Source organism: Clupea harengus, chromosome 3 (genome assembly GCF_900700415.2).
Source record: "Clupea harengus chromosome 3, Ch_v2.0.2, whole genome shotgun sequence".
NCBI lineage: Eukaryota > Metazoa > Chordata > Actinopteri > Clupeiformes > Clupeidae > Clupea > Clupea harengus.
Window position 1 is genome coordinate 18,192,420 of NC_045154.1, and position 65,811 is coordinate 18,258,230.

At 44.0% G+C, this 65,811-nt stretch overlaps 5 protein-coding genes across 7 annotated transcripts in view; 2 read left to right on the top strand and 3 right to left on the bottom strand.

The window, feature by feature from the left end:
* Positions 1 to 3,407, bottom strand: part of islr2 (immunoglobulin superfamily containing leucine-rich repeat 2) — a 4,195-nt gene extending 788 nt beyond the window's left edge. Inside the window, exons 1-2 of the mRNA XM_012818718.3 lie at positions 3,159 to 3,407; positions 1 to 2,343 (exon numbers count right to left, since the gene is read on the bottom strand). The exon at positions 1 to 2,343 is cut by the window's left edge and continues 788 nt beyond it. Of these exons, the coding sequence (XP_012674172.1) occupies positions 214 to 2,334 (2,121 nt within the window). The 5' untranslated portion in view covers positions 2,335 to 2,343; positions 3,159 to 3,407 and the 3' untranslated portion in view covers positions 1 to 213. The remainder of the gene's footprint in view (positions 2,344 to 3,158) is intronic.
* A 6,367-nt stretch (positions 3,408 to 9,774) lies between these two features.
* sema7a (semaphorin 7A) lies at positions 9,775 to 20,786 on the bottom strand. The gene is made up of 14 exons (XM_012818781.3): positions 20,586 to 20,786; positions 19,972 to 20,111; positions 19,198 to 19,239; positions 18,942 to 19,037; positions 18,368 to 18,470; positions 17,157 to 17,267; positions 16,373 to 16,515; positions 15,352 to 15,530; positions 14,731 to 14,839; positions 13,327 to 13,522; positions 12,731 to 12,846; positions 12,429 to 12,574; positions 12,209 to 12,264; positions 9,775 to 11,960 (listed from the first exon to the last, which is right to left on the bottom strand). The coding sequence occupies exons 1-14, from the start codon at positions 20,689 to 20,691 to the stop codon at positions 11,533 to 11,535; spliced, it is 1,971 nt and encodes a 656-aa protein (XP_012674235.2). The 5' UTR covers positions 20,692 to 20,786; the 3' UTR covers positions 9,775 to 11,532.
* Positions 20,787 to 21,709: 923 nt separating this feature from the next.
* On the top strand, positions 21,710 to 29,246 carry commd4 (COMM domain containing 4). The gene is made up of 8 exons (XM_031564829.1): positions 21,710 to 21,821; positions 22,080 to 22,151; positions 22,346 to 22,411; positions 22,530 to 22,569; positions 22,671 to 22,790; positions 25,257 to 25,337; positions 27,364 to 27,540; positions 28,835 to 29,246. The coding sequence occupies exons 1-8, from the start codon at positions 21,819 to 21,821 to the stop codon at positions 28,873 to 28,875; spliced, it is 600 nt and encodes a 199-aa protein (XP_031420689.1). The 5' UTR covers positions 21,710 to 21,818; the 3' UTR covers positions 28,876 to 29,246.
* A 212-nt stretch (positions 29,247 to 29,458) lies between these two features.
* On the top strand, positions 29,459 to 34,514 carry neil1 (nei-like DNA glycosylase 1). Of its 2 annotated transcripts, none has more exons than XM_012818783.3 (11): positions 29,459 to 29,626; positions 30,422 to 30,893; positions 31,166 to 31,285; positions 31,650 to 31,743; positions 31,866 to 31,959; positions 32,398 to 32,519; positions 32,657 to 32,684; positions 32,796 to 32,863; positions 33,026 to 33,248; positions 33,588 to 33,707; positions 34,259 to 34,514. In XM_012818783.3, exons 2-11 carry the CDS (start codon positions 30,433 to 30,435, stop codon positions 34,312 to 34,314), a joined length of 1,386 nt encoding a protein of 461 aa, XP_012674237.2. In that variant the 5' UTR covers positions 29,459 to 29,626; positions 30,422 to 30,432; the 3' UTR covers positions 34,315 to 34,514. The 2 variants fall into 2 exon arrangements, with proteins under 2 accessions (XP_012674237.2, XP_031420688.1); XM_031564828.2 differs by having other exon boundaries at positions 29,460 to 29,626; positions 30,400 to 30,893.
* Positions 34,515 to 34,584: 70 nt separating this feature from the next.
* Positions 34,585 to 57,600, bottom strand: man2c1 (mannosidase, alpha, class 2C, member 1). 2 transcript variants are annotated; one of them, XM_012818780.3, is made up of 26 exons: positions 57,415 to 57,600; positions 56,994 to 57,119; positions 56,777 to 56,900; positions 56,516 to 56,586; positions 55,996 to 56,173; positions 55,710 to 55,899; positions 55,230 to 55,336; positions 54,851 to 54,961; positions 54,622 to 54,714; positions 54,338 to 54,454; positions 53,808 to 53,903; positions 53,556 to 53,701; positions 44,862 to 44,985; positions 43,577 to 43,698; positions 43,106 to 43,191; positions 41,058 to 41,213; positions 40,324 to 40,406; positions 39,933 to 40,027; positions 39,691 to 39,795; positions 37,862 to 38,018; positions 36,669 to 36,812; positions 36,122 to 36,231; positions 35,739 to 35,818; positions 35,452 to 35,594; positions 35,144 to 35,247; positions 34,585 to 35,016 (listed from the first exon to the last, which is right to left on the bottom strand). In XM_012818780.3, the coding sequence occupies exons 1-26, from the start codon at positions 57,513 to 57,515 to the stop codon at positions 34,902 to 34,904; spliced, it is 3,084 nt and encodes a 1,027-aa protein (XP_012674234.2). In that variant the 5' UTR covers positions 57,516 to 57,600; the 3' UTR covers positions 34,585 to 34,901. The 2 variants fall into 2 exon arrangements, with proteins under 2 accessions (XP_012674234.2, XP_031420687.1); XM_031564827.2 differs by lacking the exons at positions 34,585 to 35,016; positions 35,144 to 35,247; positions 35,452 to 35,594 and having other exon boundaries at positions 35,773 to 35,818; positions 36,069 to 36,231.
* Between the last annotated feature and the right edge of the window lie 8,211 nt (positions 57,601 to 65,811).

Consider the following 65,811-nt stretch of genomic DNA (forward strand, 5'->3'; position numbering starts at 1 on the left):
CGTTCGTCCTATCCACAACGCTCAGTCTTAGTTTCGTAAACCTCCCTTCCATATGAAAAATCATATACATCGATTGACACTGTACTGAGGTAAAATAGGCAACCCACCTTTATCAGGGCGATTACATGTGAAATGATCGGTAGATTATCTGGTTGATAACATGATTAAAAGTTACTATTTTACAAGATCTTTCACCATTACCGAGAAATGAACTCAGCGACCAGGCTGCTTGTAATTGCCGTTGATTTCCTCTGAAATATTCACAGCCTCAGCACCTAGGGGCAGCCTATCACTGTACTCAGAGCCAACTTCGAATTCTTCCTGTGTTTTGGACTGCGACTCGGGAATGGACTCGGTCACTACGCTGCCCTCCGCCTCGCCTTCCCCATCCTCCTCATCTCCCTCCGCGTCGCCCTCGATATCGCCCAGCTCACTCGGGTTGAAATTTTTATCCGACTCCACGAAAGACGCTCTCGGGTCAAAGTCAGTCGTTATGTGCTTTTCCATCTGATCTGGATTCTGGGTTTTCATTATGAGCTTGTAGGTCTTTCCCTGGTACTTGTACAACAGATGACAACAGGTGGCCCCAAGCAGGGGCACAGTGGCCAAAGCCAGCAAGAAAATACTGACCACCACAATGATGAGCAGTGAGGGGATTTTCTTTCTGGTGGTAAACACAACCTGGACCTGACAGTCCTGGCCCCCATAGGTGAGACAGAGTGTATAATTTGTGCCTGGCTTTAAGTCTTGAAAACGATAGGCGTTGACACCTTCCTCGATTTTAGACCACTGAACAACGGAGTGACCATTGCCAGTGCTCACACAGAGGTATAACATGTCCAGGGGGGATTTTTTGGTTATCGTTTGGTACAGGCTGAAGGGCTCCTTCTCCACTGTCTGAAGGTCCTGGGTGCGGCTGATCTCGAGGTTAGACTTACTGTTGGCCATCTGAAGGGGGTTCAGCTGCACCTTGGCCTCCGTCTCAGACACCTCCAGGGCAATCACCCCGAAATCAAAAGTGTACTGCTTGAGCTCGTCCAGACTCAGGTTGAAAGCATGGTTAGATATGTACTGTGTGCCGTCGTTTATGCCGCACTTGCTGGCAAAAGGCAAATCTTTTGTGTCTTCTCCTATCTTCTCAGAGTCAGCAGAGGCTGACCCAGTTGGAACCGTTTTGGGCTTTTCACCAGACTTGGGCCAGTTTATCACGTTGTTTGTAGAGATCTTAACACCAGGCTTGCTGACTGGTTTGCCAGCAGTTGTGTCCAGCATGGAATTGATGGCGTGTTTTGGGGTGCCAGCCATCACCACTTTGACTGTGTTCTCTGCTTTGCCCAGTTCACTGGAGGCAGAGCAGCTGTAGTTGCCATCTTCCTTTTTGCTTATGCGTGGGATGATCAAGGTACCATTTTGAAACACCAGGAAACGTGTGTTGGTTTTGTCGTCATTGATCGGAGCCTCTGCGTTTTCAACAAAAGTGGGCAACGCAAATTGGAAGTGCTGTTGCCCGTTCACCACGTCCCACTTGACCTCCGGTTTGGGGCTCCCTTTGGCCTCACAGTTCAAGATGACCATGTTTCCCTCATAGAGCTCAGTACTCTCAATGTTGGGCTGATAGGTGACAGTGACAGTGGGGGCCTGGCATTCCATTTTGGGCATTTTCACCACAGACACCCCCTTCAGGTGTGCGGGCAATTCACAAGCGATGTTCTCCTGCTCTGGCACGGAGATGGTCACCCCCCGAATCCAGTCCCTCAGCCACTCTAGGCTACAGGAGCAGGTGAAGGGGTTGTTGTAAATCTGGAGGTGAGACAAACTGAGGGACTCAAAAGTGCCACGCGTAATGGTGGTGAACTTGTTATTGTTGATGCGGAGTGACCGCAGCTCTTTGAGGTTGAGGAAGGCATCCTTTGGCAGATACACCATCTCGTTGTTGTTCATTTTCAGGAGCTGCAATGCAGTGAGGTTGACCAGGTCTTCCCAGGGGAAGCTGGTGATTTTGTTATGGCTGATGTCCAGGTTCCTCAGGTTGACCAGTGGGGCCAGAGTGTCCAGCTCCACGGTGACAATGGCGTTGTGGCCGAGCCACAGAGAGGTAATCATGGTGACGTTGACAAAGCTCTTGGCCTTCAGCACCTGGATCCGGTTTGCCGACAGGCTGAGGGTCGTCACGTTGGTCGGCAGGCCAGCGGGCACGAGAAGGAGGTCTTTGGAAGCGCAGTCCGCGAGTTGAACGGAATATTTATCCATGCAGTTACAAGGCTCAGGGCATCCCTGCGCGGTGCCAATCGCCACAGTCCACAAGCCAAGAAGTAGCAGGTAGCTGGAGTCCATTTTTAGTGCCTGCAAAGAAAGCACTGGTTAGTACTGTGATGCCCAGTCTGAGCCTTTTTCAGCATTTCCATTTCCTGATGGTAAAACGTCTTTTCCACCTTGGAATACAAATATTAAACTTCCTGATCAAAACCGTAAAGGCTCTGACATGTTCTTGCACTAAAAACTCAGTAGACGTATTATGCCAGCTGAAATGTGGGGCAGTGTGTGACTTCTGTTCTGGAAGGACCGAGAGCTAAAGATCGCGCCGAAAATTCACTCGCAGACCAACTAAAGCTCACCGTTTTACAGCGTTTGCGTCGAGTAATGACAGCACCAACCTACCTGAAGTATTATCCCTTTTTTCTCTAAGACAGCGTTGAGTGAAATGGATTTTGTTTATGAACATCTACAACACCCTACTCCCACAATACAGAAATATGCAGACTAATTCATAACTACGAATTTAACGGATACATTTTGATACAGTAAAACAACGATGTGGAAGCGGACCTCTTAGCGCACCGGGAGAGCTCTGTCCGTGGTGCTGAAAACGCCTCTGTTTAAGTCACGCAACTTGTCGATTTTAGAAACATTTGCCCACATAATGATAAATAATAGGTCATTCTACAGTTACAGAGCTTAAACAAATGATGAAGTATTCAACTCACTAGAACTGCATCTGCCGCTGCGCATCGCATGGAAAGTCAAACACGAGACTGAATAAGTTCAAGAATTCTTAATTCTTAATTCTTTTTTTTTCTTATACATTCGTGCATGTCACCAAAATAATTCCCCTTGGTAGACTATAGTTTCACATCTTCCCTATTCAAAAATGGTCTTACCTGTTCATGGATTTTTCAAGTCCTTTAATGAAATATGGTTTGTAAGGAAACGCAGTTGGATTTAATGTAAATAGATATTAGAGGTTCAATGCAGGAATATTCTCGTAAATATTCGATCCTCTTGCATGACTTTGGAAGACGGTGATGATGTTGGTGAAAGACAGCCGAGGAGACATTTTTGTCTCAGTGTGATATTGAACAATCCCGAGGCTGTTTTCTCTGTGCGGTTGAGTTTGAGTGGGATTCATTGCGCGTTCCCGCCTTCGTAGAGGAAGGGGAGGGCTTGTGAACGCGCTGCCTCTCCCATCTCTCTCATATTAAAGCTACAGGGTCTTTGACATCCCAAAGGGATATTTATAATTTAGACACTGATGTTTAATTCATCTAGCTTCCTAAAGATCACCCCTGACCTAATTCTATGGTGAAGACCAACCCAATCTAAACAACAGATATTATTAAACACAGGCTATTATTTACACGATTTCGAAGGCATCAGTAATTATATCAATCAGAGAATTGTGGTGGAAAAAACAACAACTCAAGCCAGTCTTTTTTTTCCTAATAATTTTCTTAAACAATTTCAAAGTGGAGAAAGACTTTGTTCTATGATGTTGCCTCACGAAAAAAATATTGTCTTCATACACTATTACCACTTTGTGGCGATTTGGAATGAGCTATTTTAGATGGTTGGAACCCATTAATGTGTTTAAAGTAGCCTAGGTGTAAAAACAAGATAAGCTCAGACTTTATAACGTTGTTCAGTGGCCAGGTGAAATTGTTTACTTTTAACAGATGTCATCAGCCACAAAACTAAGTAAAGCACAAAAATAATTTGACTCCTTAACGTAATTTAACGGGATGGAAAGACTAACACATATGTCATACGCATACACAGTTAACAGTGGTGCAACCGTGTGATTGTAAGTCCAAGGATGGAAACAATTAACCCCAGATACCTAAAAAACACAGACACTAATGGTGAAAACAGGACATATGTAGACCTGACTGCTTTGCTACCGTCCTTTCCAAAGCTTTGACTTCCACTCTGTTTCCAGACGTTGGACCTACATGTAATTATAAACGAAAGGCAACAATATCAACGTCGTGTGAGTGTTTCCGTACATTTCTAAAACATTCGCGATGGCGTTACTGTGTGTTTAGAAGGCACAGTCTATAAGGAATTCAGTTCCGCGGAGTAACTTTCGCCGACAAATACAATGTGTCGACATCCCTATAGTATCATCTGCTGCTGGTTTATGGCTAAAAGCTGCCACCTGCTGACGAACCTTGCATCATACACATGTCGCAGAAATTCAAGTCTGGTTACTTCACTTCTAGTTCACTCAAATTTAGTCAAATCAAATATCTGTTGATTGGTAGATGTCTTATCATTAGTAGATCTTTAATATTCAAAATGTTGTGTTCATTCATTCTGTTCAACTGTTTCTGTCTTTCCCTCCTGAGGACACCACTGTCTCGGCGCGGATCTCGGACTGTCTTGCTGATATATCCACATGGATGAAAAACCACCACCTTCAGCTGAACCTGGCCAAAACGGAACTGATGGTCTTTCCAGCCAAACAGGCCATCCACCACAACATCAGCATCAATATTGACTCCTTGTCTCTTGTTCCCAGGCGCGTCGCACCCGTGGGGGATGTGGGTGTTTTAACACCCACACTTTTCCCGGTGAGAGGGTTCAACACCCACACTTTTTCTGCAGTTTTTCCACAGTTTTGCACAAACACCTTGCGTCGAACTGCCGCCGTAGCTACGTCGTAGGCTGTGTGTAGCGATTATATTGCCTGAGTGAACAGAACTGCGTCCATAGCAACGCTCTTTTTGTCATGGCAACGGTGTGTTATACTTCCCAGCGTTCTTAAAAGACCGCATTCTACACTGGAATTCAACCAATAGTCCAGTACTTTTAAGAAATGTAATGCAAGTATCTTTAGTGTTTGCCGTACACGTGTTATCACCGTTAATGTGTTACATCAATGTAAAGCTTAACTCTTTAATACTGGTACAAATTGCTATCGTAATTAGGTAGATACAACCTGAGCTAACGTTAGCTAACTGAACCTATCATTTAACATTAGGCTGTTAGCTAGCTACAGTAGCTAGGTTGTCTTTTGCCATTTGTGTTCGTAAAGTTTAATGTCCGGTGGCATTTTCATCTCTTTTTATATGCCGTTACTGTAGCTATATGCGTAACGTTAGCAGATATTTAGAAAATTGTGTGTTTATCAGTTGTAACTACAGGATGGAAGGTACTGTAACTGCACCTTTTTAACTTCACAAGCAACGGCTTTTTGTCACGCAGTATTAAGATGCAGAAAAGAAAGAGGCAGGAGAATATTGACACTTTTTTTCAAGAGAAATCCTGTAAGTGAAGTTGAAAGCTGAACGTTGAAATGTTTTGACATTAAACAACAGTAGCCTATTTCCATTAGATATTGTTTGCATTTACTTCATGATATTACTTTTCAATATTCACTGAAGTTTGCTGGTGCCACAGCTGTAACTGTTTGGCCCTATTTCTTTACCACTGCCCATTATACCCACTTTAGGAGAGGAAGTTGCTGGAGGCATCAGTTTCAGAGAGAGCACAGGAAGGTTCTTAATATATTTTGTTTGTATATTTGTAGTTTGTACCAAAAATAATTTCCCCCTGGGATTATTAAAGTATTTCTGATACATGTTGTACACCTCTGTCATTGTATCCATCGTTTCTATTGTTAATAAACAAATCACATCCATCCCCCTCACTTTTGAAAAGCTTGCTACGCCCCTGCTTGTTCCATCCAAAACAGCAAGAAACCTCGGGGTCATTATTGATGACCAACTGACTTTCACGGACCACATTGCCTCTGTCTCTAGGTCCTGCCGCTTTGCGCTATTCAACATCCGCAAAATCAGGCCGTACCTAACCCAGTATGCCACCCAGCTGCTGGTGCAAACCTTGGTGAATTCCCGCCTTGATTACTGCAACGCCCTCCTAACGGGCCTGCCGGCTTGCGTGGTGAAACCACTACAAATGATCCAGAACGCGGCGGCGCGTCTGGTGTTCAACCAACCGAAGAGGGCACACGTCACCCCGCTTCTTATTGACCTCCACTGGCTGCCTGTAGCTGCTCGCATTAAGTTCAAGTCACTTATGCTTGCCTACAGAGTGCTTGATGGTTCTGCTCCCACCTACCTAAATGCTCTTGTAAGGGCAAATGTTACACCCAGGATGCTGCGCTCTTCTAGTGAGCGTCGTTTGGCACTGCCGTCTGTGCAAGTACGGCAGTCCAGACTATTCTCATTTGTAGTTCCACGTTGGTGGAATGAACTACCCAGCACTACCAGAGCAGGGGCGTCCCTCTCTACCTTTAAGAAGCTCTTGAAGACCCAACTCTTCAGAGAGCACTTCCCGTCCTAACTGGCACTTCGACTAGGGCGTAACTTGCAATTACAGCAGTTACATTTCTGCACTTCTTTCCTTCTTTTTTTTTATTTCATTTTGTTATATTTCTTATGTAAAGTAGTATTTATTTATTGTTACACCAGGTTCTATTGCTCGTAGCTTGAATATTCTCTCCCTTGTACGTCGCTTTAGACAAAAGCGTCTGCTAAATGACTAAATGTAAATGTAAATGTTTTAATTTCAGAGGGCCACATTACTATCTTGCTTTATTTTATATGATTTGATTTAAATCTTTTGATCTTATGTAGGAGGAAACCACAATGCGTTGGTTTTGATTGCTGGGCGAGTCATTTCATTTGTTTTTTTTTCCACTGGCAGGACATTTAGGGTTTTTGTCTTACCAATCTTACCAGTCGTGATTAACAGTAGTGTTGTTGTATGTTGGTGTGTTCAAAATATTACAACTCTGATATTGCCCAGAGCTTCAGATGGATGTCAGCTGATGATCAGCTGGCGGACAAGGCCCTAGTTTGAGTGCAGTTCCTCTGGCAGTGTGGTGTTAGCGTTAGCCTATTACTCTTCGCCAACGTGTTGTGATGGAAGTAAGTGATGCACGCATCTGAAAATAACATTCCCGCTAATTACTCTAGCAGACATCAGCAGAGAGGCCAGGATAAAACTAAGAGCCTAGCAGCAGTGTCACTGTGTGTTAAGAGGCTTTACCGTAAGCAGAGCTCACTCTTAGGGGCGAGGCAGAGCTAATTCCCATGTGATCCCTACCTTGCACCATCACCCTCAAGACTGGGTGGCGTAGCAGAAACACTGCTGTCCTCAAAGAGAAGGAGCTAGCTTAGCAGAAAAGGATGGGTCATAAGTCAAGACATATAATTCATTATTAAAGTCTTGGACCAGTCTAGAGAAGGAGGGAAGTTATGTGTCAACCCTCATGATGCTGGAGAAGTAGAGGATTGAGGAATACGGTCATGTGTTGTGGTGTGTGAGATTTAGAGGCTCTGTTTGGAATAGTCTTAGCACATATTTGAATGCAGTGGTTTTAAATACTCTTTTGTGGTTGACTTTGACAAGGTGTAAACATGTGTTTTTTTTTTCAATTCACACACAGATGTGAATCACACACCAAACCAGACACACCCAGACACTGATTCATATCTTACACTGATATTATTAAAACAGAGACACTTACACTGATATTTATAGACACAAGCACGACTTGTAAGAATAGTATTTTTAGGGACATCTATTCTACATTTGAAGATCTAGGTGTTTTGGAATAAACAGATGGTGCTACAACACATATCAGAATAGTTTCTCATTTAGCACAGACATTTGTCAAGTGAACCTTGTCAACTTGAAAAAAAGAAACTAAACCAATCATTTAAAGCAACACTATGCAACAATTTGACAGTTTTTGAGGTATGGTTTAATAGCCAACTAGTTTTGATACCATCCTCAATTTCATTTTGATAGCATATGGCCATGTGAAGGACAGATAAACACCTCTGTCTTTCCCACTAGCCATCCAGGATATGCCATATGTAGTTCTGTGTTCTGGGCTAGAACACCCTGCAAAAATTGAAGAAAAGCTTTCACAGCATGACATTGCCAGCTATACTGCCAAAAGACACCAGTTAGTGTGTTGGAAAGCTTCCATCAGTGTCAACGGGGCGGTTGGTGGTGTGTGCAAGGTTTTTTCATGCCTTTTAGGTTGTTAGCTTGCTAGTTTTGGAACATAACTCCTTATTGCTGCTTTAATCTGCGTTCACTAGGACTTCACCATTGGGACGTAGTTCATATTTTAGCCGTAAATGTGACCTTTTCTGGTATTCAGAGCAGAGCCTTGTTTACGTCTCCTATGTGAAATATTTACACGTCTTCGGCGTCACCAAGTGGCTCTTTTTGCAGCGCACATCTCTATGTTTACTCTGTGTGAGTGTCAACTTTAGTGACTCTGAAAGGTAATAGTCAGTACATGATCTCTTCCATCCCAGCCAGTCCTTATTACACCAGATGTCCTGAATCTTCATCCTGAATCAGTTGGTCCTCCTGATCCTTTGCCCTAGGACACCCTGCTCACTTAATGCCAGCTAAATATATACGAGTGTCCCCACTGAACGGGCCTTTCTCCTGCAGGCTACTTACCATGTGATCGCCATGGAGATGAAGAAACATTAGAGCATTTCACACATACTCTCGCCTCAGTCAGTGAAGCTAACTGTGAGGAAATTCAGTCTGTCTAAAAAAAGGCATCCGTCCTCTCAGCTATATCGCTTAAATGCCCTGAGCATGCTAATGCATACTGATTACAGTCAGCAGAGTAACCCTCTGATGTGTGCGTCTGAAAGGACAGACGGTTACTGTCAACCCAGGGAGAACACACACACACACACACACACACACACACACACACACACACCCACACCCACAAGGGCGATAATGTTCAAAGGGTTCAGCATGCCTTAGAGAGGGCTTAGCTGGGAGTATTTCCCATCTGATAAACTGACGAGTTACTACTGGGCGGTAGCTTGTGATGGAGGGCTGTCATTACGGTTGAGTATGTGCTCTGACTGCCATACCCACGAGCCTGGCTCTTTAGCGTTGCGGTCAGGGTGCAGGTTTGGTACCCCCATAGTCCTGGGTACTCCAAGGCCAGGTGGGGGTGACTGCTCTCTCCCTTTGTTACATAGCTGTAGCGTACCACCAAGGCTGGGGAGGTATTTCTTTTCTACCCTCCAAATGTGAAATCCCCTGTGCTATTCTGGTGTGTGTGTAGGGCAAGAAGAATTGAATACACGAGTAACCCTCTCCATGCCTCTTACTATCTAAAGCCCTACTCTTAGCCATCGCATAATCATAAACACAAACATCATTGCTGTCTGCACTTTCCATGACATGTCAACTGCGTGCTCCCTGCCTTTGTGTTTGTCAGTGCTCTGAATAATGGATGCCCTGGATCAGGCCTGGTGAAACATGAACAAAGGCGCTGCAGCCACACAGGTGTCACGCACACACACACACACACACACACACACACACACACACACACACACACACACACACACAGGTGTCACGCACATGTTTGTCTGTGCCCGAAGCTGCTGATTGGTTTTCCATGAGCTCACTCTTCTTCCCATCTGGACGATAAGCATCACATTTAACAATGACAGAGGACCATGGAGGACACTGGGCAAGTGTAAAAATATAATGCAACATTTTATTAAAAAAAATAATGCTATTTAAGTGGGAGAAATAATTACATTACATTATTACATACAATTAAAAGGAACAGTCTGCGATTCTAATTATTGCCATACACAAATCTTACCCAATCTTCAAGAGCCAGAAGAGAAGGGTATAATAGGATTGATTGTTCAGCTCAAGTATCAACAAGGACTGTACCTTTTTATGCATTGTCTATTATATTATAATAGAATATATATCCTAAATAATATTACAAATAGATAATAATAATAACAATAAATAAATAAACAAATGTGCAAACAATGTCAGCTGCTCTCTATCTATGTGGACAAACATGGGTGTCATTATTGACTTTCCAGGAGCTCTCCTCAATGCCCATATCACCATTATTCATACCCTTCATATCACACCTAATACACACACTACTGTATACATACACCATACACACACCATACGCACCTAATACACACACCATACACACCTAATACCCTTCATATCACGCCTATTACACTGAGCTGTGACCCCACCCAAAAGGAATGTTTCTTTTGAAAAAGAAAAGTATTCCCATGGGTTGTAGTTCAAGGGAAACGATAACAAAACAAAACCGAAACACTTGGGGGACTTCCTGTATTTCCTGTGTTAGGACTAATGACCCCCTGCTATATTATTTCCTGTGTTAGGACTAATGACCCCCTGTATTTGCACTTTCCCACCCACGATGCCGTGCACGGACTCTTCTCAGTCTCCATGAACCAATGGCAATGTAGGTCTGACCCAATGTCAACAGTCAGGAAGTTGAGCCTCGACTGTCTACGTACTGTAGTGCTGTTCTCCTACGTCAGGAAGTTGAGCCTCGTCTGTCTACGTAGTGCTGAGCTACTGGCCGTTTTCCCACACACACACACACACACACACACACACACACACACACACACACACACACACACACACACACACACACACACACACACACACACAGGCCTCTCTCTAACCCACTCCTAGGGTTCCCAAACTGTCCGCTTAATACTGATATGCACGGTACCTGCGTCCACTGTGACCCACGCCGCAGGCCCCGCTTCCACTGTGACCCAATGTCCTGTTCAACACCGCAGGCCCCGCCTCCACTGAGTACCCAATGTCCTGTTCAAACCCTTTTCAGTCAAGTTGAAACATCATCTGGTGATGTCATTACCGATGTCAACTCCCACTTCTCAGTTACTTAGTTTGTGTGCTTCCTTCAACTATTTTGTGCCTGTCTCGGGCTCAAGGTAATGGAAGATTTCTTTGCAGGTTTTGCAGAGAGCAGCTCCATGCACTCAACATACTGCCTATTGCTTGAAAGTCATTCTTTTAATTGGAAACTAAGATCTCTTTTAGTTGAAGACTTTTTTTTTAGTTCAGCCATGCAATAGTATCTAACAGGTCAGAAATCCTCCTCGCTCACCGACAAACAAAAAGCGGCTGGGGGGGGAGCCGTGGCGCAAGCAGCATCCCCGACCATGTATGGGTCTGAACACCCACAGGGACACGGGTTCAAATCCGACCCGCGGTCATTTCCCGATCCCACTCCCCATCTCTCTCTCCAGCTAATTTTCTGTCTACCTTCACTGTCCTGTCTGATTAAAGGCTAAAAGCCCAAAAATAAATCTTAAATAAAAAACACAGTTGGAAAACAGTTGGAAAAGAGCAAGAGATTACAGTGGGACATACATGTTATTACGTCTACCCTGTGGAGTCCGTGATCATTTAACGAAGCACCACCATAAGCACGATGCTGAGCACAGACGTGAGGTGTGCCGTGAGGTGTGCCGTGATCTTCGCCGCGTCGGCTCGGAGGACGGGAAAGAGAGAGGTGGTGAGCGGAGGCTGCTGCTTGAGCAGCCGGTACTCCTTGACCACGCGGGTGTAGTCGCGCTCCTGCGACACACACCTGTAGTTGCCGTAGCTGTCGTCTCTTACGGCGGGGATCAGGTGGAGGCAGATGGAGCCGGTCTTCTGACAGGCGCTGGTTTGGCTCTCGTGTTCCCACGCGTAGGCGGCGTGGTGCGAGTCGATGGGGCACGACAGGTAGAAGGGGAAGTCCAGCGGAACCGAGTGGACCATCTTCTGGAGGTCCGGCGACGTCATCAGGGTCGCTCTCTTGGTTCTGGTCAGGTTGCTGGATGCTGTGTGGACTATGAATGCAAGTGAGTCAGACTTCGGGTGTTAGCTTAGCCAACACATGACAGCAGGGAGGACCACTACATGTCACTGAGACAGCAGGGAGGACCACTACATGTCACTGAGTCATAATGGAGTGCAGCTGGAATCTCTCTCTGGCCTAAAGTCTTGGAATCTAGGGAATATCTAATTATCCATCATGCTCACTACAACAGTCAAAGGAATGGAGTAAAAAGAAAATAGAAAATCAGAAGATCTCTACCTGATTTCTGGTGGCATACATCTGTCTGGCCGTCAGCAATGTTCTGAATACCCCGACTGCAACACAATAAACACTGTAACATGATCCATGCTCCTCAAGCATGCAAGTATTCATCATAAATAATCAAGATCCTCTGAAACCTGTAGACATCAGGCCTTCAGACAGCGCCTGCATACCACAGCTGTCTAAACTGTATAATCTGTGTATGACGCAGACTTACGGGGTTTCGGCTGTGCAGCCGTCAGCGTTCCAAGAGCAGTAGGGATCGCGAGCCAGAACACAGTCTTCACAGGACTTATTATAATCCTGACACCTCTGCAAGTCAAAGTATGACACCTGGCCTGGATATCCAACGATTAGCTTCCTCTGCCAAAGGAAAAGAAAGATGAGTCTACGGGATTTATGACGGGCCCAAATCTTGCACTGAGTCCTGTTGCAGCGATTGGGTGAGTTATCGGCATTATCTACATGTCACATCCCATAATATAAAATGTTTTGTGTACTACATATCTCTGTACTTACTCTCTTGGAGTCGAGTTTCATTGTCTGGACGGGGGTCGTGAAGTTGTACAGATGGGTCTCGGAAATGATGAAGGGTTTGAGGTCATTCTCCAGGATCTTGTGGATGGTGCCTCTGTCTAAACAACATATGGAATGCAGCACAGACATAAGAGAACGATCTCAGATGCTCACGAGTCAAACCTTGGATTCAGGTTTGTCACTGATAGGGGGCTAGTACAACTTTACTGTGACAACAAGCAACAAACTCTGATTGTCATGAATTCTACATGTGTTTAACAACATTTTATTTTGTCATGTTGGATGAGGCCATCAATACACATTTGAGAGTTCCCTAAATGAGAGGATGATATGGAACTAATTTGGTTAATTTGAGAGTTCCCTAAATGAGATGTGGAACTCATTTAGTTCCTCCCCAGCGTCTTTATAAGCATACACAGATCTTATTATTCTGGAAATACCAGGCATGCTCTGAATGAGTGGTTTGTGGCAAATCACCATGGCAGTGTGGGAGGAGCACGCATACGTGTGTGTGTGTGTGTGTGTGTGTGTGTGTGTGTGTGTGGTGTGTGTGTGAGGCAGGCAGGCAGGCAATATACCAGTGCTGAGAAGCAACACATTGTGTGTGCTGTTGTTTTCCGCCTCGATACGATCCACAGCCATCTTGGTGTAGTTGTTGCTGCTGACGTAGAAAGGAGCTTGTCTGTGGATGGGGTGAATCCAGTCGGTCATTTCTGGATGGTCCTTTATGACGGTGATGGTGGAGATCGGCAGGGTCTTGCTGTTTGTAACACACTGGCAAAACAGACATAATCACACAACCTGAACTATATTTCATGTTCATCTGTTTGGGTTTGGCTGTGGCTAAAGTATGTTCGCAACTATCATTCTGTTTACAGGTCATGTACACAAATTCAGATGGGTGTGTGTATATATGTGTGTGTGTGTGTGTGTGTGTGTGTGTGTGTATGTGTGAATATGTGCGTGTGTGTATATGTGTGTGTGTGTGTGTGTGTGTGTGTGTGTGTGTGTGTGTGTGTGTGTGTGTGTGTGTGTGTGTGTGTGTTGGCAGACCAAAGCGGAATGACATTAAATTGTAGACATATTATCCATGTGTGATCCATTCCAGCGGCCTGGCCCAGAAATAGAGACTCTCCCAGACCATAGGACACAATGAGTCATCTGGGTCGGTTTGAAATACAATGTTTCCAAATCTATGTGTTATTTATTAGTGTTTCCATATCTTTGTGTTATGTGATTGGCGTTTCCATGTGAAGCTTTGGGCAAACTGAGAGGAAAATGTTGTCAGACTAGTTGTGGGGGAACTTCCTCCTCCAGGACACTGTTATACAATACAATCACTGAACACCCATCAGTGCAGCAGTGTATATGGACACAAGGATAAATGGCAGGATGTGTTTTGTGTGTTGGGATTATGAGTGCAGACGAAGTACTCTAAAACATCTTGAAGACGAGCTGAGCACTGAAAGTGTTTTCTGCTGCTGCAGGGTGGTGAAACCTGACCTCTAAAGACGTGGATGCAGGGAAAGAGAAAACATCAGCTGTGTGTGTGCGTGTGTGTGTGTGTGTGAGTGTGTGTGTGCGTGTGTGTGTGTTTGTGTGTGTGCGTTTGTGTGTGTGTGTGTGTGTGTGTGTGTGAAGGTGTGGATGCAGGGAAAGAGAAAACATCAGCCGTGTGTGTGCGTGTGTGTGTGAGTGTGAGTGTGTGTGTGCGTGTGTGTGTGTTTGTGTGTGTGCGTTTGTGTGCGTGTGTGTGTGTGTGTGTGTGCTGTGAAGGTGTGGATGCAGGGAAAGAGAAAACATCAGCCGTGTGTGTGTGTGTGCGCGTGTGTGTCTGTGTGTGTGTGTGTGTGTGTGTGTGTGTGTGTGTGTGTGTGTGTGTGTGTGCGTGTGAGTGTGAGTGTGTGTGTGAGAGTGTGTGTGTGTGTGTGTGCTGTGAATGTGTGGATGCAGGGAAAGAGAGAACATCAGCGGTCTCTTACCGCTCCGGGCCTGGGGTTGGGAATAGTGTCATCAAAGCCTCTGAAGGACGAGATCTCGAACACTCGATCGATCTCCCCCATGGAGTAGACACACACCGCAGTAGAGTTCCTAAAATGTGAACGAGATTTTCAGGTTGAATTAACGGAGCGAACAGCCAGGACTCATCTGGCACATCCATGGCCACCCTGGGACCCTAATCCAATACACTCTTTGTCCAATTCATCAGTGCCCCTCATAGGCCTTAGAAAACCTCCAACGTTTGTGCACAGTCCAGGCTCTCTAAATTGGACACAAACAAAGTGGTTTGGACCAAGCCATAAACTATTTTAGCCACTCAGCTCATTGCTTTAGAAGGGAGGGATTTCATTTGATTAGCTGTTGAGTTCAAACATCAACAACCTCTCACCGGAATCACAGAATGTTTTTGAAAGGAAACACGGATGGAATGTTCTACTACTCATAACAATACTTGTCACGGAAGCACTCAAGGTTCAATCAAGGTTTTAAAAATATTTTCTTAGTCATTGATTCAAGGCCTTTCTGTGCCCCATTACCACTCAAAAACCACAACGGCAGAGCTCTGGGCGAGGGAAGGAGACGGAGGCAGAAGCCAAGCTCACCAGCTGCTGGAGAAGAGGGCGTAGACACGCCAGTCCTTCCAATCAGCCTCCTTCTGGACGTGGATGTCCTGCAGCCGATTAAAGTAGAGCGACTCGCCCGGGATTCCACACACGAGCCGAGCCTTCAGGAACGAGGTCCAAATGTTCTGGAAGAACCTCTTGGACCCACCCTCGTCCGCCTGCAGAGGAAGGGCAGGGGACAGGTCCAGAACGACGTGTCAACATGGAGCTAAACTCGGCTCAAAGCTGGGCAAACAGAGAGGTCATGCTGAGGGCACAGTTTGATCATCTCAAACACAGGTGTATGAGACTCTCAGTCTGAACAATCCCACACACACACCCACCCCATCCTCAGAGAACAGAGCCAACAATAACCTCACTCCCAACAAACATGACCTCCACATTCAACACAGGGCTCTTTGTGCGCGAAAGCAATGCCTGTATTAAATATCCTGGAAAAACACAATATCATGCACGCGGAGGGAAGGGGTCTGTGTGGTCTCTGTGAGGTCAAGAGCAGGACGAGGAGAATGAGATCCCTCCGTGCCGGTTCTCACAGACGGGACTATGACACATACCGACTCCCGCACTGGGCTTCTAAGCCTGAGCAGGATATGATGCTGCATGACGAAGAGACAATACACGTCTTTCCCTTCCATTCCCATTACATTGGTTCCTCTGTATTGTGAGTATTGGGTGTATGAGTGTGTGTGAGCCTAAAGGTTCCTATTCAGCCCAAATCACACACACACACACACACACACATACATACACACACACACACACATACACACACACACTCTCTTACACACACACACACACACCTGCACTTACATATATTATATATTTAAAAGTATAAAGGATATGTGGGCATACCTTGCACACGCAATCACACACGCAATCACACACGCACACACACACACACACACACACACACACACACACACACACACACACACACACACACACACACACTTACATATATTATATATTCAAAAGTATAAAGGCTGTGTGGGCATACCTTGCACACGCGGGCCACTCTGGATATCCAGGGGTCGGCTTCTGGACTGTTATCTGAGTTCTTCTCACGGAAGAACACATAAATCTTTTCATCGTCGGGGTCGTTCTCAAGGGGAACCAAGAAAGCAGAGATGAAGGTTGGTTCTGTGAGGTAATCAGGGAGAAAACACACACAGAGACAAAATGTACACTGAAACTAGAACTCCTTCTTGTGTTTTCATTCCCACACCTCCCACCCCAGCAACACTTTAAGACCATCATAATTCATGTTGACCATGATGATAAGGCCACCCGAATGGCCGTGAGCACTGCACAGCTGTGGTAAAGAGATAAAATGCAATGCACCCCCCCCCCCCGACAAAAGTTAAACAGTTTAATCTGCACTGTGATGACTGCGGCTAGGTATGCAACAGCAGAATCACTGCAGTGTTCCACTGACAGATAGCCTGCTGAAGAGAAGAGGCTGACCAAGGCCGCTTCAGCAGGACACTTTAATTAAAATACTGCATACACTGCAGAGCCCTGGCATAGCTGGCATAGCTGGTAGAAGTCAGTTGGCTTGAGTGAGTGAGTGAGTGAGTGAGTCAGCGTTTGCGTGCACAGGTCTGTGTGTCTCTCGTTTACCTTCAGATCAGTCTACATGAACGATATTTATTTATTTAAGAGCAGCTTTTAGCCACAGCCAGTTCCAGTCAATATATATATATATATATACGTTCTTAGAAGCATGTGTGCTTCCTGGAAATCGAACCCATTTTCTTGGCATTGCTAGCAGTTGCTCTTACCTGTAATCCATTTGTCGTACATCCGCACATTAGTGCGCTTGCCTGCGGCCCTTCTGAACTGCAGGGAGCTGCCATCCTTGTACAAGGGAGCCGCGGCGTACAGATCTCCATCTGGGGAGGCAATGAAACATGACACCGTCTGGAACACCAAGCACCAAAGGCAGAAATAAAGCTTGGATTGGGTGTGGAAATCATCTAGGGCAGGGGTTTTCAACTGGTTTTGTCCCAGGGACCACCATTCTGACCAGAAAGTAATCCGGGGCCCACTGATGTTCCAGTGATTCCCAAAACATTTCACAGTCCCATACCCTTCTTTTTCATGTTTGTAACCGCCGCCGCCACGCCCCCTCCCCCCGCACACATATTCTGCCTATAATACTTGTCAGTGTAATTTCTTTGCTGAATATGGGTCTACATCAGTATTTTGGGCAATGCGACCTGGCTATTCAGACATAAATATGTCGACGGGCCCAGGTATATTTTTAAAAATAAAAAAAGTCAATGGTGAACTGATTTACATAGGCTCATGTCGCGGACCCCTTGCAATGCCGTCGCGGACCGCTGGTTGAAAACCCCTGATCTAGGGTTAAAGCCTTGGATGTGGAGGGGAAATAATCTAGGGGCTCAAGCCTTTGATGTGTATAATTATGGTTGCCATAGTAACTCTTGGTAATGAACTTGTACTTGTTGCTCGACACTCAGCAGGTCAGTATATCCAGCATGTTTGAACATGTGGAGCAACGTCCTTGACAAATGATATGATACAACGCTGAAACTAGCTTATTCAGGAGGCCAGACGTACGTATCCTCTGACAACCGCGTCTGGATTCTCCCCCAATGCTGTTCTCATCCATCCCACAGGTATGGGAGTCAGCTTTCAAACACTGGATTTCGATTTAATGCAACGCAATCTTTTTTTTTGTTACAGTGAGAACAACCATTCCGGTTCTCTCAGGACTTCTTGATGGAGACTGTGAGGTGATCACCACAAGCATCCTTATCAGCGTCTGGGGTGATAAGCCCCCACTGCGAGAGCAGCGTCTGGGGTGATAAGCCCCTGCTGCGAGTCTGCTATTCCTGCATGTCTGCGCTTCGGCTGGTATGAAGAGGTAGTCTGGCCACTTAAACAACAGGAATCCAATGTTGTGATAAGGCAGTCTCTCACAGTTTGAATCAGAGTGAATATCCAGCATGAGGTAGTACTGACTCACCCACAGAGAGCGATATGGAGTTCTGTGAGTATGTGTGTGGGGTGATTCCTATCCCCTCGTAGCTCTCTACTACCTCACCAGGGCGGCCGTTTTCTTTGGGGTACTGGAAAAAAAGCAGAGAGAAACAAATGCTGTGTTTAGCATGCAGTGATTCCAGTTATCTAGTGGTAAACATCAGTAGAGAAACGTTCGGTTGTTTTGGAAATGGGACCACATATGGCAGTCTTATGTTTAAGGCATTTAGAACTCTATGGTGGCGTTTATGTAGGTTAACTTCAATGGAAGTTACATGGCTTGAGTTTACCACAAACTGTAATTAGAGGGACTGCTCTCAAAGTAGATCTGGATGCCAGGACCTCATTAGTCTGTGTGTGTGTGTGTGTGTGTGTGTGTGTGTGTGTGTGTGTGTGTGTGTGTGTGTGTGTGTGTGTGTGTGTGTGCGTGCGTTCATGTGTGTCCGTGTGTGTGTGTGTGTGCGTGCGTGCGTGCGTGTGTTCATGTGTGTCCGTGTGTGTGTGTGTGTGTGTGTGTGTGTGTTCATGTGTGTCCGTGTGTGTGTGTGTAACTTCCTTACCAGCCTCCAGCATTGTCGTCTCTCTCCATTAGTGCCACAAACAAACAAGCTCTCCTGGAAGTCCTCAATAATTGTGATTACATTGTCACAGGAACCCTAAAGCAAAGACAAGCTCTTGTTTGAGTAGTTTATGGATGAATACTAATATTCAGTTTACTAAGTTAGACCATTAGACCACTGAATTAGCAAGATGTGTTTGAACTCCTATAAGTCTGAATATTAGTGTATGTGGGACTCTGTAACTGAGAAAGCTCACCTCACTGCAGGATTGGTCTGGGCTGGTTGAGAGTGTATAGTTCTGTAAAAAGAAACAAGCTGTTGAAAAGTTGTCGAAACACGTTGTTGAAATGTGAGAAACAACTCATTTCACTTTTTAAAATGTCGCAACCTCAACCTAGCCTGCATTTTCACGTTGAGGTATCAGAGTAGCTTGAAATTTAAGAGTACCCAGTTGGCTAGCCTCTCTGCATATTTAACTGCTATTTTCAACGAGTGCGATCTTATTTCTAGTGCTTTAATAGCACCCCAGTCTCCGAGGTCGGAAATAGTTGGTGAATGTTAGTTTTTACTGTTCTCGTTTAGTAATGCCTCAAAAAGTATAACGGTATATTGTTTTCATCTAGCTCATGTATTGTTTTCTTGAGCATGGAAGTTTATTTCTTGCGCATAAAAAAATATCGAATGCAGCACAGAATGAAGTATCATCAAGACATAGAGGAGTGAGCACATCATAATCACCCCTTGGCGAATGGGTATTCAAGGACAGAGACATAATAAAGAACGCCTAGGGTGTCCGTTATTCTGGGCATAAATTAAAACTTTAGCGCATAACATTCGGGCCATCGTTTCGGTAGTTTGCAAACTCAGTACTGTTTACTTTAAGAGCTGCGAATGATTATATGGATATCACAGCAGTCATAAACAAAGAAAGACACCTGCTATTGATGTGTGGGTAGTATGACCTGCAGATACTGGAAAACAGTCATTAACGTCTATCTCACAGGTGAGTGTGGAGACTGCATGCACGTACCTCCAAAACACTACCGTTTTTCAAATCAATCTGAAGCACGGAGTTTGTTCCCCCGATGAAGAGACTGTCTGAATTCTCTTGATAAAAAAACACGGAGTGACTTAAAATGATCTGGTAAGGAAGGCTGTCATTAATTCCATCTGCAAAGAAAAAGGAAGATTTCGGACCACAACAAACATGAGACTATAAGCATGCTATTTTATTCATGTTTTGCATCCATTGATGAAGCTGGAGTGTCCTATGTCCCAAGTGTTTTAATACAATTGAGAGCTAAGGGACTTATTTCAGCTTAGGTGCCTGCTTTTCTTAATGCGCTTAATCCAAGAAGCGGCTTCGCAACTTGATTTTTAACGCAGTGCCTTTTCCAATATCTTACATTTAAATAGTGAAAAGTGAAAAAAATAGTCACTACGCAGTCAAGGTAACGATAAACTAGACATACGGGCAACAATAGGTAACAAGGTAACAATAAACTAGACATGCGGGCAATGATGAATAGGTCTAGTGTCATAATCTAGGCTAATACATTTAGCGTTATTCCTTATCATTACGTATTAATCTCAAAGTGGAAAAGATACTCCGGGACAAAATGAAAAGTGGTCACTATAACTTACTCTGATGTAAAGTAAGTCTTGGTATATTCCGTGGGTAGACACAAAACACAAATGTTATGATCAAGCTCCATGAACAAAATCCTAATTCGAACAGAAGCGGTCTCATTTTGGTCGATATTCCTTAATCAAAATAGGTTACAGTTCCTTCACAACATTGTAAACCACCTTGGAGTGGAGTCCCAAGCTATATCTTCTGCCTATATAATCCATGTCCACGCCCACAGGTCTAGCAGAGGAGGGGGGGGGGGGGGGGGGGGGGGGGACATCATTCTGCCGTAACGCAAAATTTAAATGTTAAATGTTTCAATTTCTCATTAAATATTTGAATAAGTGACAGTTGAACCCATAAGGGGCAAGTAGAGCAATGAAACAGGTTTCTGAAAGTAGATCAGGTGGGTACAGTAAAAAAAAAAATTGCACTTTTTATTAAAGGATTTTATTTAGTTTTCATGATTGATTGGAACATGGATACGCCTTTTTGATATGAACCATTTTTATTGTCATAATACTAAAGATGCTTTCTTCTGTAATCTTCTTATAATTGTCAAATGGTTTTATATTTGAAATTAAATCCTTGGGTCGGGCTCATCAATGGCTCAGTCTAATCAGCACGGCTGTGTTGGACAGCGCAGACCTGAGTGGGGCACCACCAAAGAAGTGCGCAGGGCACCGGTCCTTTCGACAGGCGACAAAGGCGGTTGCCTGCATCTATATAGTCATCTATGGTTGCCTGGAGCGCCACCCGGAATGGAGCGCCAAAAACTGCGCCCAGCAACAACAAAAAAATATATATTATCTTTTTTTTTTTTTGCTGGGCAGATTTTTTTCTATATCTCCAAACAATATTTTGAAAAATTAGCCATCCCACGCTATCTTAAGTAGCTGCTGAATATCAGAAATGGCTAATAGAAACGTTTTGTGAAATTACTGTTTTTTGAAAAGGAGTGCAGTACTTTACTGAACTGTTAAGAAGGTTTTTTGGGGGGTGGGGGGTGTGAGGCTTGCCTAGGGCACCAAATGTGCTAGGTAGGTCCGGCCCTGGAAGTGATAACGGTGCGAGGGGTACAAGTCGTTTATAATGTGCCCATGCCCCTCACCTTTAGGCAATACTTGGTCACCAACAATAATTCTACTCCAGCCCATAAGATGTCGCTGTACACTTTGCAACCATCTGGAATATAGAAGAAGAAACTATCACATCAGCTGACGGGTGGTGAGCACATCATCAACAAAATGGTATTTTGATTTTTTGAGTCTGCTTTTTTCAGATTTGAATGAACGCAGTGTCATATAGGCTCTGTGTTTGGTCGTGTAATTGTCTAGGATATTTTGCAACAGAATGCATAGGCCTACATTATCTGATAACTTGCAGCCTCTACCATAGCTAGCTAATTTAGCTAATGTTAACAACAAGCTGGAACCAACTAAATCGGCTGATGAAGATGTTCTTGTTCAGAAAGAAATCTGATAGAAATATTTTTTTTCTTCCTTTAGCGATTTCGGTTCTGCGGTGATTTGGACTGTCCAGACTGGGTTCTTGCGGAGATCAGCACGCTGGCTAAATTGGTGAACATCAAGTTTCCCTACTCTTGTAATGCCTGTAACTCGTTGAATGAGATTATGCCATGATGTCTGTTTTGTTTTGCTGCAATAGAGAAGGAGTTATTGCATTACCTGCATTTATTTGGCCAAAATTGCCAGTATTATTATTCACTGACTTCTTCGTCCGTAACTGTCTTTGGCTCTTCCACCCCCTGTAGTCTAGCGTCAAAATGAAGCTCCTCTGTGTTCAAGTGTTGAAGGATATTTTAGAGGACGGCATTGACGTAAGTGGATGTTGAATATTTGGTTTCATGTCATTTTGATGTTGAATATAATTTTCATCAAAAGTCATCATGGTTATAATGATTACGGATACTGATTTCTTACTTACTTCTTTTTCAGTATGATAAAGTTGAAAAGTTTACATCGGATGCAAAATTTGGTAAGAAGCAATCTCGATTATCTCAAGCTCAAACTTCATGATAATAGTTTTTAATGTAATCTGATTTAAATTTAGTTTTCCTAAATTTACATCTGTTTCAGAGATTGGCGACATAAAAGCCAGCATTGCTGTGCTTAGCTTCATTCTCACCAGCGCTGCAAAGCATGATGTGGATAGTGAATCTCTGTCAAGTGAACTTCAGCAGCTAGGGCTACCTAAAGGTAAAGTCAGGGCTCTACAGTGCGAGTATTTCACTCGCATTTGCGCCTAAAAATAGGTATGTGCGAACTTGAAAAATAATTTACGAGCACAGTGCGCGAGTGACGGGCTGTTGTCAATACACCGAACAACTGCGCGAAGTAGTGAAGCATACCATAGATTTCATATGGAAACAAGTGACGGGGTCGCGACTGCAGGATGTGAACATAGCATGATGACGCGCTTAACTTCATGCAAATGAGAGCAACGATTCCCAACCAATGGGCCAGAGCCATATAAATAGAGAGTTACGACGATCTCGCCGACATGTGATTACTTGGTATAAGTAGCTCGCAAAAAACCCACTGCTGGCAACCTGTTTGAATGGTTTTCGACGGGACAGACAGCAGCACCACCTCGATTTACTGACATTTTCGGTATATTAACACATAATATCAATTGGTTACTGGTGTGTTGTATCCTGTTTATGTCTGATACTTTATTAACATTTATGTATTACATTAACTTATAACACTAGGCAGCAATATTGTGAAGCAGAGCTAGAAATGGCTTTGCTAGCTCCCATACTGTAGCTCACACCAGCAACTGCTCAATTTAAGACAAGAAAGGAGTTTGGTAACTTAGCTAGTAACTGTCAATGATAACTAGTTATTAGAATATATTAGCCAACGTTAAGTTAACTTCAAAGGGGCAGTCGAGTGTATAGGTTGTGTCAGCTTGGATAGCTAGTAGTAATTTTCGATTTAAGCCTCCCATTAGCCTTGGCAAACTTTAGCTAACTAAACCTTAGCTAACTATGAGATAGCATATCCTAGCTAAGTTATACTAGCTATCAATAGCTAGCTAGTAAACTCATTGCAGAATGGACTATAGGACAGGCCACGCATGACATTAATGAAGAAAAAATAAATGAATATGTGATTGGTTTAAATATCCTTGTCTATTTGGGCAATTGTTATTATCATTGGCACCACTTTCAACTGTCAAAACTATCCGTCTAGCTAAATCTGTTGGTTATCAGATTGCACAGCAATTCATATTGAGGATATGTGGTTGATTTAACTCTAAGGCCAGGTAGGCATAGTAGTTGTAATGTGCTATCACATCATTTGAAAAGCTAGACTTGATATTCTCTCATATTTGAATGATAATTCTGTTAATTAAGTATTGCCTTAACATTATTATTTACATTGAATTAATTGCAATTCAGCTGTAGGCATATACTAAGAGATCTGTATCTTAGAGACTAATTGCATCCACAATTTTAAGTACTGCAAGCTTGACTATTATGCAGTTGTAGACACAAACACAGGGGGTCCCTGGGCCTGAGAAGGGAAGGAAAGGAGTTTAATGTGGCTATAATATGGACTTTTAAATGTGACTAGAACTAGACTAAAATGTAATCAGTTTTCGTCGATGAAAACTAGACTAAAACTAAGAAGGATAAAAATGACTAAATGTGACTAAAACTAATATGCATTTTCGTCTTAAGACTAAGACTAAATCTAAAATAGCTGCCAAAATTAACACTGAGATAGGGGACCCCTTAATCTGCAATTCATTGTTGCTAGCTCTAATCAGATGTACTAACTAGGCTAATAAGAGAAGACTAACTTTGTATGCCAACGAACACCAATAACTAGAACTAATTTGACAGACTATAAACCAACAGACTTCTGGTTATGATGATACATGTGCTTTCTAGCTAGCTACAGTGAAAGTGTTGCTTACGTTACAGTCCAGACCTACAGTCTAACTCTAACTGCATTTAGAATCTAACAAGCTGTATCTTACAATAAACTTTAAGTTAAGCTGGCTATATAAAATACTACTAATAACAATTGATAAGAGGTCCACTAAAGTGTTGAAATATGAACAAATGCAGTAATTTGATCAATTTACCAGCTAACTTGCTTTGGAAACACTGAACATGAATGGGGTTGAACGTTGGAAAATACAATGTTTGGAACTATAGGTCACAAATGACATGCTTTACTTCCGCATAAAAAAACCCGCTGTGCTCCTAAATTTCTTTGTGTGCTCCTAAATGTTTTCATTTAGGAGCACATGTACTCCTTGGGGAAAACCTTAGCGTAGAGCCCTGAAAGTTGCACTTTGGTAAAGTTGTCTTACCTGTGTGTTTCCCAGTGGGGCGTCTGGAGTCCGTGTCACTGTTTGCCTATTCTTATAAAACTGTCAGCATCCTGTGGAGAATTAACTGGGTTAAAATCCTTAAACACATTCTTACAAAAACAATGTTTTATGGGTAACTGACCATTCATTGTGATCATTGTATCACTATTGTAAGAAAAAGGAATTTTGTCAGGTGGTTGATGCATCAATCTGTCTTTATTCCAGTAAAGTGCAGTAACGAAGCACGTAGAACATAGTCCGGATTCAGCTTCTCTCACAGGATATACTGTAATTTCTTACACTATTTTTTCAATTTTGGAATGCCCATTTCCCAGAACACACCACAGGGTTGTGTAAATCCTATGAGGACAAGCACACAGCTCTTCAGGACAAACTAAGGGAAAGCAGTTTACGACGTGAGTATACAGAACTGCAAATTACACTGCTGGTGATGGAGCAGAACCAAATTACATTATGGAGGAGTGGGATCAGTGGTTGTGGATGTGGTCTGGGGTCACCCAGGGTTAGGGTCTGGGGTCACCTAGGGTTAGAGTCTTGGGTCACCTAGTCAGAGTGAGGGTCTTGGGTCAACTAGGATTAGAGTCAGGGTTAAGCGCAATTTATGGTCATCCGTTTTCGGGGACACAGAGACACAGAGAGCCCTCTCCGATGTTGCAACCCTCTCCGAGGCCTGATGTGCACCTCCCAAATTTTTTAACTATCCGACTCCGTCAATCTGTCAATACATCGCGGTTTACCTTGTAGGTAGTAGTATGCCAACATTAGATAGCTGGCTCAGACACCTCGCAAATCCCCTCAGATGTATTTTTCAGTTACAATAATGGGTTTTTTACATTGCACAGTGTCTATTTCTCGGTAACTTTTAGAAAAACTAAGCAAAAAAAAGTAAAACAAATAACTTTTATGTACAAATACGACGGTCTGCCACCATCTTTTTTTTTTTTTAATGCTTTACAACACCCACAACCGTCAGAGAACCATAAAGGAAAATGAGTCCGTAGAGGCAACTGCGGACCACGGAGTAACAGTCGTAGAACCATAAAAAGGCCTTTAGGGTCATCTAGGGTTAAAGTCAGGGTTAGGTTTAGGAAAAAGGGTTAGGGTTACAGGAAAAGCTTTTAGACAAGGGGTTAACCCCTTAGTTGTACGGGCCAGCCAGCCATTCCCAATCGCCACCCCAGAAGAGAGTGAACTGTAAATAACCTGGGTTAGGGTTAGAATAGGTGTAGATCAGGTTCATAGCCAGGTGTATGCAGTTATGTAATAGGTGTGCCTGTGTGTCTGTCTGTATGCATCAAGTAAGTGGGTGCATCCGTGCATGGAGAGAGTGCTAAGAGGACCAAACATTCTGCTAAGCTTACTGTATGCCGTAGGTTGGGGTGTACCTGTGTGTGTGTCTCTGTCTGCATTATATCAGTGGGAGCAACCGTGCATGGAGAAAACAACACTATACAAACCAAAAAAATGTGCAGTATGTCAAGGTGTACCTGTATGCGGGTTTGTGTATGCATTCTATCAGTGGGAACATTCATGCATGTGTAAACCATTTGGGCATACAGGTTTAATAAGTTGGGTTAATTTGTCAACCTGTCTAGACATGCCCTTAGGGTACACATTCGTATCCAATGCCCTCTTCATGATATGAGTGTGATATGTAAGCTGAATACATCTAAAATAAAGTTTGGTAAATGCCAAGAGTGTGTGTGTGTGTGTGTGTGTGTGTGTGTGTGTGTGTGTGTGTGTAGATAACTGTTGTGTGACTTGTGTGTGTACTGCTAATAAGTCTGGAGTTGCGTCTGTATGGTGTGGTGTCTGAATGGTTTGTTGGTTTGTACCCTTTTGTGTTACCAGTGTTGTATGTGCTGTGTCTGTAGTGTGTGCTGTTGGAATTGTGTGTTGTTTGCTAGTGTGTGAAGTGTGTGCGTGTAAGTGTATGCCACCCCCTCAGAATTCGTAACTTCATCAGTGGTTGCCATGACGAGTCCCTCTCTAAATTTTGGTTTTGAATTGTGGTGAGTGCCAAGTTCATAGGGATGGCTTCCCTCCTAAAACCCACCCCCAGCAAACGCACTACAATAATAATCTTGTGTGTGTGTGTGTTTCAATTTGATTCAGCACCACTACATTTAGGCTTTACCTTCTCAAGGTTCTTGAATAGTTTGTACGGTTGTAATTGCTAGAAAACAAACTCATTGTTTCCACCCACATTTAGACTAAATCCTCTCATGGTTGTCCCCAAATATGATAACATAGCTAGTGAGATTAGCTAACCACCTGCTTGGAATAGCTGGCCTTCACCGACCGCACTCTTTGCCTCTCTTTTTCCCAGTGGGCCGTCTGGAGTCCGTGTCACTGTTTACCTGTGTGTTTCCCAGTGGGTCGTCTGGAGTCCGTGTCACTGTTTACCTGTGTGTTTCCCAGTGGGTCGTCTGGAGTCCGTGTCCTGGAGGGTTGACCAGACGCTGAGTTCCAGCGAGCTGAAGGAAGTGAACGAGCCCACCGTCCAGCTTCGGCTGCAGGCCCAGGAGCCCGAGTCGGGCTGCACAGAGACCACGGTGGTGTCCATTACGGCAGACAAGTTCAGAGTGCTCCTGACGGGTCAGTGTCATCACTGTCTTTTTCTAATAGATTCTTTTTTGTGATCTAATTGTTTTGTTTCGGTTTTTCTATTTGTTTTGATATTTTATTGCGATTTAATGGTACAGCACTTTGGTCAGCGTTAGTTGTTTTTAAATGTGCTTTATAAATACATTTGACTTGACTTGACCAGATGGGCTTTGCACATGTCACAGACATGGCTACTGTTGGAGAGGGGATACGATGGCACCTTCTGAAGTTCGATTATATAAAATTCCTGAATGATAGTAGAGTGGATTTTCACTATTATCTTTTATTCATTTGATCACATTCTCAGAGGGTCAAAAGTTTACATGCACTTTGTTAATGTTTAGCCTTTATTAATTTGATATTCTCAGAAGGTCAAAAGTTGACATGCACTTTGTTAATGTTTAGAGGCAATGCCTTTGAACAGTGTAACTTGAATCAAATGCTCAGGGATGTTGGCCCAGTTCTCCTGGCACAACTTGTGCAGCTGAATCAGGTTTGTGGGTCTCTTTGCACGAACCTGCTTTTGCAGTTCGATCCACAAATGTTCTATTGGGTTAAGGACTGGGCTTTGTGATGGCCACTCCCAAACTTTTACTTTGTTGTCCGTAAGCCATTTTGTTACCAAGGAGAAACCCGACTTTTTAAGATCTGATTTATTTAGATCTTCCCATGATGACAAGCAAAACTACACTGGTTCTGAAGGCCCTGAAATACAGCCACTGCTGCACACCCATAATGACAGTTAGATTCTAAAGCCACTGCTGCACACCCATAATGACAGTTAGATTCTAAAGCCACTGCCGCATCCCCGTAATGACAGTTAGATTCTAAAGCCACTGCCGCATCCCCATAATGACAGTTAGATTCTAAAGCCATGACGGCTGTTTCCGGAAGCTTCCAGGCTGTTTAAAGAGACAGTACATTTGGTATATGTAAACATTTGACCCACTGGAATTCTGATATTGTGAATTAAAAGCTAGTCAACTTTTGTTCGTCAAACCACACCAACAAGGACAATACACACCATCCCTAAACCATCTTTCAGTTGTTGATAGCATGACTGTAGAATGTGTTAGGCTGCCACTAATATGTTTCTTCTCTGATATGTGTTTCTGTGTGTCTTTGTTTATACACACTAAGACTGTGGAGATTGAATATGGTGATGATGAGGATCTTTAATCTGCATTTAGCCAAGCTTGGTGATTGTAATATTGATGATCTTTAATCTGCATTTAGCCAACCTTGGTGATTGTAATGATGACGTGCCCCATCTCCTGTCTTTCAGAACTCAAACAAGCCCAGGCTATGATGAGTGCCCTGCAGTGATCCTCTGAAAGGATGAAGCACTGTTGTATTATTGATCCTCTGAATGGAAGAAGCACTGTTGAATCATTCAGATATTTTGTAATTGATCAGTGGAGAATGCACCACAACACCATCATGCAGTCTTGTACAGAGGACCATACCACCTTTACCCTCATGTGTGTTATGGATATAGATTATATTTTCCCTTATTAACATTCCTTGAGGGCTTTCAGCATTTTAGATGTATGAAATTGTGCCTTCATCCATCCCTTGATTGTTTTTTGCCTCAAGTACATCAAGTTTGATATGTACAGAATGCGCACTTCATGTACAGTTTTTAAGTTGATTTAATTTGATATTAAAGAAATGTGATTCATATTTTGATACAGTTACTGCGTTGTCTGTCATATTTTGTCATGGTTGCTAGGTTGTCATGTACCAGTGTGATGTTGGGCAGGTGTTCTGGAATACTACAGCATTATGGATCTATATACGAAACATATTTAAGAAATAGTTAGGAGACAAATAAGTTAATTTGCGTCTAACACGCTCTTCATTGGAATTTATTTGTCATTTGAGGAGTAATATAAAAGCAACATCATGACGACCGGCCGGCAGATGTGCGTGATCAGAGCTGGATGCGCTTCCGTGGAGCCTGCAGTTAAAAACAGACTACAACTCCCGAGATCCTCTGGTTTCCGTTTTGTAAACACCGCGCACGCTTGATGATATAACCAAAGTGATATAACTTGATTTGCACAGACCAACACAGGTAAGTAAGGGATGATCTTGAAACGTAAACAACACTGTAAATTAACTGCAAGCTCGATTATTTAGCACGTGAACGATACAAACAGTTATTCCGAAATGAATGCAGAAAACGAGTCTTATCTGCAGCAAGTCTCTTCTGAGGTTACACGACTTAGTATGCAACCTTTCATAATGAGCTACCATGCTACTAACGCTAGCACAGCTGCACTGTCGATAAAGTAAACGGGGCCAGTGATTTGATCAAAACAGGCTACCTATTTAAAACACAGCATGATTTATCCCGTATGTGCATCGCATTTGGCATCAGGATATCCGTTTATCATCCACATCATGTTACGATTCCCCGATAGTCTCACTGAGATCTATGTCCAACAACGTATGCCACTGTTTGTGTAAACGAATTATCATTAAGTCTCACCACAGCAAACTTTTAGACCAGCAGACTCTAAGTCAGAATATATTAAGACTTTATTTCATTGAGGGTCAATGAATGATACTATGACATGGCAGTTGGCAGACTGTTACTCTATCTTCGTTACCATAAGGCCAACAGAATTTTATATAAGTAAAATGTTCTGCTTTTGCTATGCCTCTTTTGCGTAGAAATTATACTGAAATACAGTATGTATACACATGTGAAAAAAAAAGTGATTTAGGCCATCTATGGGTGCAGGTGAGACATTTTCGGTTAGGCCCGTCCATTTCATAACAAAGAAGTCTAATTCAGAGGCACTCACTCCTTCCTCCTTGATGCTGCCGCTTTCTGACTGAAAGGAAACCCTGAATGTGCCCCCAGCTCGCTGTACCATGCCAGAGGGTCCGGAGCTGCACATGGCCAGCCTGTTCGTGAACAGGATGTGTGAGGGTGTGGTGTTCTCCGGCGCTGTGGAGAAATCCGAGGTCAGTAAAAGCCCTGACGTGCCTTTTGCCTGCGACGCGTACAGAGTGCGTGCCGCCTCCAGGGGCAAGGAGGTGCGACTCACCCTCACGCCCATCAAGAGCGACGAGACCCCCAAAATGGCCGGGGCCAAGGCAGACCAAAACCTAGAGCCCATGGACGTAGTTTTCCGCTTCGGGATGTCCGGGTTCTTCCGTTTCACCCCCGAGAACGAGCTCCCCAAGCATGCCCACCTTCGGTTCTACACCCCCGAAGAACCTCGCCGGGTGCTGAGCTATGTGGATGTGCGCAGGTTTGGAAGCTGGCATCCTAACGGCACCTGGCAACCCGACCGGGGTCCATGCATCATGTTTGAGTATGAGAGCTTCAGGTGAGGCCCAGGGTGTCCATAGCCTCCTCATCCTCATGCATGTGCATCCTCATGGCTGACACCTTCATTCAGAGTGGCTATAGCCTCCACATCCTCATGCATGTACAACCACATGGCTCACACCTTCAATCAGAGTGGCTTGGCATACTTTGAAATAGCATTAAGCTTTCCAGCATGGTCATTTTAAGGTGTTGTAAACCTGCTGTTTTGAGTGTAACTGTGACTGATATGAGTGTGACCAGGGCCTTTAACAATGCAATGTGATCCTGCAGGGAAAACGTTTTGTCTAACCTCTCGGACAAGGCCTTTGACAGACCCATCTGTGAAACGCTGCTGAACCAGAAGTTCTTCAATGGAATCGGCAACTATCTCCGAGCAGAGATACTGTACAGGTGAGGATCGATCAAAGATGCTTTCCCCACACTTCACAGAGTAACGTTACTCAGACAGTTCGTGCCCCAGATACTTATTTAGCATGGATTACAAAGTTGTGTTCAGAGTATAGGGATTAATTAAGTGGATTCGGGGCCTCTACATTCCTTCCTACAGTGCGTTGACAGGCCCACACTTGTCTCTGTCATTTAACTACCGCCTTGTTTTAACACAAAGAGCCTTTATATCACATCGTGCAATTTTCAGCCATCCGATGTTGGTTTCTATTTGAAGTGATATTAATAAAGTCTTTGTTCTCACTGAGTCAAACTGTCCAACAAAGCCTGATGGTGTTTTCCTCCCCTGTCCCGTATCTGGTATTAGACTGGACATCCCACCATTCATGAAGGCCAGGACTGTTCTGGAAGGTCTGAGGTCACAAAGCATGGAAGATGATAAGGCAGCGGTGCAGGAGGAGGTAGAGGCTGAGGATGTTAATGTGTGACCCGCTGTCTGCTCTGCCTTGCCCTCCCCACACACACACACACACTCACACACACACAGAGCCTCAATAACAGCCCTGTTTCCTTTCATCTACAGTTAGAAGCCAAGCCGGGAACAAAGAGCGAGGACGACAGTGGTCCTGACCTTCTCAGTCTGTGTCATACTGTCCCTCTGGAAGTTTTGAAAATGGGTACTGTGTTGTTTATCACATTTACATTCAGCCCTTTAACAGATGCTTTTATACAAAGCAACTTAAGCTTGTGGTACAGTGTTAGCAAGATGACTTGGCGTCCTTGCTCGACTGCCAATTTGTACTCGCACATTATACTGCCGAGTTATTGGATGGCTTATAATGTGGAGTTTACATTCCCTGTCAGTATCGACACACACGCACAGAGTATTACTCTATTCACATTTTTGTGAATGCCACTCCCTGTATTACACTGGTCTTTTAACACTTTTGTGAATCCCACTCCCTGTATTACACTGGTCTTTTAACACTTTTGTGAATCCCACTCCCTGTATTACTCTGGTCTTTTAACACTTTTGTGAATGCCACTCCCTGTATTACACTGGTCTTTTAACACTTTTGTGAATACCACTCACTGTATTACTCTGCCCATGGCAGGAGGTAAAGGCTACGATCCGGAGAAGAAAGATTATTCCGTCTTTAAATCCTGGCTGCAGTGTTACTATGTCGACGGGATGCAGTCTCTGAGAGACCATAATGGCAGAACCATGTGGTTCAAGGTAGAGTTTTGGCCACTGGTCATTTATATACAAAATCATCACGCACATCCAGATAGCCCTTTCTCTTTCTCTTTCTCTGTATAATGGACTTGAGAGGAAAGATCTTGCTGAGATGATGGTTGTTTTTGTTTTTTCAGGGAGATCCTGGCCCCATGGCTCCGAAAGGTAAATATTCAGGCCCTATCCTGGAGGAAATTGGTTAGTGTAATGATTTATTATTATTATTATTATTACTCACATCCAGTAAAATGTGTTTCTCCTGTCCAAAAACAAAAGCTTTGAAATCCCCTAAAGCCAAGAAGCGGGTGAAGAAAGAGGAACATGACTACACGGAGACAAAAAAGGTCAGAGAAATGGCCCTGCAAGTATGTGTCTGTGCGTGTGTGCCTGTGTGTGTGCCCGTGTGTGCACGTGTGTGTGTGTGTGCCTGTGTGCGTGCGTGTGCGTGTGTGTGCCCGTGTGTGCTTGCGTGTTTCACCTTCATTCCCTCTCTTCTCTTTGTCCAGGGAGGCAAAAAGAAAAGCACAAAAGAGAAAGTAGCAAAGGCAGCCAAAGGCACAAAGAAACCCACGGTGGAGCGGAAGGTTGCTCAGAGACGGAGCGCTTCGAAGCGGTCCAGAAGTACTCAGAAGGAGGAGGAGGAGGAGGAGGAGGAAGAGGAGGAGGAGGAAGTATATCTCTTCAAAGAAAACGCCAAACCTAAAGGGCGCAGAAAGAGCAGCACAAGTGGTAACGGCCCAGATGAAACGAACATTATAAACACCACACCTTTTAAAATCTTTTAGTTGATCAATTCATTCAATTCAATTAATTAAATTCAGTCAAGTCATTGTTTGAATTCATCTCATTTATTTAAACAGTGTCCTTAACAATGAACACGGTCTTAAGTAACTTTACAGAACCATATGTCTGAACTTTTTGAACAACAACAAAGGCGATTATGATATTTGATGTGTGCTTTAATTAAGAATGATTTTGTTTATTACAAAGGCGATTATGATATGTGATGTGTGTTGTAATTAAGAATTATTGAGTTGATTAGTGATATGATGTGGAACCCTCTTTTAGTGGCCCAGAGGAAGTCTAGTGGACCCAAACGGACCAGAGGCGCCCAGAGTGGACATGAGGAAGCAGAGACTGCACAGACCAACAAGAGAGGAATGAGGAGGAAGAGCATCTCTACTGCTGGTGAGGAACACACACACACACAAACAAGCACATATACTTACTGTACTCTCCAACAGACTCCCCAACCACATACTGTTTCTGTACACACACACATACTCACCACTACACACCATCTCTCTCTCTCTCTCTCTCACACACACACACACACACACACTCCCCGCCCACCTCCCCTCACACATGCGGACACAGTCCATCCTCCTTACTCAAACACACACTTCCCCCCTCTTGTATAAACACACACACACTTTATTGCACTCCTCCACAGCTAGTCACCATCTCAATAGTTGCTGAATGCACGCATACCGCAACTCAGATACACCAAAAAGCTCCCACACAAAGACACTGAACATGTACAGCTGATTACACACACCCTCACAGCTCTCCCTCTCTCATACACACACACACCCATCTCTCGGAATACATTTCAGATGAAATCTGCACCATCAGACCCTGAACAGTTTGTGCAGTCAGATCGAGGTTTTTTTATAAATCTGTGTCCATGTCCAAATCCACATCCTGTGTATATGTGCGTGTGTGTGTGTATGTTACAGAGCCGCAGAGAAGAAGTGGGAGAGCAACCAGAGGGAGTGTGAGACAGACCAGCTAGCACACACACACAGACAAGTGTGAGACTGAGAGGGACCAAACCAACTCCGCTACACACACACTCACACTCACACACACACACTCACACTCACACACACACATCACACTTCTTTCTCTCTTGCTTTTACACTGGAGTTTTTTAACTGGGGAAACGGGTTTTGTTACTGAGAAAAGAAAAAATTAAATATGTATTTACTAAAACACTGGTTGCAGAGTCTTAAGGTTTGATTGAAGCTGTGCTTGAAATAAGTGCACTCCCCAACAACGTAAATAACAATCTTCCAATGATTTATTTCACAGCTGTATCCCAAATACCAAAAGACATACAGTAGACAGTCCACAGTACAAAATTGTCCTCACAAACAAAGCCACTCGTGATGGGTGTCTGAGTGCTTCAAAAGTAAAAAGTAAAGATTAAGTCGGAGAAAAAATATTTCTTCTGCTGCACAGCCGAGAGGTGGCAGGGAGTCGGCAGGTAGGTAGCAGGGAGGTGGCAGGGAGGTGGCAGGGAGACGGCAGGGAGGTGGCAGGGAGGTGGCAGGGAGGTGGCAGGGAGACGGCAGGGAGGTGGTAGGGAGGCGGCACTGCTCATTCAAGGATTAGCAGGAGAGATCTGATCTGGAAGGGACTGAAGTGGAGAGAGATTCCAGACGCTGTAATGTCCGCTCTGTGTTTCGGGTCCGGGCGCTCCAGAAGATCACAGCTGGGAAGAGAACACACACACACACACACACACACACACAACATGAACATGACCATGAGCTATTACTTTGCTTTCTTCCGGAATCACACGCACAGGCCTGTGGGGCCGGCTGCTGAAGCACACTTACTGCCAGGCTTCACGCAGGGGCAGAGGGGTGGAGAGCGTCACAGAGGTGCTGCCCCCATGCGATTCATACAGGCGAACAACCAGAGCATTCTTCTGGAACTCCGCCTGACAGAGAGGGAGAGATCACGTTATGGAACGTGTGATTTGATCCGTTCGTGTGTTTGTGTAAAGATTGAGGTAATTTCACTGGGCATGATTGCTAGCGTACATACTCCCTTCCTCTGCCCACGTGTGTGTGTGTGTGTGTGTGTGTGTAAAAGATGGTTTGTTGAACGAGGTCGCATCCATCCTGTCTTCCTGGGAGGATACCTGTTTGATGGTTTCGAGGATGACCCCATCAGCGCTGACGGAGAACGCACTCAAGAGTTGAAGGTTGGAGGCGTTTGGCACCAGCCGAAGAGGATGGTTGAGATTATAGGCACACTGGATGACAGACGCGTCCTGGAAACACCCTGCAGGACACACACACACACACACACACACACACATTTGTACTTACACTTTCCATACACGTCTATTACCTCGGACGTCTCATTTGTTTGTTTTGCTGAGAGTTTTGACGTGAATTTGAACTGCAGGTTTGCAGGAAAGCCTACCCATGTGAGGCATGAGGGCGTAGGTGAACCGGTGACTGCCCATATCAGCATGGAGATCCGGAGCTTTGGGGGCTCGGAGTCTACGAGGAGAAAACAAAATCACTTGTGCTTGTTCTGCCACTCAGACAGGGGGTGTTGTTTGTGCACTGATAGTGTACTGTAGAAGCATACTCAAACAGGGGTGTTGTTTGTGCACTGATAGTGTACTGTAGAAGCATACTCACTCAGACAGGGGTGTTGTTTGTGCACTGATAGTGTACTGTAGAAGCACACTCACTCAGACAGGGGTGTTGTTTGTGCACTGATAGTGTACTGTAGAAGCATACTCACTCAGACAGGGGTGTTGTTTGTGCACTGATAGTGTACTGTAGAAGCATACTCACAAGGACAGGGTGAGCGTGTTCTGGAAGCAGGAGTAGCCGTACTTGCAGTCGTTTAGCACCGCCACTCCAAAGCCATGCTCCGACAGGTCTGCCCATCTATGGCCCCACACCTAAGAAGGAGGAGGAGGAGGAGGAAGAGGAGGAGGATGAGGAACACATTTTCATCTCAAGTATTTTTTCATCCCTGTATGAATAGCATAGTTACAGAGAAGAGCTCATGTAGCAACTGGCCATCCGCTACCTCTATTCTCTCCCTCCATTATTATCTTCAGTTTAGCAGACACACATGCATATGTACAGTATATACCCATATACAGTACATGCATAATCCATGGGCACATCATTTAATGCAGTAGAATGTGTTTAAATTCCTACCACAAATGGATGGCATGGCACTGTACGACTAATCATTAGTACATAGTCACCGTGGGCTAGTATCAAATCCGGGTGTTGCCAGGTAACGGACTAGACATGTCTCAAAGGGAAGCTAAATCTCTCTCAGTCTAACTAGACCCCCAGCAGGCAGTCTGTCTCCACAGTCCAGCACCTCAAAGCGGGCCCAGTCCCAGGACGTGTTCCTGTGCGTGGGCCTCTGCAGGTGCCCAAACTGGATCTCATAGGTGGCGTCGGGACTTCGCACCCGCACTGGGAATTCCACCTTCAGGAACTTATGGCTCTCGGCCCACTCAACCTGACACAAGGAAAACCACACAGTACAAAACAAAGAATAAACAACACAAACAAACCAACAAACAAACAAATGAGCAAACACAACCATTTATTACCAATTTCATTTACACTCACTTACACACACATACTCTTCCACTCACACACATACACTCAGCACATACTCCCACTCACACACAGGACCAGATTCATTGTGATGGTGATTAGAAGGCCTGACACACTGTCCAGATCTCTCAAAGGTTATTATTTCTATAACTACACATCCTTACTATGAGATGCCGCAGGCTTTTTATACAGGCTGACACAAGACCCTACACCTCTACACGCTAACCCTACCCTCTCCACCAATCAGAGTTCACGCCTTATGGGACACCAGAGCATGAGTGAGACCAAGTAGAGGCCAAGTAGATCACTAAGCATTCAGCCCAGTAGATCACCAAGCATTCAGCCCAGTAGATCACTAAGCATTCAGCCCAGTAGATCACTATGCATTCAGCCCAGTAGATCACTAAGCATTCAGCCCAGTAGATCACTAAGCATTCAGCCCAGTAGATCACTATGCATTCAGCCCAGTAGATCACTAAGCATTCAGCCACTGCTGACCACACTGGACTACGTTCTACATTTTGTTTTCTGCTGTGACTCTGCAATTACGTCTGTTCTGTAAATCACTGAGTATGTAGTCCAGGTCCTGGTTCTGGTTCTGGTTCTGGTTCTAGGCTCTGTGAAGCACCAAGAGACAACTTCAATAGTGGGGCAATAGGGGGCGACAGTGGTACAGGAGGTAGAGAAGTCGTATAGTAATCAGAAGGTTTCTAGTTTAATTCCCTGTCGAAGCGTCCTTGAGCAAGACACTGAACCCCTAATTGCTCCTGATGTGCAGTGTGCCATCAGTGTAAAATATGTATAACTTGTAAGCCGCTTTGGATAAAATATAATGTAAATAGTTCCTGGCGCTTCATAATTTGAACTGAACTGAAGCGACCGTCCTGTTCCCATGCATTCTCACTGATGGCTGCTCCAGGCGGTGTTGGGTGCTCTTTGTCTTAATACCTGAGTGCTGAACTTGAGATAAGGACAGTCAGCATCCAGAATGACCTCCTGAGTGATGGTGCTCTTGCCGCTGACCCTGAGGGAGAAGCAGACGCTTCCTCGCAGGCCCCCGGAGCTCGTCACCGCAGCCGGCTTCATCACCTCCACCACCGGCCTCCTGCAGACGCATTGGCATTCCACCATTTCATATACTCATCCAATGGAGAATAACATCAGACCAGACATAGAGTCAGACCCTCCAGGAAGTTGCGATGTTGCGATCGCACCAATTCACGCGAATTCAACGATTCCCCGCGAATTCAGTGCGACGTTGCAATTTTAACACATCACCGCAACTTTCCCGCAAATTTGACAAATTATTGTCGTCTCCCACAACTTTCTCCCTTCCGCTACACCAAGGGCAGAAATTCTGCCCTGTGGACACGGTGCAGACACTAGCAGAGTTCTAATCCGTTGTAAACAATGAGAATGGCTACACCAGACATGGATATTGAACACAGCCCATGTCCACACTGAAGATTCCGAAATAGATCTGGCTTCAATTTTTTATAATTTTCCGCAAGATGTGCGTGGCCCTTTTTACATAGAGTCTGGTAATATATCTATGAAATGTAATGAACATTATTTATTTTGCTGTGAATAATGAAGGAAGCAATAAATCTGATTATTTCCCAAACCCTCGAGAGCTGTTGCCATGGAGATTTAACATTACTTTTGGATTGAAGATAAGGTAGCAGCTAGTGTAAAAGAATGGATTACTTGAAATTGGACGACTTTAAATTAATATATGAAATTGAACAACATAAACACCTGTACGGATAAAATAAATCAACAAGGATAGCAAAACAGATTGATAAGCATAGAATGAGAACGGCAGAAACGCAGGCAGGACGTCAGGTGACGAAACAGATCAAAGTGACACAGGCTGGTTTTTTTTTCGTTTTATGTGAAGGCTGAGATATTCATAACATTTTATTCAGTCTTACTTGTGGTCCTTTTGTAATACCAACAGGTGCACTTCGTTGTGGATAAGTAAATCCTATGTACTGTTCCCCCTACGTGTTTAGCATAACATAGCATAACTAGCTATGTTTCTAGATAACTGTCTAACAGCTGTTGCCATTCCCACAAGACGAACATTTGAATGATGTCAAAGTAAAAGTCTGTTACTATACTGTGTTCGTTTCCATAACAACAATTCAAGCAATATACATTTTCTGACCTAAATAAGCAGAGGGCAGAACAGCCTATTATGCTACATTTTTGTAGTCCTGGTAATCTTTAGTTTGGCATGTTGGTAAGGTTATTTAGAGGACCATTTCTCAATGTTTTTTTTTTTAAAGAATGTTTCTTTATTAATTCTTTATTTTTCAACAAATAACTGAATTATAATTACAAAGAGGGAAATTCGCAACTTTTATCGCAACTTTCACTTGCTCCCGCAATTTCATCGCAACAAACACCTAAAAAACACCGCAACTTGTTGGAAAAGCCCCCGCGAAATCAATAATTTTAGGCCGCAACTATCACAAAAAAGGCCCGCGAAATCCTGGGGGGACTGATAGAGTGTGTGTGTGTGTGTGTGTGTGTGTGTGTGTGAGAGAGAGATAGAGAGAGTGTGTGTGTGAGAGAGAGAGAGAGAGAGAGAGACAGAGCATGTGTGACAGAGAGACAAAGAGAGTGTGTGTGTGTGTGTGTGTGAGAGATAGAGAGAGAGTGTGTGTGTGTGTGTGTGTGTGTGTGTGAGACAGAGAGTGTGTGTGTGTGTGAGACAGAGAGAGAGTGTGTGAGACAGAGAGAGAGAGAGTGTGCGTCTGTGTGTCTCTCACCTTGTTTGAAGGTGGTAATCCATCACATCCCAGGCGTCCCAGTACAGAGGCACGTCATCAAACACCACAAACTGGTTTCCAAGACAACCGTCGGCAATGGCTTCCCTGAAACGGGTGTTAGATGAGACCGTGAAGGAGGGCGCGGTAAATCTTAACTGGCTGAGTGGGCACTTTAATTAATGTGACTGGCTGAGTGGGCGCCCTGTGGCCAGCAGGACATTCAAGCGGGGTGGGAACCTCACCTATTTGTGTTCACAAGACTAAGAGAAACTAAACAGCCCTTCTGGTCCAGGACTGCGCGCAAAATCCCATTCTCCATCAGGACAGTACAGTCGGCCTAGAACCAAACAGAGGTGAATGAGTCTGCCTCTGCCTGTGTGTGTTTGTGTGTGTGTGTGTCTGTGTGTCTCTGTGTGTGTGTGTGTGGGTGAGTGTGAGTGTGTGTGTGTGTGTGTGTAATTGTGTGTGTGTGTGTGTGTGTGTGTGTGTGTGTGTGTGTGTGTGTGTGTGTGTGTGTGTGTGTGTGTGTGTGTGTGTGTGTGTGTGTGTGTGTGTGTGTGTGTGCTGGATATCTGATGCTTCTTCCAAAAGAGGTTGTATAAAATGATACACAACAGTTCTCTGGGTGCTTACTTGTGTTGTAACTGTTACTGGACAACTGGGCTTTGCAGACTCCTGGACTACAGCCAAACCCACACTAGGTACTCTAGCCAGAGCTGCAGAGAGAAGAACAACATGGTACATGTGTGATGAAGCAGGATTCATGCTGATCAAAAGATTACAAGTGTGATGTGAGGATGTGTGCAACCATTCTGTGGCCAATACAGAATACACACTACACCCTTGAAATGTGTGTGTTACCTTTCACTATTACAGTAAAGCAAACATAGGGTATAGTTGGTAAAGTATGGTATAGTTATAGTACATAGTAATAAATAATATAATATTTCTGAATAATAATAATAATACAAACAATAACAATAACAATCATCATAATTCTAACCCATTGTGAGTATGGAGGGGGGTGGGTCTGGGATTCCAAACACCACTGTTGAGCATTCTGGAGGTGTCATGGGCATAATTCAATAAAACACTTACAAAGGAAGGTGCCCACTTGACAACCCCAGTGAAATGCTCACGAAGGCATTGTTGTTGTTGTTGTTGTTGTTAAGTATTTGGTATGATGGTTTAGTGCACCCTGTTGTTATAATAGTCAGGCTAGGTTGTATGGCATGGATACTTGCATGTGACAGTGAGAGGTTTGGTTGCTGTAGGAAGTCCCCACCCAATGGCACAAGGCATTTATTATCTTTTCCTGTGTAAAACTAAAATTATATGAATCATAATATCTTTTTGATAATATTTACCCAGCTTTGGTGGCACGGTGTCCTCTTCCAGTTGTATGACCTCAGTGCGCTCCCAAGCCAACGTGTTCAGCACTGCAGGACAGGCACCTTCCTGGCCACCCGAAATCAGGGCCCCACAAGCCTCCTGCAGCAGTCTGGTGCCAGTGGACTGGACCTCTGAAGAATCACAAAGATCACATTAAACACACACACACACACACACACACACACACACACACACACACACACACACACACACACACACACACACACACACACACACACACACAACAATAAGACAAAAATAACAGTCCGCTGCCTGCTCTCACCACGGCTCAATAAGTACACTATTCAGGCTTTCCATACCACAGTATCAAAGTCAGTATCAATATTTGTACAGTCATGGACAAAAATATTGGCACCCCTGCACTTCTGTCAGATAATGTACCACTTCTCCCAGAAAATTGTTGCAATTACAAATGTTTTGGTATTCTATTTTTTGCATTAGAACAACTAAAAAAAGCAGATAAGAAAAGCCAAATTTGACATGATTCCACACAAATCTCCAAAAGTGGACCGGACAAAATGATTGGCACCCTTTCAAAATTGTAAGAAATAATTGTAATTCAAGCATGTAATGCTCCTTTAATTTGTATTTAAACTCACCTGTGGCAAGTCACAGATGCTGGTAACATATTAATCACATTTACAACCCATTGAGCAAAGTTGACTCAACCTTTGTGTTGTGGGTCTGTGTATACCACACTGAGCATGGACAAAAGAAAGAAGAGCAAAGAATTGTCTGGGGGTTTGAGAACCAATATTGTAGAAAAGCAGGGACAATCTCAAGGCTACAAGTCCATCGTCGGAGATCTTAATGTTCCTGTGTCCACTGTGCGCAGTGTCATCAAGAAGTTTACAGCCCATGGCATTGTCACTAACCTCCCTGGATGTGGAAGGAAGAGAAAAATTGATGACAGAATGCAACAAAGGATTGTTCGAATGGTGGATAAAAAACCTAGAACAACTCCAAAACAAATTCAAGCTGCCCTGCAGACACAGGGTACAACAGTGTCAGCTCGCACTATCCGTCGCCTTTTGAATGAAATGGGATGCTATGGTAGGAGACCTAGCAGGTCCCCACTGCTGACACAGAGACATAAAAAAGCCAGCCTGGAGTTTGCCAAAACCTTCCTGGGGAAGCCAAAATCATTCTGGGAGAACGTTCTGTGGACAGATGAGACTAAAGATGAGACTAAAGCCGTTTACAGAAAACGAAATGAGGCCTTCAAAGAACAGAACACGGTCACTACAGTCAAACATGGTGGAGGTGGACCAATGTTTTTGGGTTGCTTTGCTGCTTCTGAAACCCAATGCCTTGACTGTGTGCATGGCATCATGAAATCTGAGCGCAATGTAGGGCCCAGTGTCAGAAGCTGGGTCTCCGTCAGTGGTCATGGGTCTTCCAGCAGGACAATGACCCATAGCTCACTTCAAACAGCATCCAGAAATGGTTAAGACAAAGCACTGGAGAGTTCTGAAGTGGCCGAGATGAGTCCAGATCTTAATCCCATAGCACACCTGTGGCATGATCTCAAAGCAGCAGTTGAGAGAAGGCACCCTTCAAATGTGAGAGACCTGGAGCAGTTGGAAAAAGAAGAGTGGTCCAAAATTCCAGTAGAGAGTTGTAAGACACTCATTCATGGTTACAGGAAGCGATTGATTTCAGTTATTTTTTCCAAAAGGTATGCTACCAAATATTAAGTTGAGGGTGCCAATAATTGTGTCCAGTCCATTTTTGGAGTTTTGTGTGGAATCAAGTCAGATTTGGCATTTTTTCTCAGATTTTTTTGTGTTGTTCCAATGCAAACAAAAGAAATAAACATGTGAATACCAAAGCATTTGTCATTGCAACACAACAATTTTCTGGGAGGAAAAAGGAAGTGCAGGGGTGCCAATATTGTCGTATAATGACTGTATGTGTGCTGCTGGCTCCGATAAGGAATCTGTTGAGACGAAACAATGGTATTTCACACAGGAAGACCCCGCAAGGCCAGACACAAACTCACCCTTGTAATACTCCAGAGCATCATCCACCACCATTTCTGTGCAGCTGCCAGGAAGAACATCGTGGAACTGGTTGAGAAGCAGCAGCCTAGGTCATCATCAAAAGAGAAATTATTTCCCTCTGCAGGGTAGGACGACTCCATTTAAACATCCCACATCCCACATCACACTGGAAAAGCCTGTATACAAAAGAGCGAGGCCACAACAATAGGCCGGGAAAAACACAATGTGTCTTTTCTACAGTCACCTGGACCCTGCAGTGGTCCTTCTATTTTAAGTCCACCATTGTTTGAATAAAAATAATACATTTTATAAGTGCCACAGGACTCTTTTGTTGTTTGAATGTATTTTGAATATTTCAGACTTTTCAGAGGTTACATTGTTAAGCTATCAGCAGTTAATGTAAATGCCCTTGTCGGCAGACACAAAGGCTAGACACAGCACACTGATAGTGTATCGCAGTGCAAGGTTACCTCCAGATCTCTTGCAGTTTGGCAGCAGGGTATGAGAAAGCCTTGTTGTGACACAGGGCAAGACAACTGGCCACCTCAACATCATGGAGCAGAGCCTCGCACTGACGGTTCCCCAGTTTGATCTGAAACACATCACTACATCACAACATACAAACTCACAGACATAACCCACAATCACAGACACAAAACACAATCACAGACATAACCCACAATCACAGACATAACCCACAATCACAGACAGACAACAGCCTCAGAGATGTAACACACAATCACAGACATAACACAATCACAGACATAACACACAATCACAGACATAACACACAATCACAGACATAACACACAATCACAGACATAACACAATCACAGACAGACAACAGCCTCAGAGATGTAACACACAATCACAGACATAACACACAATCACAGACAGCCTCAGAGATGTAACACACAATCACAGACATAACACAATCACAGACAGACAACAGCCTCAGAGATGTAACACACAATCACAGACATAACACACAATCACAGACAGCCTCAGAGATGTAACACACAATCACAGACATAACACACAATCACAGACATAACACACAATCACAGACATAACACAATCACAGACATAACACACAATCACAAACATAACACACAATCACAGATGAACAACAGACCCAGAGGTGTCTGTCCATTCCTAATTACTGTAACAGCCCCAGGAGCTAAGAGCATAAGTGTAGTAGTGTAAGTGCTCAATACGATTAAGGTGATGCTCAGGTGACAGCTGACCTTCACACACGTCTCAATCAGATCCGGCCTAAATAGGACTAGCTGGGTTGTACCCTAGAGGTCATCCCTAGAGGTCATCCCTGAGGTTAAAGTATTACAAGTGATGCAGTAAGCTTCTGTAGCTCATCTGATAGGGGAATGTGATAAAAACACCAGGATCATGGAGTCGAAACTCGGTTGCTTACTAAAAGCACGTGTTAAATGAGTAGAAGTCAATGATATTGGGAAAATGGATAGTGGAGAGTAAGGATATTGCCTCACACTCAAAAAATGACCTTAATGGAAAAGGCTATGCGAACATGTAACAGTAGAACAGAAACGCCTAATACTAAAACTTTGATGATTCATTGTGAGCCACTCCGGTTAGATGACGCATCTAAAATCAAATCTTATTCTGCTCTCATCATCACACTTCCCCAACAGCTCGTGCCGCTTTCAGTGCTCCACCCCGCTGAGCCCTGCTGCTGCTGAGTGAGGCATACTGGAAGTGGTGGGAAGCGAGCCGCACCTTAGCCTGGGTGGTGTAGGTGCCGTTGTGCAGTTCCAGGAAGAGCTCTCCCGTCCACGTGCACAAGAGGCCGGAGTCACCCTCCAGCGCTGTGAAGAGGTCATCTGGGCTCGACATCCGAACCCTGCCAAAGACAGGCAGAGGGGGACAGCTGGGGTTGACAGGTCTTAAGTACGGTCTTAAGTGAGTTCTTAAGTACAAGTTGCTGCTCATTGCCATTAAGAAGTGCAGTATACTAACTAATCAGTTCAGTTCAGTTCAGAGGAATTCAGGGTTTCAATACAATGTACGTCTCATGTACACACATACTGTTACATACTACTAAACCTTACTACAAGTGCATCTATAAGACATATATGGAGCAAATTAATTGATCAAATATTAAATACATATACATATAGACACTTAAAATGAGTACAGCTAATGTGACCATCCTTCCCTCAGTGGTGTCTCTCTCACTATCTTCCACATCTCCCGACAGTATTCAAGGCTTTCCCACATCACCTCTCATACAGTATTCCTGACTTTCCCACATCACCTCTCACACAGTATTCCAGGTTCCAAGCTGAGTTAAAACAGAGCCACATTTTTTGTGGTAAAATAAATTTCAGTGGTAGGAAACCAAAAGGTGGCATAAGCATTTTGACTTCCTGAGCCCCCCACAGCCCTCTCTACACACAACCACACACACACACACACACACTATACACACAAACACACACACACTATACACACACACACACACAGAGAGACAAACACACACACACTACAGACACTCAGACACAAACACACACACACACACACACACACACTATACACACACGCACACAGAGACAAACACACACACACACACACACACACACACACACACAGACACACCCACTATACACACACACCTCTCCCCTTGCTGGTTTCAGTGTTCTCGTCTGTCAACACACCCTTTCTCTTTTGACACCTGGTCACCAGCTGACATAAGACAGATAGACTCCCCCCATTCCGCGGAGTAGGGCTAGAGGTTTTTCACCAATGCCGTTCTACCTCACAAGGAATATAGGCTCGGGTCAAAATCATTATGCCTCCATGTCTACAAGTCATTTTTATGACACTATCTTCAGTCGGAAATTTGACAAAAATAAATAAATTGAACAGAACTACACTTAACTGAAATAAATTCATGACAGAATGTTCTATTATGATGAGAGTAATTTCAATAATGATTCCACATGAATAGGTCCAATATGCGGCTTCAGACTTTCCCAAAGGCTCCAGAGCACAGGGTGCTCACACTGTAACCTTATATGACTATGTGAATGTGCATGATGTCAAGGCAGGAAGAAATTATGACAAAGAAACGGTAGCCGAAGTGTTGAAGGCTGAGTAAACAATGAGTGTGGGTGGTGTGCGTGTGTGCGTGCGCGTACGTGTTTGTGTGTGTGTGTGTGCGTGTGTGCGTGGGGGGATCCTGTCCCCTGCTGTCGTGACCCATTCCTGGCTCACTGTCCGGTCCAGTTCCAGCAAGCCCCGTCAGAGTGTATCTCGTCTGAGGAAACAATACTGTCGGCACGTCTGACCCAATGCCCTGTCATTTCCGCTCTTTTACTACACTTAGGTCTAGACTGAGGTCGGGTGTGGGCACTGAATAGCATAGTTTATTTGAGTGCGTGAGTGTGTATGTACGTGCTTGTGTATGTGTCTGTGTGTGTGTGTCTGCGTATCCTTGTGTCTATGTGTGTGTGTGTGTGTGTGTGTTTGTGCGTGCTTGTGTATGTGTGTGTGTGTGTATGTATGTGCGTGCGTGCTTGTGTATGTGTGTGTATGTATAAAAATTTGAATTTAAATTAAAATAAAAACGAGGCTTTATTAAAAAAATGATAACTGACTGAAACTGTATTGTGTCTTTACAAAACTAACTAAAATAAAATAGAATTATAGAGAAAATGTCTTTAGTTTTCGTCTTTGTCAATGTATTTCATAGATGTCAATTTATTTCATACATAGCCTTAGTCTATCTTTCACTGTACCACTTTTAGTACACGCCCCTCGCCTGGTGGCAATATCATGGCGGCAAAAGTCGGGAGAAAGCGACAGAGTCCTATTTGGGATTACTTCAAACAGTGACGTGCGGTGACGTTCGTGGCTGGTGAGCCACTGACTCTTTTAGAGTCAGATTTACAAATATATAAACGCAATGGAGTAGATTAAATCATCATTCAATTGGCAGCTTGCACACAATCCTAAGAGAAATAATGGGAATGAGGGGTGAGAAGGCCACCCCTCCCCCTTGCTAATATTTAGTCTCCGCTGTACGTCCAAAACCAAATCTATTCTTGAGGTTCCAAATATTTTCAAAGCAATTTGGCTTTGAATGTGAGAAGTCGATCGAGTTATCTTCTGGTCCGTCGTTTGAAGCATACCTTTTAGCTACGGCATTGGTCTCCCATTATTGATCACTTCACGTTTTGATTGAAAGTCCAGTTTTGAGAATTGTTTCAGCTTAGCTATAGAATCTTCCATTTTCGCAGTCAAGGTCAAATATAAGTGTAGAAGAAGAGCAACGGCAGAACAAGCATAAACCCGACAGGTGGGCTCTTGTATACTACTTATTATTTATTATAGCTTGTATCTTCTATTCATTTTGAGCATTTTGTTTTGCAAGCAAAAAATGAAGCTTCCCTGACTGCCTGCCCCCCCCCCCCCCCCCCTAAACTAAACTCAAACTAAGCATTTTCAAAAAATTAAAACTAAAATAAATAGCAAACCCACTTTAAAAACGAATTAAAACTAAACTGAAGGGGCGCTCGTGGACACGGAACATGTAAGACGTGTGCTTCAGTGCTCCGAGGCTAAGTGACTATATGTAATTCATTTCGGCATAATATTCCATTTTATACTTATTTTATCGTATCAGCAACAGTTTATTGAATGCTCGGTTGAGAAATGGCTTCTGGACGGAATAAACCGGACTCGGGGAAAGGCAAAAAACTATTTTCATCTGCTGGAGATGCTAATACTATGGATGCTAGCTCGCTACAGGAGATGGTTAACAGTCTCAGGGATGACATATGCGGTAAAATCGACTCGCTCTCCACTGACTTGAGGTCTGAAATTGCAACAGTTCGAGCTGAGCTGAAAAGTGTTATAGCACCATTGCAACATAAAGTTGAAAAACATGATAGCACCATCTGGTTGGATGCAGCATGCTCCAAATCTCTGAGTGACCACTTGAGTGAGTTAAACAACATCGTACAGACTCTAAGAACTCAGGTGGATCAGCTGAATGCTAAGTGCGAGGATCCTAATCCGACCGAATTTGTCTCTGGGCTTTTGCAGGATATCCTGAGTCTTTATAAAAAACCTATCCTGGATAGAGCCCACCGTAGTTTGCGCGAGAAGCCCGGCAAAGACAAACCACCCAGACCGTTCATCATTCGCCTACACTACTACCAGGATCGCGACCGGATTCTACGCAGGGCTGGAGAGGCTTTCCCCCTAAGCTACCAAGATAAAAGAGTCTCGATCTTCCCCGACTACACAACTGCTGTGGCCAAAAAACGGGCAGTTTGGGGATGCAAAGCGTCTCCTTCGTCAAATCAAAGGAGTGAAGTTCAGGTTGTTGTTCCCTGCCCTGCTGAAAATGACGTTGCCTGATGGAGCACTACACAAATTCGAAGACCCTTCTGCAGCAGTGGATTTCATCAAGAACATTACCCCTGCCTAACTCCAGGATACAGATCACGGTGAGCTAACGGTGACAAATAAGCTAAAAAGACTTGACTAGCTTGACTGCTAAGCTTGAACGTCCTTGCTATTTTCCCTTCTCTTTTTCATCTCCAAATAGCTTAGCAACAGTCTAATTTGCTTCGTTTTCTGGTCATTATTTGACTGTCTCTGGTTTCTGAAATAACTTAATCTACATTTTGAGCTGATGTTATATTATTTGTATTTGCCACTCTTATATTGTTCATTTAAGTCACTAGTCTCTGGTAGCACGTCGGCGGCTCTCTTGAATGAGCAACGGTGCTATTTCAGATTGTTCGTCAATGTTAAAATGGGATATGCGCGCGTCCTGTTCAGCGGACGCTTTAGCAAGGTGTGTTTTGTGTTTTGTCTTGTAATTTTCTTTTGTGTTTTGTTTTTTCTATTTTTATTTTGTATGTATTTGTCGATTATTATGCCTGCCTAAATAGATTTTCATTCGTGGTTGCCATTTATAGTAGCCTACTTAACGTGACTCAGTTTTTCAAGCCCTGTTTATCAAACAGTGATTCATGCCACAGTCTCATAGGAATAAGTTGAATTTTGTCAGCTGGAATTGTAGGGGACTAAATGCACCAGTTAAACGTAGCAAAGTCCTGAGTCATCTTCGTAAATTAGAGGCACACATAATTTATTTACAGGAGACACATCTAAAAGTGGTTGACCACACTAGGTTGAGAAAGAACTGGATAGGTCAAATATATCACTCAACATTTCAGGCCAAGGCCAGGGGTACAGCTATTCTCATACATAAATCATTTGTTCCAATGTCCTAGCAGATCCAAATGGGAGATATATTGTTGTTACTGGGAAAATTCATAGTATCCCCCTCATTCTCGCGAATATTTATGCACCTAATTGGGACGACTATAATTTTTTTATAACTTTTTTCTCCAAGCTTACAGATACCGGAACACATTCTCTCATACTTGGAGGAGACTTTAATTGCTGGATTAACCCAACCCTTGATCGATCATTAACCAGAGCACACTCTCCATCTAAATCAGCAAAAACAATTCAATCCTTCATGGAGGAATTTAACATGTCTGATCCATGGCGTTTTCTATATCCAAACAGTAAACAATACTCTTTTTTCTCTAATGTCCATAAAACATTCACACGTATTGATTATTTTTTAATGAATAACAATTTATTACCTTCTGTTCAGTCTGTAACATATAATCCCATAGTAATATCCGACCATGCGCCGATCTCTCTGACAATAGGTTTTGATGGACCTAATTCAACGCGCCCTCCTTGGCGCTTCAACACTCGCCTGCTATCTAGTGATGTCTTTGTCCAATCCATCTCCAATCAGATCAACACCTTTATAGAGATTAATAAAACTCCTGATATATCTGCATCAACCCTATGGGACACATTGAAAGCATATCTCAGAGGGAGCATTATTTCATACACTGCGTTTGAAAGGAGGACAAGGGAGGCAGAATTGTCTGGGTTAATGCAGAAAATTGGTCAACTTGACACAATATATGCAGCCAACCCCTCCCCTGATTTATATAAAGAACGCCTTGCCCTTCAAGCTAACTTTAATATTTGTTCTACGCATAAAGAGGAAGAACTGTTACTTAGATCTAGATACAAGTATTATGAACAGGGAGATAAGGCAGGCCGTCTGCTTGCACACCAACTCAAACAGGAATCCTCCTCTCACCAGATTCTTCAAATTAGGACCCCTCTAGGCATGACAACAGATCCAAAACAAATCAATGACCACTTTAAGGACTACTACAGCTCGTTATATGCGTCTGAGCACCCTCCCGATTCTACCGCTTTTGATCTTTTTTTTATTCATTGGACATCCCAAAGGTGGATGAGGAGGCTGCTAGCAGACTGGATCAGCCTCTGTCTGTAGAAGAACTTGGGACTGCTATGGCCTCAATGCAGTGTGCACGGTGCCCTGGACCGGACGGCTACCCAATTGAGTTTTACAGAACATTTTTTCCACTATTGGCCCCCCTACTGGTCGATATGTATAATGAATCATATACAAAGCATACCCTTCCATCAACTCTCACTCAAGCCACCATATCTTTGATTCTTAAAAAGAACAAAGATTCTTTGGACTGTACCTCTTATCGGCCTATTAGCTTGTTGAATGTGGATTTAAAGTTACTTTCTAAATTATTAGCACTTCGCTTAGACTCTATACTGCCGACCATCATATCCCCAGATCAGACAGGATTTATTAAAAATAGGTATTCATTCTACAACCTAAGACGTCTTTATAATATAATCTATAACCAACCCTCATCTAATACCCCTGAAGCCTTGATCTCCCTTGATGCGGAGAAAGCATTTGATCGGGTGGAATGGGCATACCTCTTCTATACAATGCAGAAATTTGGCCTTGGACACAAATTTATCACATGGGCTCAACTATTATACTCTGCTCCAAAGGCCTCAGTCAGGACTAATAACAACTTTTCTGAATATTTCTGCTTACACCGCTCCACTCGACAAGGATGCCCATTGAGCCCTCTTCTATTTGCTATAGCAATTGAACCACTGGCTGTTAGATCAGGCATAGAACATAAGGTGTCGCTTTACGCGGACGATCTTTTACTCTATGTATCAAACCTGTCCACATCTATACCTGCAGCACTTAAATCTCTTGCAACATTTGGCTCTATATCAGGCTACAAATTAAACTTGAGCAAAAGTGAGTTGTTCCCACTAAATGCTGCAGCTAGAGCATACCCTACCCATTCTTTCCCATTTAAGATAGCAAACCACAGATTTACCTACCTAGGAGTACAGATCACAGAAAAGTTCCATGATTTATACAAATTCAATTTTGCTACTCTGCTGTCCCGTGTACAGAAAGACTTTGAACGGTGGTCTTTACTGCCCCTATCACTGCCAGCTAGAATTAATTCTGTTAAAATGAACACCCTTCCTAAGTTCTCCTACCTTTTTCAGAGTATCCCCATTTTCCTTCCACAAACATTTTTTCGCAAGATTGAGAGTCTGGTCACAGAGTTCATCTGGAATAGGAAGCCACCTAGAATTCGCAAATCATTTCTCCAAAGGCCCAAAAAACTTGGGGGCATGGCATTACCAAATTTTCAATATTATTATTGGGCAGCCAATATTAGAGCTTTACATTACTGGCTGCATTCAGACACACTCAGCCCCCCCCCCCCCCCTACTTGGTTGCAGATGGAAGCCTTGTCGTGTAAACCCACATCTTTGAAGGCCTTAATGTACTCTCCCCTCGGATTCCCTCTGTCCCCATATACTAAAAATGTATGCGTTAAAACATCATTGAGAATATGGAACCAGTTTAGAAAACATTTCAACCTAAAAGCTCTTTCCACCCTTTCTCCTCTTACTACAAACCCTGTCTTTCCTCCTTGATTGACGGAGCCTGGTCGGTATGGTCTATGTTGGGTATCAGGACAATTAATGACTTGTATATAGATGGCTTATTTGCATCATTCCAACAACTGTCTGAGAAATACTCACTGCCCAAACCGCAGTTCTTTAGATACCTACAGATACGTAGCCTTGCTAGATCCTTGTATCCCAATTTTCCGCACCACCTGCCAGCCTTACTGACTCCCTCTTTATGCCCCTCCCAAATATTAAAGGAATGATATCTTATATTTATAATAGTATGTATACCTTACGACCAGTAAGTCTCAACTTAATCAAAACTCAATGGGAGGAGGACCTGGGGGATGAGATCTCAGACGAACTATGGGAATCAATCTTACACCGCGTGCACTCCTCATCAATATGCGCTAAACATGGCCTGATTCAGTGCAAGATTGTCCACCGTATTCATTGGACAAGGGTCAAATTAAGCCAGATTTTCCCAGATGTTGACCCAACATGTGAGCGGTGTCACTCATCACCTGCATCCTTGGCACATACACTCTGGTCTTGTCCAAGTCTACATGAATACTGGTCCAAGGTCTTTGATATCCTATCGGATGTCTTGGAACTGACAATTTCTCCCTCTCCTTTTACTGCTTTGTTTGGTGTTCTCCCTCCTACAGTACCCCTCTCTTCATATAAGGCTGACTTTGTTGCATTTATCACACTTGTGGCAAGACGTCTAATTTTGCTGAGGTGGAAGTCTTCAAATGCCCCTTCAATCAGTTCCCTGATTAAAGATATTCTTTCTTTTATGAAGATAGAAAAAATAAGAAACACCATTAAGGGCTCTACCCGCAGGTTCTATAAAACATGGGGATGTCTTTCTAATTACATAGACAATTTGAACCTTCCCTATGTGACAGACTAGAGCTGGGTACACACTGTTTAATTAAATAGACTACAGGCAAACCAATGTAGTTACATTTCTCTGTAGAATGCAGGCTTTGTGTGTTTTGTTTTGTTTTTGTTTTGATTATTTGTATCACTATTTTGATTGTTGTTTCTTTTCTTTATATAGTGTATATGTCATGCACACTATATGTATGGGTGGGTGGGTGGGGTGTTCTGTGCGCTGTTGTTTTCATATAGCAATGCGTGGTATAACTTCTTATAATAATTATAATAATCTTATAATAATTTGTATAATAATCTTATAATAATTCGTTTCTCAAATTATTTTTTCCAGTTGTGCCCTAGACATATACCACATATCAGTATCTTGTGTGTTTGTATTTGTACTTGGAAAAACAATAAACAAACTAAAGAAAAAAAACTGAAATTGAAAACAAAAAGTCAAAACGAAAATAAAAACTAGTGAAAAATGCAAAACTATAATAACCTTGGTGTGTACATGCTTGTGTATGTGTGTGTGTGTGTCTGCGTGTGTGTGTGTGCTTGTGTCTGCGTGTGTGTGTGCGTGTGTGTGTGCTTGTGTGTGTGTGTGTGTGCTTGTGTCTGCGCGTGTGTGTGTGCTTGTGTGTGTGTGTGTGTGTGTGTGTGTGTGTGTGTGTGTGTGTGTGTGTGGACACTAACTTGGGCAGTCCATCTGTGTCCGCCACACGCTCCAGTCTGTCCAGCATAAGCTGGGTTGGACCACCTCCTCCGTCTCCAAAACCAAAGAGTGCAGCACTGTGATTGGCTCGCCCTTTGTCCTTGTTGTTCTTCAGCGTGTTCACCAGCTGGTGGGCAGAGGAGAGGCAAAGGGTGAGTGCACTGGGTTCAATGACCACAGTGTCCAGTAGAGGGCGCTGTAACACCAGGTTAGTGTACGGGTGGCACACTCACATCCTCCACCTTGCCCTTCATCTCGTAGGAGTTCCCCGGAGGAAAGTGAGTGAGAACCTGCGAGCCGTCTATACCCTCCCAGAAGAAGGTGTTGTGCTGGAGATAAAACAAGGGAGGAAGGGAGGGAGGGAGAGAAAGAAAGAAAGAAAGAAGGAAGGAAAGAGACAGGGTGGAAGGATGAGAAAAACAGAAAGAAAGAAAGAAAAAAGAAAGATGAGGACAGATGAAGAGAAAGAGAGAGAGAGAGAGAGAGAATATTAACAATAGCTCTATGATGGCCAAATTTATGACGATTAAATAAGAGGAAGTTAATTTCAACTCCACACCAACCCAACCTCTGTCTGAAAATATTTGATTTATTCCTGCCAACAATTCAGTTCCAGTTCATGTCAAATGACTGATTTTGGATGTTTGACATCACTGCTGCCACTTCTCCTAACGAAATACTGAGAAAATCATTAATCATTAACCACATCAAAACTGGATACTTTGGCCCAGGCAGTGCACCAACCCAGAGGGGTGAGTCTTACAGGAAAGGTGTTGACCAGGTTCCAGCTCAGCTTCTGGGTCAGAAAACGGGTGATGCCACTGCCCTGCATCAGCTGGGGCAGCTGGGCGGAGTAGCCAAATGTGTCGGGTAACCAGAACTGCAGTAAAAAAGAACCACACACACCACAGAGGTCAGTCACCATTCAAGACACGACACGACCAGGCTTTAAACAACAATAACCAGTGTCGGTGGCAGCTCTCTGTTTTCCATCTATAAAAGTATCTTGGTCCATTTATGGGAGCTTGCGGGTGGAAATCCTCGTACCTCTTTGCAGTAGTTCCCGAACTCGGCCTTGAAGAAGTTCTGGCCTTCCAGGAACTGTCTGACCATGGATTCGCCAGATGGCAAGTTTCCATCCTGACACACAATGGAGGAGAGACTATCACAGTGCTGTTTATAGGTGGTGGTGGTGTGTGTGTGTGTGTGTGTGTGTGTGTTTTCCAGGGTCTTATAAAGCAATGTGACAGATGGATTAGAGTCAGGGCAGGCTTACCATCTCCACCCATGTTCCACCCACTGGGATAAAGCGGCCCTTCTGGACAAAACGCTGGATCTGAGAGTACAACCCTGGGTACCACTCCTTCACCCAATGAAACTGCTGGGCCTGCAAACACACACACACACACACACACACACACACACACACACACACACACACACACACACACATTAATTGGCTTTAATTCACATCTCCTTCAACTATAGACACACACACACATGCTTGAGCACACACACACACACACACACACACACACACACACACACACACACACACACACACACACACACACACACACACACACACACACACTGCCAGGGTTAGTGGTAGCATTTCATTTAAACAAGTTGTAGTGAAATAGTGTTGTGTCTACCTGGGAACAGGTAAAGATGAAGTCAGGGTTCTTCTCCATGAGGCGAATCACAGTGACCCAGCTGCGTCCGCACTTCCTGATGGACTCCTCGTAGGGCCACAGCCAAGCTGAGGGGACGACAAGCATTGAGCGCTGATGTAAGGCGACTGAATACAGCTGTATCAACAGCCTGTCAACCCTAACAACGACCTTATGCACACATCATCCTTTAGCATGATTACATCTGATGAAGACAAGCTTGGCCTCTCACTCTTACCCCTCTGGCCACACACTGACGTGATGGTTAGTGCTAGGAAGCCTAAGCTAATAATTGCATGCAGTATGTTGTCATTTGTGTGCGTGTGTGTGTGTGTGCGTGCCTGCGCAAGCACATTCGGTGTCTCTTTATGTGTGTGGTGTGTGTGTTTTTTTATGTGTGTGTGTGTGTGTGTGTGTATGTCTTTAAGTGTGTGTGTGTGTGTGTGCCCTAGGCTATGTCACCTGAATCTATGTGACAGTGGCCCATGGCATGGACGATGTGCTGACTCTCCCCGTTTCTCTGCTTGAAGAATTTCTGTGCCAGGCTTCGGGCCGCAGCGAACGTGCTGGGGTTAGCTGGATCGCAGAGATTCACCATCTCATTGGCCGTGAACAAGGCCTGGAACCCTCGCTGCTCCCCCTCACCTAGCAACTAAGAACAACAAATCAGGACCAATCAGAACCCTTCTGAGATCTCTCCTACCCGACATGTTCCCTGCAGCTCCCCACATATCCCTCTCACCCCTACCTTAACAATGTCCACAAGCATCTCAAAGTCTGTCAGGAGCTCTCTGACATCACGGTTGAACACAACTAGCTCGGCCTTCTGCACAGAGAACTTCTTGTTGGGGTCTGGAGCTGCGATCATGGACCCCAAACCAGCTCCAAAGAGGCCGTTGCAGGCCAGTTCCACATAGAAAGTCACGCTATGACAAAAGACACAGGTATAAAGCTATAAATCACTCAAAACACTTCTGGCTATTAGCTAGCTATTTGACAAATGCAGCATCGGTTAAGCACATCTTTCAGGATGCCTACTGCAGTCATGCTACATCCAGATTCAGGTCATCCTCAGTCAGTTAAGCTTCAAATCAACTCATGCGTAACAACCTTGCGTGTAACAGCAACAAGAACATACTGTATATAGTTTGTGAATACTGACACAATAAAGATGAACATACTGTATATAGTTTGTGAATACAGACACAATAAAGATGAACATACTGTATATAGTTTGTGAATACAGACACAATAAAGATGCTGCAGACCTTTGGGGCTTGTTGTCCTGGAGACACTCTGTCAGTATGTAAGATGTCTTCTCACCCTCTTTTGTCAGCCCCTGCCAGAACAAACACAGACATGCTTCTGCAGTGATTTAAAGTGCAGACATCAAAGTACAGCAGTCATGATATTCTACAAACGTCTTCCGGTTAATATGTAACCTGTAGGCAGTCAAGAAATAAGACGTATTGAAGGCCTATCTAAATCCGCAATCAGCTGTGATAAACTCCTTTCCCGTCTGATCTCACCTGGACTGGCTCCCCGTCCTTCCAGACCATCCCCTCTCCATCACTCTCCCACCTGAGGTGCACCTCCTTTCCTCTCCATGAGTCGGGGACCTTCAGAGACACCCTGAACCAGCATGTCCACCACCTGTCAAAAAAAGGAAGGCGCTTTATTAGCGAAAAAGAAACAAACTATAGGAATAAACCTTTAAGAAAGGTACCCTCATGATAGCCTACTTACGTGGGTCCAAAGCTATCTCCAACAGTATATGGTTGGAAGGTGTGTTTGACGGCCTCTGAGAAGGTAATGCGCTTAGGAGACAGGAAGGAAGAAAGCGAGTCCAGCGAACAGGTGTCTCCGTAAAGCCTACACCAAGGACACAAGTGGAGCCGAAGCATGGGGAGTCCTGTTATCAGTGTGTACTCGGTACCATGGATGCTTGAACTAGGTGTTGCATAGAACAAACTTTTCTGTGTGCCGTATTAGAGAAACCATGTAGGCTACAAGATACGTTATTTGTTATCCATTGGAACAACCCTGCGAACTAAAATCACAGTTTGCTCTTCTTACACTTTCACAAGGTTTTGGTGCTGTGGCTTAACAACTTCAAGACTTGATAGCAACGTTGAAGTAATTGGCTACAACGTTAACATTATGTTACCTTCCTCTGAGATTGCAGTCCGTGAAATAAATATCAGATGTGAACTTCTCTGCACGCTCAAGAAGTGTCCTCCTGTGCTTTAGGACGGGTTGGTGATACATGATCACTGAATACCTGCAAAGCTAAATAACCGATCCGTTTATGAAGCAAAACAACATGAATGAACGCAGTCCAAAAGGCACTACACTGACGTGCACCCGGAAGTACAATCCACAAGGTTTTTGTGCTTGTTCAGTCTACAGATGTCGCTGTTGTACAGTAGGTCACAAGTTGGAAACTATTGATGCTGTGGATGTCGCTACACGATGGTAGTCCTTTTGGGGATCGTAGTCCCTCACATTGCGCATGCGTCATTTTGCGACACTGTCGACAGCGAAGCCGCGCGCGCATGCGTCACAACGACAGATCCGTTTTCAATCATGGAGAAAAGCAACGAAAGCCAGTTTTTTGAAAACATGACCATTTATTTAAAAACAAAGAAGATGTCACAGTGGACAAAACAGATGAGGTGGAGGATCAAAAAGTCTCTCCCCAGTTTCGTTTCATATGTTGACGTAGAGCCTTATGCTGTTAGCCGTTTACAACATAATTAAATATAACATTAAATATACCCACATTATGCGTTAAGACAAGCCCTGGATGTTGACGTTTAAACCGTTTACAACATTATTAAATATTACGTTAAATAAACCTACATTATACGTTAAGACAAGCCAGATATGTTGTTGTTGATGTTGAGCCTTATGCCGTAAACCGTTTGTGTCTGAGCATGCGCAATGTGAGGGACTACGATCCCCCAAAGGACTACCATTGTGTAGCGACAGTGGATAAGGCCTGTATTTCTGTTTTATGAAGTGACAATTTTCGCGAAGATCCCATTATGCCATGTTTGATATAACGGAATCTCGGCCAGAGCAGTATTTTCCCAGTTACATACTCTCTGGAAACCAAAACCAAAGTACGCATTCTTTGCAGACAGATGATGGATAAATCCATCCAGTCCAGAGCTTAGCATCGTCTGCAGAGGTAGCAAACTGTGCATCTCAAAGTATAGGTTTTACTGGATACAACAGGGCTCAACCCTATATTCAACCTATATTCAACCAACGTTCAAATGACATCCTATAGAATTCCTCTGTGTCATAGGACCTCTGTCTAAAGGCGTTATATTTTAGGTCCAAGTATGTCAGTCTGAGATTAAGGCTATAGTGTTTGCACCGTAGCAGAAGACATGTGCTCTGCATACCCATAGGATATCCAAAACATCTGCGTTGCTCAATCATAAGTAAATCTCATACAGGCTCCATTTGTGACTGTGCTAGGTGTATCTTATGTGTCAATGTCACCATAAACCAGGAACTGAAACAAGGAACTATCATCCCTCCCAGCTCAAAGTTCTGCCCAGGTGTGAGGTACTGATCTTTGAAACGGGTCATAAAACGTGAATGTTTTCATTCCAGTACTTACCAAAGGCGAAACCAGTGTGCAAAATGAACTTGACCTCACCACCTGCATGGTAGATCAGCAGAAACTGGACTGTGTGCAACATTATGGCCTCTTCTCATTCATAATTATGTGGGCTACGTGGATGTGCTTTACCACAGACCAGGGACAGACCCCGGGAGATTCAGGGGATCAACCATGGAAAGGGGTTCTGGAACATGTCAGGCAGTGTACATTTAGTAGATTCTATAGGCAGTGTGCATTTAGTAGAATTTATAGGCAGTGTACATTTAGTAGATTTTATAGGCAGTGTGCATTTAGTAGAATTTATAGGCAGTGTGCATTTAGTAGAATTTATAGGCAGTGTACATTTAGTAGATTTTATAGGCAGTGTACATTTGGTAGATTTTATAGGCAGTGTACATTTAGTAGATTTTATAGGCAGTGTACATTTAGTAGATTTTATATGGGTTGAAATTTTTGCATCTGCCCTAGTTGATCACATTTGGCCACCACATTCTATGACATCACAGAGAGGTCAAGCAGAGACGAATGAGGCTCAGTGAGAGAGCTCTCTGGTTTGTGTTTGTGTGTGTGTGTGTGTGTGTGTGTGTGTGTGTGTGTCCATATGTATGTTCGTATGTATGTGAGAGGGAGAAACCCAAATCCATGCACGGCAGCTGAGAACTGTGCTGAAATCAGTTGGAAATAACACATTTGTTGTGCTTGGTTGTTCACAGTGTGGCCCGCAGGTCTGATATCACACCCCAGCGTGAGCCTCGCTGGCAAATCCCCCCAGACAGGAAGGCTCTGGATGTGTGTCATCTTTGCTAACTCCTATGAGAGCGGCACACTATGGATGTGACACATTCCACTCCACATCCTTCGGGGCAGAAGCGGGGAGGCGCCTAGTTTAGGACTGGCAGAGTTTGAAGAAGCGTAAGGGTCACAGTCTGTTTTTTGTTTTGTTTTATTCTATGCAATATTGGCATACATGATTCCATGGAACAGGCAGCAGACTCAACTGGAAACTTTGAGTTTGTGAAATACGCATAGGGTGACTGAAACAAGTCATAACAGCATCCCATCTTTGAGGTTTTTTTTTACGGCGATGAGGAAAAATCAATGATGTCTGTGATTTCCATTCAATGCAAAAATCCAATGTGTTCATGTGAAGCATCTGCACGACAACTGGTATTCATTAAATATCTTTATCCTCTGATAGTCAGTTATAACACAGTGAAGGACTACTAAAGAAATCAAATAAACAAAGCACTTAAAACATCAAATCACATTCACATTTCACAGTATTCAGTCTTCACCTTGCAAACATCAGAAATTTTAATGTTATTACTAGCTACTAAAAACCATGACAACAATGGACACAGTGTGTCACTGATTTGTCGGGTAAAACAAAAGAACGAGGCAGCTATCTCTTGATAAGCTTAGTAGTTTTCTTAATTCTGAACGAGGCTTCTGTCTCTTGATAAGCGTAGTAGTTTTCCTAATTCTGATTCAATGTCTCCCAGTTTGTTATGCAAACTAACCCAATGTCTCCCATGCTGATGAGTACAATGGGCCTCATTCTCGAACGCAGTTAAGAAGAATTTAAGAGGAATTTAAGAGGAATTTCTTCTGAATTGGATTTAGGACAACATTTGGCATTCATGAAAGTTTTCTCATCTGGGATTTGCTCTGAACTTCAGAAGACTTTCCGAACTCGAAATAGCAGTCGTAACTCGGCCAGAGTTTTCTCAAATGCGATTCCTTCAAAAACCACAAGATGGCCCCATGGGCCCCATGGGCCATCTTGTGGTTTTTTGAGGAATTGCATTTAAGAAAACTCTCCGTGTTAATGAATTTGTGAGAAATCGTTGGTGATTGCGTTCACATCAACTCTACAGATCCTCGGATTAAAGTATCATTAACAATTACGTTTCACATGTAGGCCTAAAGTCATGATTCTACGAGGCACCGTGATGTCATAAAATAAATAAAAGGACTACACCGGAATGCTGCGCTCGTCTAGTGAGCGTCGTTTGGCACTGCCGTCTGTGCAAGTACGGCAATCCAGAATTTTCAAGTAGTTCCACGTTGGTGGAACGAACTGCCTAGCACTACCAGAGCAGGCGCGTCCCTCTCTACCTTTAAGAAGCTTTTGAAGACCCAAAGACCCGAAATTTCCTATTTCGTTTTTCTATTTCTTATGTAAAGTAGTATTTATTGTTACACTAGGTCTCTATTGCTCGTAGCTTGACTGTTCTATCCCTTGTACGTCGCTTTGGACAAAAGTGTCTGCTAAATGACTTAATGTAATGTACACGAACACTGCAAACGTAAGTGAATAAATAAATAAGCACTAAACTCAATCACGTTGATATAGCTATAGTGGAATAGAATGGACACATCTACATCCTGCAACAGTCCATCTCTGCACCGTTCAAGTCATAGACATATATAGTTGAAGTTAGATCTGCGTTAACTCGACGGTGATCGCTAGGCGCTTTGACATGACTCGTTTACGAGTTGCTTTCGTGTAGATTCGGTCGATTCCGACTGCACACGTCACTACGGTTGCGTGCCCTTATAAGGAGCTGGCAGGGCGTGTATGTATGCAAATTCAGGAGCACGAGAACGCGCTTTCAATTTAAGAAAACTCTTCCGGGGGAGCACAGCCCAGAAAACTTCTGCTGCGTAGGACCACACTTTCAAGCGTGCATGAATTTGGCGGATGTCTTTTGCTTACGTTGTTTTTCCGAAGCCCGTAAGAAACATTTCAGAAGAAACTTCAGAAAATGTTCGAGAATGAGGGCCAATGTCATGAGTGCAGTCAGATTTAATTTCAAGTCCATAGCATGTGGAGCCATAGAGGAGCACATGAGACCACAGGAGGGGGGGGGGGGGGGGGGTGTATGGGGGAGCGAGGAGTGGGGGGTGCGGACACATGAAAGCATGCCAGTGTAGCCCATAGCATGTGTGAGGCTTGCCTGAATAACATGCTACAGACGCAGGGGTGTGGGGACATGAAAGCGTGCCAGTGTAGCCCATAGCATGTGTGAGGCTTGCCTGAATAACATGCCACAGACACATGGGGTGTGGGGAGTCTAACCAGAGACATACCATAAGAAGTGTCTCCTTCTAGTTGGCTTCAGTGGCCCGACGTGACAACTTCTTTTTTGGTCATGTTATAGCCTAGGGGGGATATGTATACCGCTAAAAGGAGATGTTCATCTCAGGGAAGCATTCCAGCATGATTTTGACATTAAACTCTGGGGCACTGAGTCAGGAATCACATTTAATGGTTTACATTGGACAATGTATCATCACTTCATCCAAAGACATCTATATTGGCTTAGATAAATAAAAGTTTTGGATTCAAATTAATCAGATCATGTTTAGACGATGTGTTTTCAGATGCCCCCTCGTCGAGCGTCATTGTGATTTCACACGTAGGTGCATTCTCAGGGCAGAGATCAATGGAAGTGCTTGGGCGTTGTGTCCCATGATTGGTCAGGCTAGGAGGGGGTCAGGGGTCGACCCACGTCCAGCTCATGGGAAACAAAGAGTTCCTTCTGTGAGCGACGCCACCACCACCACAGCAGCATGTGAATCGTTCTGCGCGGTTCTCCGTCCTCATGAAAGCACCGCTCTCTTTCATTACAAAGATCGCAGCGTACCGCGTGCAGCACAATAGTAAGTACAGGGTGGACCTCAAACTCCCCAACAGCGGCGGCTCATGCCTGCTCTCCCCCTGGGCTTCCGCTGTTTGGCCGGTGGTTGCGCTTTGCCGCCACGTCTGGCTGGCGGGGTGAGGGCTGAGAGCAGACCGGGGCAGATGCAGATGTCATGGGCTGGGCAGTGGCTGACCACAGAGTCTGGGTATCCCAGCACAGGGCCCAGAGAAGCCTCTGTGGCAGACTCCTGCTTCTGCTCCTGGTTTTGCCCTTGTTGCCCCTCTCACTTCTGCTTCTACCCCCGCTGCCCCTCTCACTCCTGCTGCTGCCCTTGTTGCCCCTCTCACTCCTGCTTCTGCCCCCGCTGCTCCTGTCAGTGGCGTGTTTGAGAGACTCTGGCTCCGTCACGCATCAGCCCGGGGTAAAGCACGACAACACTCGCAATGTGGGAGGGGGGGCGATGGGGCGGGAGGGTAAGATGAGGTGTGTGTGTGTGGGGGGGGGGGGGGGGGGGGGGGGGGGGGGGGGGGGAGTTGGGGTTGTTGGATGAGGCAAAGGGAGGGGGTTGGGCTGTGTGGTTGGCAGTGGGGATTACGCCATCTCTCTCAACCCCTCCCCAGGGATATGATACAGTGTGAAAACAACCCACCCTCTCTACACAACTCTCCACACCACACACAACCCCATGGGACACACCAGCCCCCACCCCACCCCACGCTTAGAGCAGCACTGGGTCTCAGATTTCTCCTCCTCCTGTCAGCAACAAATCAAAAAAGGAAGTCCGACTGGTTTGAAAAGAGCGTGTTATCGCCATGACGTCCAAACCTCAGAGAGAGAGAGAGAGAGAGAGAGAGAGAGAGGGAGCTTGGTGCACACTTGGTGGGCACACTTTGTCCTCTCTAGACTAAATATACATACACATACATGTATCCACATACACACACAAACACACAAACACACAAACACATACACACACACACACACATGGGTCCTACAAGTTCTGAAACGCAAAGCTGACTGATTTACAGCGTTTGCCTTTGAGGTTTAGCATCACTGTGTGATGGGTGGAGGTTTATTTTTGAAGACGGTTTTCTTGCTCAGGTTTCTGCAGCCGTGAGGATGAACTATACTTTCGAGATCTTCTCTTCCCTCTGACTTTTAACGTCACTTGTGTTTTTCTCAGTCTCCGTCTCTGACCTGGGAGGATCAAGCAAGAGAACAAACCCATGTCACTTTAGAGCATCAGGTTATTGTTTTCATTTAAACCTTTTCAAACGTTCTTTGTTTGACCGGAGTTATTCACCCACACTTTAGCATCATTCAAAACGGTTCAATATATACTTCTTATGACTGAAAAGTAGTACAGTACATGTTGTCAATGGAGTTTTGGTCAAGTTTAAAGTCAAGCAAAGTTAAATGTAATTTAAATATAAGCATAGTTAAATGTAATAATATATGTACTTTAAAGTGCACTCAACTGTGAATGAAAAAGGTCTCTAAATGCACCTTTCAGAAAAACGCGAATAAAAAATAAATCCAGAATGAAATAACCACCATTTCATGAAATTTATTTTCACATTATTTTTTATAAATAACATAACATTACTATTTTGCATCCAATCATAATATTTTGGTTGGTTGACCATCTCAGACATCTCAATAGCCCTCGTTTACTCTTAGTTGACGACACTATGAAGTTTGCCCAGTAATTATGCTGTGTCTGCAGAGATGTGTGTGTCTGGAGTGTGTCTGTCTGTGTGTGTGTGTGTGTGTGTGTGTGTGTGTCTGCAGAGATGTGTGTGTCTGGAGTGTGTGTAAGAGCCTCTGCCTCTGGGCTTGTTCAAGCTGCACAGGCCCTTTCGTGTGCTTCAGGGCTGGGTTGTGTGTGTGTGTGTGTGTGTGTGTGTGTGTGTGTGTGTGTGTGTGTGTGTGTGCTTCAGGGCTGGGTTGTGTGTGTGTGCGTGTGTGTGTGCTTCAGGGCTGGGTTGTGTGTACTGTATACCAAGAGCCTAATGTCCTGCATTAGTTTGATGGGTTTCTGACAGACAGAATGAGAGCCAACGTCAGTCACAATTATGCTGAGACGCAGAGTACTGCACAACAGCAGAGTCCAAGTCAGCCAATTAGTTCGTTGGTCACTCTCCACACACACTCATATGACACGCACATCATGGATGGGTACCCCATCCTCCATCACGCCTCTACAACTGATCTGGGATGATTTCATCATAGCCAGCAGTCACTTGCTGTTTGAGTATAACAGAAAATCCAATGTAAACGATGTACAGCTATGAATACCAATGGTAAAGTGTTCTAAGTACTACAGCAGAAAGTGACCCCAGTGCCCCCAGACTGTCTAGCCGGTCGGAGCTGGAGAGAAGTGCCACCAAAGACACACTGGTTCAATAGGGACGATAAACTACACCCACGTGTGACTTCTGAAAGCGACTTCAAAATGCTATCTGCGAGGACACACTGTCGTCTCCACCCCCTTCTCCCATGGCCAACTTGACAAACTGCTTCTGATCAAATAAGGCTGAGATACTAGAGCTGACAGCGGCTGCTCACAAAATCTGACAATTAGATTAGGTAAATGTCTATTATCCGGAGAGGGTCAGAGACAACAAACACTAATAAACAATGGCTGACTGACAGAAAACACAGGATTTACATAACGCATCAGTATGAGTCAGACCACGTTTCTCTTGCCCTGTCAGAACAATTCCGGTCCGTACTTTAAAAATGGTCTCTTTTATATAAATGCTAAATTGATACTTTCGGGGCAAAAGTTTCAAAGGAAGATAGCACTTGCTTTTTTAAGTATACCACAGTGAAGTTATTCTAGGGGTGGATATAATGTAAAATTATTTAAATCATAGAACCGAATGAGTACTGGCAGCAATGAATATTCATTGAAAGCATATAAACCATAATCTCTCCAACCGCACAGACACAACCATATCATACTTCATAAAACTGCCACCACAAACAGATCCTCAAGCAGTCGCTACTAAAATATTCTGTCAGAAAATAAGATGGCCTCTCACTGACTGACACAGGCTCTTGGCATCCATTGTTATTTGTGTGTGTTCTTAAAGAGATGTAAGAGGTGTATATGTGTGTGTGTGTGTGTGTGTGTGTCTGTGTGTTTGTGTTTGTGTTTATGTGTGTGTGTGTGTGTGTGTGTGTGTGTGTGTGTGTGTGTGTGTGTGTGTGTGTGTGTGTGTGTGTATGTGTACTGGTGTTGTGTGCAGACTTACCCTTTTCTTCTCAGTAAGCA

Excerpts from the sequence above, each read along its gene's own strand:
- sema7a (XM_012818781.3), bottom strand. The coding sequence starts at position 20,691 with ATGAGACCGCTTCTGTTCGAATTAGGATTTTGTTCATGGAGCTTGATC. Across the intron at positions 19,038-19,197 it reads CAGACCAATCCTGCAGTGAG|GGTTCCTGTGACAATGTAAT; the intron begins GTGAGCTTTCTC and ends TCTTTGCTTTAG. Across the intron at positions 12,847-13,326 it reads TGTGTTGCTTCTCAGCACTG|ACAGAGGCACCATCCACAAG; the intron begins GTATATTGCCTG and ends TATGTTGTTTAG.
- commd4 (XM_031564829.1), top strand. Across the intron at positions 22,152-22,345 it reads TCAGCACGCTGGCTAAATTG|TCTAGCGTCAAAATGAAGCT; the intron begins GTGAACATCAAG and ends CACCCCCTGTAG. Across the intron at positions 22,570-22,670 it reads TACATCGGATGCAAAATTTG|AGATTGGCGACATAAAAGCC; the intron begins GTAAGAAGCAAT and ends CATCTGTTTCAG.
- neil1 (XM_012818783.3), top strand. The coding sequence starts at position 30,433 with ATGCCAGAGGGTCCGGAGCTGCACATGGCCAGCCTGTTCGTGAACAGG. Across the intron at positions 31,744-31,865 it reads AGGCAGCGGTGCAGGAGGAG|TTAGAAGCCAAGCCGGGAAC; the intron begins GTAGAGGCTGAG and ends TTTCATCTACAG. Across the intron at positions 33,708-34,258 it reads GAAGAGCATCTCTACTGCTG|AGCCGCAGAGAAGAAGTGGG; the intron begins GTGAGGAACACA and ends TGTATGTTACAG.
- man2c1 (XM_012818780.3), bottom strand. The coding sequence starts at position 57,515 with ATGTATCACCAACCCGTCCTAAAGCACAGGAGGACACTTCTTGAGCGT. Across the intron at positions 55,900-55,995 it reads TGCTTGTGGACATTGTTAAG|TTGCTAGGTGAGGGGGAGCA; the intron begins GTAGGGGTGAGA and ends TGTTGTTCTTAG. Across the intron at positions 35,819-36,121 it reads AACACGCTCACCCTGTCCTT|ACTCCGAGCCCCCAAAGCTC; the intron begins GTGAGTATGCTT and ends TTCTCCTCGTAG.